General features: G+C 51.9%; 4 protein-coding genes and 1 long non-coding RNA gene across 7 annotated transcripts in view; 1 reads left to right on the top strand and 4 right to left on the bottom strand.

Moving 5' to 3' along the window:
* Positions 1–1283: 1283 nt before the first annotated feature.
* LOC127461248 (chymotrypsin-like elastase family member 1) lies at positions 1284–5260 on the bottom strand. The gene is made up of 8 exons (XM_051768918.1): positions 5149–5260; positions 4757–4839; positions 4565–4665; positions 3944–4069; positions 3717–3853; positions 3258–3403; positions 2079–2228; positions 1284–1324 (listed from the first exon to the last, which is right to left on the bottom strand). Exons 1-8 carry the CDS (start codon positions 5195–5197, stop codon positions 1307–1309), a joined length of 810 nt encoding a protein of 269 aa, XP_051624878.1. The 5' UTR covers positions 5198–5260; the 3' UTR covers positions 1284–1306.
* Positions 5261–7846: 2586 nt separating this feature from the next.
* On the bottom strand, positions 7847–37934 carry GALNT6 (polypeptide N-acetylgalactosaminyltransferase 6). 3 transcript variants are annotated; one of them, XM_051768863.1, is made up of 13 exons: positions 32750–33361; positions 32170–32596; positions 32017–32105; positions 29529–30102; positions 26827–26999; positions 23392–23541; positions 22015–22249; positions 20408–20525; positions 16767–16967; positions 15670–15801; positions 13146–13247; positions 12899–13051; positions 7847–8278 (listed from the first exon to the last, which is right to left on the bottom strand). In XM_051768863.1, the coding sequence occupies exons 4-13, from the start codon at positions 30020–30022 to the stop codon at positions 8165–8167; spliced, it is 1872 nt and encodes a 623-aa protein (XP_051624823.1). In that variant the 5' UTR covers positions 30023–30102; positions 32017–32105; positions 32170–32596; positions 32750–33361; the 3' UTR covers positions 7847–8164. The 3 variants fall into 3 exon arrangements, with proteins under 3 accessions (XP_051624823.1, XP_051624821.1, XP_051624824.1); XM_051768861.1 differs by having other exon boundaries at positions 32170–33024; XM_051768864.1 differs by lacking the exons at positions 32017–32105; positions 32170–32596; positions 32750–33361 and adding an exon at positions 37892–37934.
* LOC127461263 (uncharacterized) lies at positions 16972–18445 on the bottom strand. The gene is made up of 4 exons (XR_007900016.1): positions 18331–18445; positions 18090–18250; positions 17129–17208; positions 16972–17047 (listed from the first exon to the last, which is right to left on the bottom strand). It is a non-coding gene; the product is annotated as an uncharacterized LOC127461263 (long non-coding RNA).
* Positions 37935–50400: 12466 nt separating the features above from the next.
* LOC127461253 (exendin-3-like) lies at positions 50401–52665 on the bottom strand. Its single transcript, XM_051768922.1, has 3 exons — positions 52557–52665; positions 51262–51408; positions 50401–50666 (listed from the first exon to the last, which is right to left on the bottom strand). Exons 1-3 carry the CDS (start codon positions 52649–52651, stop codon positions 50657–50659), a joined length of 252 nt encoding a protein of 83 aa, XP_051624882.1. The 5' UTR covers positions 52652–52665; the 3' UTR covers positions 50401–50656.
* A 16379-nt stretch (positions 52666–69044) lies between these two features.
* The window catches only part of LOC127461250 (aquaporin-5-like), a 10382-nt gene continuing 10018 nt past the window's right edge, over positions 69045–69408 (top strand). Inside the window, exon 1 of the mRNA XM_051768920.1 lies at positions 69045–69408. This exon is cut by the window's right edge and continues 57 nt beyond it. Coding sequence (XP_051624880.1) covers positions 69103–69408 — 306 coding nt within the window. The 5' untranslated portion in view covers positions 69045–69102.

Below are 69408 nucleotides of genomic sequence, written 5' to 3' on the forward strand. Positions count from 1 at the left end.
CCCCCTGTCCCACCCCTCAGCCCGGGGGGTTTGTCGGGCCGGGCTGGACACTTTGCCCAGAAGGGTCCTGGCAGAGCCAGGCTGGGAAGTTTGGCTGGAATCCCTGAGGATTCCATGGCCCGGCTTCCCTCGGGGCCTGGGCCGGGTGTCCTTGTTGTCCAGGGCAGTTTGTCCAGCGGGACGTGCCAGAGGGGTGACGGGAAGCCCCTCCCGGCTCTGGATTCCCCCCCGGGTCTGGTTTGGGGTTAATTTGGGAAGGGGGTGCCCGTTGGTGCTGCTGGTTTGTGCCCAGCCCGGGGGGTGGTGGCACAGCAGTCCCAGGCCGAGGAGGTGACAGTGCCCGAATGCAACATCTCTGCTGGCCAAGGAGGTGGGTTTGGGAAGAGGATCCCAGTGGGATCCCCCCCGTGTTCTCCTGTGTCCCCCCGTGTCCTTCTCTGTCCCCCCCATGTCCTTCTGTGTCCCTCCTGTGTCCTTCGGTGTGTCCCCCGTGTTCTCCTGTGTCCCCCCCGTGTTCTCCTGTGTCCCCCCCGTGTTCTCCTGTGTCTCCCCCGTATCATTCTGTGTCCCCGCATGTCCTTCTCTGTCCCCCCGTGTCCCCCCATGTCCCCTCCGTGTCCCCCCATGTCCCCCCCATGTCCCCGTGTCCCCCCGTGTCCCCCCCGTGTCCCTCCATGTCCCCCCATGTCCCCCCCCCGTGTCACTCCATGCCCCCCCGTGTCCCCCCGTGTCCCCCATGACCCCCGTGTCCCCCCGTGTCCCCCCCTGCCCCCCGTGTCCCTCCATGTCCCCCCGTGTCCCCCCCATGCCCCGTGTCCCCCCGTGTCCCCCCGTGTCCCCCCGTGTCCCCCCGTGTCCCCCCCATCCCCCGTGTTCCCCCGTGTCCCCCCCCATGCCCCGTGTCCCCCGTGTCCCCCGTGTACCCCCCTGTCCCCCCGTGTCCCCCCGTGTCCCCCCCGTGTCCCCCCGTGTCCCCAGGGCCCGCGGTGCTGCCCGGGAAGGGGATTTGCGGCGTTTGCCCCTTTTCCCCCATCCCGGGGGGTTCCGGTGCCCCCCCAGCTCCGAGCCGGGGGCTTTTCCCCGAGGGGGAGGAAGAGGAGGGCCGGGGGGGCCGGGGGGGCAGAAGGAGGAGGAGGAGGAGGAGGAGGAGGAGGAGGAAGGCTCGGGCGCGGGGCAGAGCAGGGAGCGAGTCCGGGCGGCGGCAGAGCTTTTATTGCGGGCGGGGGCTGCGGGTGCGGGGGGCGCGGGGAGCGCCGGGGGGGCGGGCGGTGCCCCCGGGGCGGGCCGGGGGCTGGCGGGGCTCGGCTCAGTTCTGGGCGATGACCTGGGGGGCACAAAGGCAGTGGCTGAGCCGAGAGGGGACCGGGACGGGAAAGGGGCTGGAAAGGGGAACGGGAAGGGAATGGGAAGGGGAATAGGGAGGGGAACAGGGACGGGAACGGGATCGGGATCGGGGACGGGAATGGAAACGGGGACGGGGCTGGGAACAGGAACGGGGGCGGGAACGGGGCGGGGACGGGAATGGGAACGGTAACGGGAACGGTAACGGGAAGGGAAACGGGGTCGGGAACGGGAATGGGAACGGGGAACAGGAACGGGGGCGGAGAGGGGAACGGGAACGGGAACGGAGTCGGGAACGGGAACGAGAAGGGGAACGAGAAGGGGAATGGCAATGGGAATGGGAATGGGAGTGGGAATGGGAATGGGAATGGGAATGGGAACGGGGTGGGAACGGGGCCGGGAAGGGGAATGGGAAGGGGAACGGGAATGGAGTTGGAAACGGAAAGGGGAATGGGAAGGGGAATGGGAAGGGGGCTGGGAACAGGGTTGGGAAAGCGGAACGGGAAGGGGAACGGGGCCGGGAAGGGGAAAGGGGTCGGGAATGGGAAGGGGAAGGGGAAGGGGGCTGGGAACGGGGCCAGGAAGGGGAATGGGGTCGGGAAGGGGAAGGGGAACGGGGCAGGGAACGGGGCCGGGAAGGGGAAGGGGAACGGGGCAGGGAACGGGAACGGGAAGGGGAATGGGGGTCGGGAATGGGAAGGGTCGATGGGCGGGTCCGGAGCCGGCTGGGGCCTCACGCTGTTGATCCAGGAGATGTAGGCGGAGACGCGCGTGAACACGGTGGGCTTGAGGACCGTGTTGCAGCCCAGGCTGGACACGAAGCTGGTGACCCCGTGCACCTGGTACTGGCCATTGACGGCGCAGTGGAGGGGACCGCCCGAATCGCCCTGCGGGGACAGGGGGTCAGAGGGGGCACAGGGGGGTCAGAGGGGGCACAGGGGGGTCAGAGGGGGCACAGGGGCTCGGGGGAGCCGGGGGGGCAGAGGGAGGGGCTGGGGGTGAGAGGGGGAAAGGGGGGTCAGGGCGAGGGGTGGGTGAGCCAGAGGGGAAGGAGGAGCCGGGGGAGTGCAGAGAGGGGCCGGTGAATGGGGGGAAAGGGGTCCGGGGGGTAACGGGGGCACAGTGAGGGGTCAGTGAGCGAGGGGAAGGAGGGGGAACGGGGGAGGCCCAGCCAGGGAACGGTGAGTGAGGGGAGCGGGGACACTGGAGGTGCTGGGGGGGCACAGAGAGTTCCCTGGGGGGCAGAGGGGATGCTGGAGGTGCCGGGGGGCACAGAGAGGGGCCAGAGAGGGCCACAGGGAGGGGTCAGGGGCTCCAGGGATGCTGGAGGTGCCCGGAGGGGCACAGAGAGGGGCTGGGTTAGAGTTCCCCGGGGGCAGAGGGGATGCTGGAGGTGCTCCAGGGATGCTGGAGGTGCACAAGGGGGATGCTGGAGGTGCCCAGGGGATGCTGGAGGTGCCCAAGGGGATGCTGGAGGTGCCCGGGGGATGCTGGAGGTGCCTGGGGGATGCTGGAGGTGCCCAGGGGGATGCTGGAGGTGCTGGGTGGATGCTGGAGGTGCTGAGGGGGATGCTGGAGGTGCCCGGGGGATGCTGGAGGTGCCCAGGGGATGCTGGAGGTGCTGGGGGGATGCTGGAGGTGCCCGGGGGATGCTGGAGGTGCCCGGGGGGGGGATGCTGGAGGTGCTGGGGGGATGCTGGAGGTGCCCGGGGGGATGCTGGAGGTGCACAAGGGGATGCTGGAGGTGCCCGGGGGGATGCTGGAGGTGCACAAGGGAATGCTGGAGGTGCCCGGGGATGCTGGAGGTGCCCGGGGGGGGGATGCTGGAGGTGCTGGGGGGATGCTGGAGGTGCACAAGGGAATGCTGGAGGTGCCCGGGGATGCTGGAGGTGCCCGGGGGGGGAGCAGGGCCGTGCCTGGCAGCCGGAGCGCACGCCGTCGCCGCCGGCACAGACCATGGTGTTCTTGACGGTGGAGCCCCAGTAGGCCGAGCTGGAGCAGGTCTGGTAGTCCACCACGGGCAGGTAGGCCTGGAGCAGGACGCTGGACAGCTGCCCGTTGGCTGCACGGACCCGGCGCCGTCAGTGCCCTCCGGCCCCGACCCGCGGCCCCCGCGGCCCCCCCGGCCCCAGCCCGGCCAGCGGCCCCCCCCCGGCCCCCGTGCCCCCCGAATCCCCCAAACCCCCCCCCGGCCCCCGTGCCCCCCGAATCCCCCCAAAACCCCCCCGGCCCCCGTGCCCCCCGAATCCCCCCAAGCCCCCCCGGCCCCCGGCCAAGCCTCCCGTGACGCCTCCCGGCCCCGCCCGGGCTCCCAAAGCCGCCTGAGCTCCCCGCGGTGCCCCCGGTCGGGGGCATTGGGGCCCCCCCGGACTCACTGCGGGTGCGGCCCCAGCCCGTGATGTAGCAGGGGTAGTTGTTGGGCAGGACGGTGCCCTCCTGGGGCAGCACCGCCAGCTGCACGTAGCTGTTGAGGGTGGCCGAGCTGCCCAGGCGCAGCAGGGCGATGTCGTAGCTGCCCAGGGGAGGGAGAGGGGAGAGGTTGTGGCCGGGCCCCCCCGAAGGGCGGCCGGGCTCCCCCCGAGCCCCCTCCCGCGGGCGTTACCCTGCGGCGACGTTGTTGCTGTTATAGAAGGGGTGGATGATGATCCTGCTGACGCTGAAGACCTGCTCGGTGCCCTCGTTGGCGCTCAGGTTGTGCTCCCCGGCCACCACGCGGAAGTTCAGGTTGCTGCCGGCCGGGGGGAAAAGGGGATCGGCCCCAAAGCGCGCTCAGGGCGGGGCTGAGCCGATCCCGAGCGCTCCGGGCGAGGAGAGGATGCTCCCGGAGACGGGCCCTGGAGCCCCGGGCGAGGAGCCCCAAAGGCCTCCAGGGTTGGGAAGGTTTTTGGGGAAAAAGGGCTTTTGCCGAGGAGCCCCCGAGCGAGGAGCCCCAAAGGCCTCCGAGGGTGGGAAGGTTTTTGGGGACAAAGGGCTTTTGCCGAGGACCCCCGAGTGAGGAGCCCCAGAGGCTGCCAAGGGTGGGAAGGGGGTTTTTTGGGGAGAAAGGGCTTTTCCTGAGGAGCCCCCGAGGTGCCTCCAAGGCTGGGAAGGAGGTTTTTTGGGGGCAAAGGGCTTTTCCTGAGGAGCATCTGAGTGAGGAGCCCCAGAGGTGCCTCCAAGAGTGGGAAGGAGGTTTTGGGGGTGCAAAGGATTTTGCCGCGGGGTTTTCAGGGTGGGCACTGACCTGGTGACGCAGTGGGCTGCCGTCATGACCCAGTTCCTCTGGATGAGGGATCCCCCGCAGGTGTGGTGCCAGCTGCCCCCCGAGGAATACTGCAGGGAGATCTGGGCGGGGGGGACACACGGGGGGGTCACTGGCGGGTGCCGGGGCCGCGCGACCCCCGGGCCGGGCCGGGGGACCCCCGGCAGGACCCACCTGGGAGGGCCAGGAGTGCGAGCGCGCCTCGGTGCCCCCGACCACGCGCTGGGTGCCCGCGAGAGCCGGCTCGGAGCAGCGCCCTGGGGACAGACGGACAGACGGACAGAGGGACAGACGGACAGACGGACAGGGGGACAGACGGACAGAGGGACAGGGGGACAGACGGACAGGGGGACAGAGGGACAGAGGGACAGAGGGACAGGGGGACAGGGGGACAGAGGGACAGACGGACAGAGGGACAGGGGGACAGAGGGACAGACGGACAGAGGGACAGAGGGACAGACGGACAGAGGGACAGAGGGACAGAGGGACAGAGACACGGGTGAGCGGCGGCCGGGAGGGGGAGGTCAGGGGGGGTCGGAGGCCGAAGGCTCCGTCGGGGCACCCACCGCAGAGGGCGAGGGCGGCGAGGAGCACGAGCTGCAGCATCTTCATCATCGTCCTCGTCCCGGGGCGCGGCGGAGGCGGCGGGAGCGGGGGCTGCGGCGCGGCCGCTTTAACGGGGCCGGCGAGGGAGGGGCGGGAAGGAAAGCAGGTGCCGCGGCCCCCCCGGGCGGCCTTGGACCCTCTGCCAGAGCACACACGGCCCGAGGGCAAGGCCGGAGCGCCCCGGGCACGGCCCGAGTGCCCCCCGGCTCTGGGGCCTTGGGACACCCCCCGAGTGCCCCCCGGATCTGGGTCCTTGGGACACCTCCCGAGTGCCCCCCGGCTCTGGGTCCTTGGGACACCCCGAGTGCCCCCCGGATCTGGGGCCTTGGACACCCCCCGAGTGCCCCCCGGCTCTGGGGCCTTGGGACACCCCCCGAGTGCCCCCCAGTTCTGGGTCTGTGGGACACCCCCCGAGTGCCCCCTGGCTCTGGGTCTTTGGGACACCCCCCGAGTGCCCCCCGGATCTGGGTCCTTGGGACACCCCCGAGTGCCCCCCGGATCTGGGTCCTTGGACACCCCCCGAGTGCCCCCCGGCTCTGGGTCCTTTGGACACCCCGAGTGCCCCCCGGATCTGGGTCCTGACACCCCCCGAGTGCCCCCCGGATCTGGGTTCTGACACCCCCCGAGTGCCCCCCGGCTCTGGGTCTGTGGGACACCCCCTGAGTGCCCCCCAGCTGCTCTGCCCTTCCCCACTCCTGTCCCGAGTTTGTCCCGCTCTCAGCCCCCAGGATGCTCCTCCTGGGGCTCATCCACGGCCCGGATTTGGGGGATGGTCCCAGGGTTTGGTCCAAGCCCTGAAGGTGCCACATCGGGATGGGGAAATGGAGGCAAACCCAGGGAACGACCTTCCCCCCCTCCCCAACCCCCCAGGGCTGGATCAGGAGATTCCCCCTCCCCCCCAGGGGCCTTCTTTTGGGGATAAACGGGACACCCACCAGGTCTGGAATAAAACCCGGATTTGGGGCCAAAACTGTGACGTTTTCCACCCCTTCAGCTCCGACTTGGGGCTGTTTTGGGGGAACCTTTGGCCTCGAGGTGCAGGCGCTGGCAAACAGCCCTCGGGGTCACGGGGACCGTCGTGTGCCCAGGGCAACAAAGCTGCGGGAATTCCAGAGCACCTGGAGCAGTTCTGCCCTTATCTCCAGGAAAACAGGAGGGTTGCCGGGAACACGATCTCCCCACACTCGGGGTTGTTTGATCGGCCCCAAGGGAGGGGCAGGGACGGAAGCAAAGGGTCCCACCCGGGGACAGCCCGACCCGAGGGAACCCCCCCAGGGGACACGAAGGGCTGTGACCCCATTTTGGGGCCAAAAAGGTGGGATTGGGGCATTAATGATGGGTTTGGGGTTGTGCTGTGCAGGGCCAGGAGTTGGACTCGAGGATCTTTGTTGGATCCCCTCCGACACCGAACATTCCAAGATTCTGTGATCCCTGTGGATCCCTCCCAACTCAGATATCCCAGGATTCCATGATCCCGGAGGTCAGGGAGCGCCTGGACCACCCAGATCCATTGGGATTGGGGTATTTTGGGGTTTTGGGGCTGTTCTGTGCAGGGCCAGGAGCTGGACAGAACGTTCCTGGTGAGTCCCCCCCAACTCCACACGTCCCACAGTTCTGGGACACTCGTGGGTTCTCTCCAGCTCCGGCCATTCCACGATCCCGGGATTCCGGAGGGCAGGGAGCACTTGGACAGCACTCTTGGCCAGTGGGATTTTGGGGGGTTGGGGTTTGTCCTTTGCAGAGCCAAGAGTTGATGTCGATGATCCCTGTGGGTCCCTCCCAGCTCAGGATAATCCATCATTCCACAATTCCAGAGGTCAGGGAGTGCTTGGACAACACTCTTGGGTGTCGGGTTTGGGGATTTCAGCAGCAAAAGCTCCACCCCACCCAGGGACACCCCGACCCAAACGAACCCCCCAAGTGTGACACAAAGGGATTAAAGTCACATTTTGGCTGCAAAAGGGAGTTTTCAGGGCAAGGAGAGGGAGGGAATTGGAATGGGAGGAGCGAGGGGAGCTGGGAGGAGCCGGAGACGGGATCTGTGGAAAATAAATCATCTCTTTATTTGAGGTCCCGTGTCCAAGGCAGGTTCTGCCCCTTTCCGTCCCTTCCGGGGGGATTTTCCTGGAGGATAAATGAAATGGCGACGGAAGGGGCAGCGACAGGAGTCGGGCTTGACAAAAAAAACCCAAACAAACCAGGACTTAGAGGTGACCTGAGGAGATCTGGATGCCGTGGTGGCATCCAGGGAAAATCCTGCTCGGGATCAGTCCGAGCGGGAATCGCCCCCGGGAATCGTCATTTTGCAACAACAACAACAACAATTATAAACCCCAAAAATGCCCCTGGAAAATGCTGGGAAGCAGCCTTTGGGGTCATGGGGATCATCGTGTGCCCCCAGGGGAACAAAACTCCAGAATCCCAAAGCACCTGGTGCAGTTCTGCTCCGGTCTCCAAGGAAAACTCGGGATTTCCCCGGGAACACGATCTCCCCACGACCTTCCTAAAATCCCCTCCCTCCCTAATCCAAGGCACAGATCCCAATTCCTCCCCTTGCCCATCTGGGGCCACCCCAAGCCACCCGTGGTCACCTCCCCCCGTGGTCACCACCCGCATTTCCCGCTTTTCCCACCCGGATTCCCCCTCTGGGGAAGGGAATCCACCTTTTCCATGCCCGGGAGGAGCTCGGGAGTCTCCGGCCGGAGCCGGGGAGGGGGAGGACGAGCAGCAGGTCCTGAGGAGCATCACGGGGGTCTCCACAAGTGCCACACTTTGGGGGGCCCTGGGGAACCCCCCGGGCCCAGCGGGGCCCCCGGAATTCCCCGCTCCGAAGGCACAGGAGTCAGTTCAAGGTCACGGCAAAATGCAGCAGCTTTGAGGCTTTTGCTTCTTCAATTGAAGCCACCAAGGAAGGTTTTGGGTTGGTTTTTGCGGGTTCTGGTTTTCCTGAGCGGGGCCGGGGGGGCTCAGCCCCGGTCAGGTGAAGGCCCAGAGCTGGTGGGGGTCGGTGAGGTCGCAGGGGACGAGCGCCGGGTGAGGCCCCCGCGCCGTCAGGCACGAACCCGAGGCCAAGTTCTTGATGAGCCGGTTCTGCCGGGAAACCAAGGGGAGCAATCAGTCACAGAATCAGAGAATCAGAGAATTAGAGAATTAAAGAACCAGAGAATCAGAGAATTAAAGAACCAGAGAATCAGAGAATTAGAGAATTAGAGAATTAGAGAACCAGAGAATCAGAGAATCAGAGAACCAGAGAGTTAGAGAATCACAGAATCAGAGAATTAGAGAATCAGAGAATCAGAGAATCAGAGAATCAAAAAACCAGAGAATCAGAGAATTAGAGTATCAGAGAATCAGAGAATTAGAGAATTAGAGTATCAGAGAATCAGAGAATTAGAGAATCACAGAATCAGAGAACCAGAGAATCAGAGAATTAGAGAATTAGAGAATCAGAGTATCAGAGAATTAGAGAATCAGAGAGTCATGGAATCAGAGAATCAGAATCAAAGAATCAGAGAATCAGAGAATCAGAGAATCACAGAATGTTATAATCAGAGAATCAGAGAATCACAGAACCAGAGAATCAGAGAATTAGAGAATTAAAGAACCAGAGAATCAGAGAATTAGAGAATCAGAGAATCACAGAATTAGAAAATCAGAGAATCAGAGAATCAGAGAATCAGAGAATCACAGAATCAGAGAATCAGAGAATTAAAGAATTAGAGAATCACAGAGTCAGAGAATCAGAGAATCAGAGGATTAGAGAACCAGAGAACCAGAGAATCAGAGAATCAGAGAATTAGAGAACCAGAGAATCAGAGAATTAGAGAATCAGAGAATTAGAGAACCAGAGAATCAGAGAATTAGAGAATCAGAGAATCAGAGAATTAGAGAATCAGAGAATCAGAGAACCAGAGAGTTAGAGAATTAGAGAATTAAAGAACCAGAGAATCAGAGAATTAGAGTATCAGAGAATTAGAGAATCAGAGAGTCATGGAATCAGAGAATCAGAATCAAAGAATCAGAGAATCAGAGAATCAGAGAATCACAGAATCTTATAATCAGAGAATCAGAGAATTAAAGAATTAGAGAATCACAGAGTCAGAGAATCAGAGAATCACAGAACTAGAGAATCAGAGCATTAGAGAATTAAAGAACCAGAGAATTAAAGAACCAGAGAATCAGAGAATTAGAGAATCAGAGAATCACAGAATTAGAAAATCAGAGAATCAGAGAATCACAGAATCAGAAAATTAGAGAATTAGAGAATCACAGAATCAGAGAATCGGAAAATCAGAGAATTAAAGAACCAGAGAATCAGAGAACTAGAGAATCTGAGAGTCATGGAATCAGAGAATCAGAATCAAAGAATCAGAGAATCAGAGAATCAGAGAATAATAGAATTTGAGAATCAGAGAATCAGAGAACGTTATAATCAGAGAATCAGAGAATTAAAGAATTAGAGAATCACAGAGTCAGAGAATCAGAGAATCACAGAATCAGAGGATTAGAGAATCAGAGAATTAGAGAATCATGGAATCAGGAAATTAGAGAATTAGAGAATCACGGAATCAGAGAATCAGAGAATGAAAGAATCAGAGAATCAGAGAATCACGGAATCACAGAATCAGAGAATTAGAGAATCAAAGAATCACGGAATCACAGAATCGGAGAATTAGAGAATCAAAGAATCAGAGAATCACAGAATCACAAAATCACAGAGTCAGCCGGGTTGGAAGGGACCTCTGAGCTCATCCAGTCCAACCCTTGATCCAACCCCGCCGTGGTTCCCAGCCCATGGCACTGATGCCACATCCAGTCTGTCCTTAAACACCTCCAGGGATGGAGAATCCACCCCCTCCCTGGGCAGCCCATTCCAGTGTCTGATCCCTCTCTGGAAAGAAATTCTTCCTAATATCCAACCTGCCCCTCCCCTGGCACAGCTGAAGACCAAACCCTCTTGTCCTGCTGCTGCTTCCTGGGAGCAGAGCCCGATCCCACCCGGGGGTCAATGGGGGCGCGACCCGGGGGTGAGTGGGGGTGTGACCAAGGAGTGACCAAAGGGGTGTGGCCAAAGGGGTGAGTGGGGGTGTGACCAAAGGGGTGTGGCCAAAGGGGTGAGTGGGGGTGTGACCAAAGGGGTGTGGCCAAAGGGGTGAATGAGGTGTGATAGGGGTGTGACAGGGGTGTAACCTCGGGGTGAATGGGGGTGTGACCGGGGTGTGATCAGGGGTGTGACCAGGGGTGTGACCAGGGTGTGACCAAAGGGGTGTGGTCAAAGGGGTGAATGAGGTGTGATGGGGTGTGACAGGGGTGTAACTCGGGGTGAATGGGGGTGTGACAGGGGTGTGACATGGGGTGAATGGGGGTGTGACCGGGGTGTGACCGGGGGTGTGACCAGGGGTGTGACCAGGGTGTGACCAAAGGGGTGTGGTCAAAGGGGGTGAATGAGGTGTGATGGGGGTGTGACAGGGGTGTAACCTCGGGGTGAATGGGGGTGTGACAGGGGTGTGACCAAAGGGGTGAGTGGGGGTGTGACAGGGGGTGTGACAGGGGTGTGACGGGGGGTGGTGAATGAGGGTGTGACCAAGGGGTGAATGGGGGTGTGACCGGGGTGTGACCAGGGGTGTAACCTCGGGGTGAATGGGGGTGTGACCGGGGTGTGACCAAAGGGGTTAATGAGGTGTGATAGGGGTGTGACAGGGGTGTAACCTCGGGGTGAATGGGGGTGTGACAGGGGTGTGACCAAGGGTGTGACCAGGGGTGTGACCAGGGTGTGACCAAAGGGGTGTGGTCAAAGGGGTGAATGAGGTGTGATAGGGGTGTGACAGGGGTGTAACCTCGGGGTGAATGGGGGTGTGACAGGGGTGTGACCAAAGGGGTGAGTGGGGGTGTGACAGGGGTGTGACAGGGGCGTGACGGGGGGTGGTGGTGAATGAGGGTGTGACCAAGGGGTGAATGGGGGTGTGACCGGGGTGTGACCAGGGGTGTGACCAAAGGGGTTAATGAGGTGTGATAGGGGTGTTACAGGGGTGTGACCCAGGGGTGAATGGGGGTGTGACAGGGGTGTGACAGGGGTGTAACCTCGGGGGTGAATGGGGGTATGACCGGGGTGTGACCAGGGGTGTGACTGGGGTGTGACCAAAGGGGTGAATGGGGGTGTGACCGGGGTGTGACTGGGGTGTGACCAGAGGGGTGAATGGGGGTGTGAGTGGGGGGGGGGGTCAGTGGGGGTGTGACCAAAGGGGTGAATGGGGGTGTGACCGGGTGAATGGGGGGGGTGACCAAAGGGGTGACTGGGGTCGGTGGGGGTATGATGGGAGGGGGGTGGTGGTGAATGGGGGGTGTGACCAGGGGGCCAATGTGGGTGTGAGCGGGCGGTGACTGGGGGTGTGACCAGGGGGGTTCAATGGGGGTGTGACCAAAGGGGTGAACGGGGGTGTGACCAGAAGGTGAATGGGGGTGTGACCAAGGGAGGGGTCAAAGGGGGGTGTGACTGGGGGGGTGTGACCAGAAGGTGAATGGGGGTGTGACCAGGGGAGGGGTCACAGGGGAGTGTGACTGGGGGGGTGTGACCAGAAGGTGAATGGGGGTGTGACCAGGGGAGGGGTCAAAGGGGCGTGTGACTGGGGGGGTGTGACCAGAAGGTGAATGGGGGTGTGACCAGGGGAGGGGTCACAGGGGAGTGTGACTGGGGGGTGACTGGGGGTGTGACCGGGGTTGATGGATGGGGGTGTGACCGAGGGGGTCAATGGGGATGTGGCCAAAGGGTTAATGGGGGTGTGACTGGGGGGGGTCAATAGGGGTGTGACCAGGGAGGGTGAATGGGGGTGGGGTCAGGGGGTGAATAGGGGTGTGAATGGGGGGGTGAACGAGGGGTGTGAGTAAAGGGGTGAATGGGGGTGTGACCAGAATGTGAATGGGGGTGTGAGCAAAGGGGTCAACAGGGTGTGACCCAAGGGGGGGTGAATGGGGGTGTGACCGGGGAGGGGTCAAAGGGGGGTGTGACCAGAGGGTGAATGTGGGTGTGACCAGGGGAGGGGTCAATGGGGGCGTGACCAGAGGGGTGAATGGGGTGTGAGCAAAGGGGTGAATGGGGGTGTGACATGGGGGGGTCAATGGGGGTGTGACCAGAGGCTGAATGGGGGTGTGACCAAGGGAGTTAATGGGGGTGTGACCAAAGGGGTGAACGGGGGTGTGACCAGAAAGTGAATGGGGTGTGAACGAGGGGGACAATGGAGGTGTGACCAGGGTGATAATGGGGGTGTGACAGAGGGGTCAAAGGGGGGTGTGACCGGGGGGTGAATGGGGGTGTGACCAGGGGGTGAATGGGGGTGTGAATGGGGGTGTGACCGGGGTGTGACCAGGCGTGTGACTGGGGGGGTCAATGGGGGTGTGACCAAAGGGGTGAATGGGGATGTGACCAAGGGACTTAATGGGGGTGTGACCAGAAGGTGAATGGGGGTGTGACCAAAGGGGTGACCGGGGGTGTGACCGGGGGGGTCAATGAAGGTGTGACCAGAAGGTGAATGAGGGTGTGACCGGGGGGGGGGGGGGGTGAACGAGGGGTGTGATAGGAGGGTGAATTGGGTGTGACCCGAGGGGATGAACGAGGGGTGTGACCGATGGGAACCGGCAGAGGACCAGCCCCGCGGCGGGGACGATTCTCCCTCCCCAGAGGGGATTCCCGGGCCGGGGCGGTGCCCCCCTCACCTGTCCCAGCTCCCACTCCTCGTTGGCGGGCACCCGGCCGGGCTTCCCTCGGAACTGGCACTCGCCCAGCTCGGCCGGGCCCGGCCCCGCCCGCAGGCACAGCTCCCGGCCGATGTTGTGCCGCAGCTCCCGCTGGCTCGTGTACTCGAAATACTGCGGGGACAGGGCGGGGACGCGTCGGGCCGAGCCCCCCGAGGGTCACCCCCCGGGGGGACAGGAGGGGAAATGAGGGGTCGGGGGCGCCCACCTGGTTGCCCCCCAGCCCGTGGCAGGGGTACATGATGAGGGGCTTCCCCCCGTGGTTGTTCTCCCCGACGTCCAGGCAGCTCTTGGTGCCCTCATTTTTTATCTGTGGGGAGGGGAGGGGGAAAAAGAGGAGGAGGAAGGGAGGGGAAAAGGAAGGACGGGGGAGAAGAGCAGGAAAAGGGGGGGAGAGGAGGAAGGGGGGAAGATGAGGGGGAGAAATAAAGAGGAGGAAAGGGAGGGAATAAAGAGGAGGAAGGGAGGGAAGAGGAAAAGGGGGGAAGAGGAAAGGCGAGGAGAGAAAAAGGGGGGAAGGTGAGGGGGGAAATAAAGAGGAAAGGGAGGGAATGAAGAGGAGGAAGAGGGGAAGAGGAAAAAAAAGGGAGGGAATAAGGAGGGGGAGAAATAAAGAGGAGGAAGGGAGGGAATAAAGAGGAGGAACAGGGGGAAGAGGAAAAAGGGGGAGGAAGAGGAAAAAAAGGGGAGGAAGAGGGAAAAAAGGAAAGGAGAAGGAAAAAAAGGAGGGAAGAGGAAAAAGGGGGGAAGAGAAAAAAGGGGGGGAGACAAGGGGGGGAAATAAAGAGAAAAGGGGGAATATAGAGGAAGAAGGGAGGAAAAGGGGAGTGAAAGGAGGAAAGGGAGGGGGAAAAGGAGGAAAGGGAGGGGGGAAAGGAGGAAAGGGGGGGAAAAAAGAGTCTCAGAGGGGCGGGACAGGCCCCGCCCCGGCTCCGGGCCGCGCAGGGCTCCGGTGATCGCTCTGCAAACACGGGCCGGGAGCGCCGCGTCCGGGGCCGGGACCTTTCCAGGACACGGGGAACTCCCGGGCCAACCCCCGAGGCAAAGGAGAAACCGCCCGGGCCGAGGCTCCAGGAAATAAAAGGTGAATTAAAAGCTGGACGGGAGCCAGGACCCGGCGCCAGCCTGGCTGTCACCTGCTGTCCCCTCCCTGTCACCTGCTGTCCCCTCTCTGTCACCTGCTGTCACCTGCTGTCACCTGCTCTCACATCTGTCACCTGCTGTCCCCTCCCTGTCACCTGCTGTCACCTCTCTGTCACCTGCTGTCACCCCTCTGTCACCTGCTGTCCCCTCTCTGTCACCTGCTGTCACGTCTCTGTCACCTGTGTCACCTGCTGTCCCCTCTGTCACCTGCTGTCACCTCGCTGTCACCTGCTGTCTCCTCTCTGTCCCCTCTGTCACCTGCTGTCCCCTCTGTCACCTGCTGTCCCCTCTGTCACCTGCTGTCACCTCGTTGTCCCCTCCCTGTCACCTGCTGTCCCCTCCCTGTCACCTCTGTCACCTGCTGTCCCCTCCCTGTCACCTGCTGTCACCTGCTGTCACTTCTCTGTCACCTCTCTGTCACCTGCTGTCACCTGCTGTCACATCTGTCACCTGCTGTCCCCTCTCTGTCACCTGCTGTCACATCTGTCACCTGCTGTCACGTCTCTGTCACCTGCTGTCACCTGCTGTCCCCTCCCTGTCACCTCTGTCACCTGCTGTCCCCTCCCTGTCACCTGCTGTCCCCTCCCTGTCACCTCTGTCACCTCCCTGTCACCTGCTGTCACCTCCCTGTCACCTGCTGTCCCCTCCCTGTCCCCCGCTGTCACACGGACCCGGCTGGGGAGGGGCAGCCCCGGGACCCAACACCCGGCTCGGGGAAAAGGGGCTTTTTGGGCAGCTCCGTCCTCAGGGATGGGATTGGAGCTGCAAATCCTGCCTGTTCCCAATTCCTCAGGAATGGAGCCGGAGCTCCGTGTCCTGCCTATTCCCAATTCCTCAGGGATGGAATTGGAGCTCCGTGTCCTGCCTGTTCCCAATTCCTCAGGAATGGAGCTGAAGCTCCGAGTCCTGTCTGTTCCCAAATCCTCAGGGATGGAATTGGAGCTCCGTGTCCTGTCTGTTCCCAATTCCTTAGGAATGGAGCCGGAGCTCCGTGTCCCGCCTGTCCCCAGATTCCTTTGGAAAGGAGCTGGAGCTCTGTGTCCTGCCTGTTCCCAATTCCTCAGGGATGGAGCCGGAGCTCCGTGTCCTGCCTGTTCCCAATTCCTTAGGGATGGAGCCGGAGCTCCGTGTCCTGTCTGTCCCCAGATTCCTTAGGGATGGAGCCGGAGCTCCGTGTCCCGTCCCCAGCCGAGTTTTCCAAGCCCATCCCGTTCCGGGCCGGCGTTCGGTTCTCTCGAGGGGAAACTTTGCAGCTCTTTGTCCCCACTCTGCCCCAAAAAGCCGCGTCCCCGCGGGTTCCCCCCCCGGAACTGCCCCCCCAAAAACCGGCTCTGCCGGATTCCAGCGGGGCCGCAGCCCAAAAACCCGCCCCGCCAGCCGGGGACGGATTCGGGGACAGACACGGGGACAGACAGGGGGACAGACAGGGGGACAGACACGGGGACAGACAGGGGGACAGACACGGGGACAGACAGGGGGACAGGCGACAGACGCGGCAGCACCTAAAGCGACCCCCTCAACCCAAGGCCGGGGGATTTTCCCGCTCGGTTGTTCCCGGCGGGAATTCTCGGCGCTCTCCCGGCACTCACCGCCCCGTAGAAGGTCGGGGTGAGGTCGGGGACGAACATCTCGGGGTAAACGTTCTGCAGGTACCACGTGAAGTTCCGGCAGTGGAGCCGCTCCCGCAGCCGCCGCCGCTCTGTAATGTCACCAAACGACTTCTATCGACGAAGCCACGTGGAGAAAACGAAACTGAACCTCCGAAAACGGCAAGGGAAAAAAAAAAACCAACCCAAAAACCCCTTCTCGGAGCTGGGGGGTCATCCCAGACCCGGCAGGTCCCCTCAGGCTCCAACCGCTCCCCAAGAGCTTGGAGGGATTTTGATGTTGTAAAAAAAACCCATTTTTATAGAAAAATGATATTTTAGTGACAAAGCCACGTGGGAAAATTAAACTGACCTCTGAAAATCCCCCCCAAAAAAACCCTTCTCGGAGCTGGGGGTCATCCCAGACCGGTGGGGGGGTCACCTGGCAGGTCCCCTCAGGCTCCGGCCGCTCCCCAAGAGCTCGGGGGTATTTTGGTGGTGTGAAAAAACAAACCCATTTTTATGGGAAAATGATATTTTATAGACAAAGCCACGTGGGAAAATTAAACTGACCTCTGAAAACAGCAAGGAAAACCCCCAAAAAACCCCTTCTCATAGCTGGGGGTCATCCCAGACCTGGCAGGTCCCCTCAGGCTCCGGCCACTCCCCAAGAGCTCGGAGGGATTTTGGTGGTGTAGTAAAAAACCTTATTTTTATAGAAAAATGATATTTTATAGAGGAAGTCACGTGGGAAAATTAAACTGACCTCTGAAAACAGGAAGGAAAACCTCCCAAAAAACCCCTTCTCAGAGCTGGGGGTCATCCCAGACCAGTGGGGGGGGTCCCCTCAGGCCTGAGATATTTTGGTACCTTTTCCGTGTCATAAAAGCCCTCCCATTTTTATATAAATATACATTAAAAAAAAAAAATCGTCATTTTTCTACCAGAAAACACCCCGATTTAGCAGAGAAAATAACCAAAAATAGCTTTTTTTGGCTGATTCTGCACGTGGTGGTTCCCCCCCTCCCCCTGCTCGGGTGAAGCTCCCACACCCCCCGACCAGCAGAACCAGTGAGGCCCTCCCAGTCTGCCCAGTTTACCTCCCGGGCCATCTGGGCCGCCTGCTGGTTCCTCCTGTAGAAGATCTCCTTGTAGTCGTCCATCCAGACCTCGGCCAGGCGCACCTGGTTCCTGGAGATCACCTGCGTGCCCTTGGGGAAGGTGTGCGGGCTCTTGGAGCGGAACACGTGGCCCACCACGGAGCAGGGGATGATCTCCACCTGCCCCCCGCACTGCCACACCTGCGGGAGGGTTTAGTCTTAGGCCTAAACCAGGGAAGTGTCCAAATCTCCATATTCCACCCCATTATTTACTGCCACACCTGTGGGGATGGTTTAGTCTTAGGTCTAAACCAGGAAAATGTCCAAATCTCCATATTTCATCCCATTATTTACTGCCACACCTGCGGTAGGGCTTAGTCTTAGGCCTAAACCAGGGAAGTGTCCATAACCCGATATTCCATCCCATTATTTACTGTCACACCTGTGGGGATGGTTTAGTCTGGGCCTAAACCAGGGAAGTGTCCAAATCTCCATATTCCATCCCATTATTTACTGCCACACCTGCGGGAGGGTTTAGTCTTAGGTCTAAACCAGGAAAGTGTCCAAATCTCCATATTCCATCCCGTTATTTACTGCCACACCTGCGGGAGGGTTTAGTCTTAGGCCTAAAGTAGGGAAGCGTCCATATGCCAATATTCCACCCCATTATTTACTGCCACACCTGTGGGGATGGTTTAGTCTTAGGCCTAAACCAGGGAAGTGTCCAAATCTCCATATTCCATCCCATTATTTACTGCCAGACGTGCAGGGAGGGTTTAGTCTTAGGCCTAAACTAGGGAAGTCTCCATATCCCAATATTCCACCCCGTTATTTACTGCCACACCTGCAGGAGGGTTTAGTCTTAAGCCTAAAGTAGGAAAGTCTCCATATCCCAGTATTCCAGCCTGTTGTTTACTGCCACACTTGAGGGAGGGCTTAGTCTTAGGCTTAAGGTAGGAAAGTGTCCAAATCTCCATATTCCATCCCATTATTTACTGCCACACCTGCGGGAGGGCTTAGTCTGGGCCTAAAGTAGGGAAGTGTCCACATCCCAGTATTCCAGCCTGTTGTTTACTGCCACACCTGCGGGAGGGTTTAGTCTGGGCCCAAACCAGGGAAGTGTCCATATCCCAGTATTCCATCCCATTATTCACTGCCACACCTGCAGGGAGGGTTTAGTCTTAGGCCTAAACCAGGGAAGTGTCCATATCCTGATATTCCACCCCGTTATTTACTGCCACACCTACAGGAGGGTTTAGTCTTAGGTCTAAAGTAGGGAAGTGTCCACATCCCAGTATTCCAGCCTGTTGTTTACTGCCACACCTGTGGGGATGGTTTAGTCTTAGGCCTAAACTAGGGAAGTGTCCAAATCTCCATATTCCATCCCATTATTTACTGCCACACCTGGGGGAGGGTTTAGTCTTAGGCCTAAACCAGGGAAGTGTCCAAATCTCCATATTCCACCCCGTTATTTACTGCCAGACCTAGGGGAGGGCTTAGTCTTAGACCTAAGGTAGGGAAGTGTCCATATCCCAGTATTCCATCCCATTATTCACTGCCACACCTGCGGGAGAGTTTAGTCTTAGGCCTAAAGTAGGGAAGTGTCCAAATCTCCATATTCCATCCCATTATTTACTGCCACACCTGCGGGAGGGTTTAGTCTTGGGCCTAAAGTAGGGAAGTGTCCACATCCCAGTATTCCCGCCTGTTGTTTACTGCCACACCTGTGGGGATGGTTTAGTCTGGGCCTAAACTAGGGAAGTGTCCATATCCCAATATTCCACCCGTTATTTACTGCCAGACCTGGGGGAGGGTTTGGTCTTAGGCCTAAACTAGGGAAGTGTCCACATCCCAGTATTCCAGCCTGTTATTTACTGCCAGACCTGTGGGAATGTCATGGTTTAGTCTGGGCCTAAACCAGGAAAGTCTCTATATTCCAATATTCCAGCTCGTTATTTACTGCCAGACCTATTGGAATCTCATGGTTTAGTCTTAGGCCTAAACTAGGGAAGTCTCCATGTCCCAGTATTCCAGCCTGTTATTTACTGCCAGACCTGTGGGAATGGTTTAGTCTGGGCCTAAACTAGGGAAGTCTCCATATCCCGATATTCCAGCCTGTTATTTACTGCCAGACCTGTAGGAATGGAGTGGTTTAGTCTGGGCCTAAAACAGGGAAGTGTACATATCCTGATATTCCATCCCATTATTTACTGCCAGACCTGTGGGAATGGAGTGGTTTAGTCTGGACCTAAACTAGGGAAGTGTCCATATCCCGATATTACAGCCTGGTATATAATTCCAGACCTGTGGGAATGTCATGGTTTAGTCTGGGCCTAAACTAGGGAAGTCTCCCTGTCTGGATATTCCAACCTGTTTTTGACTGTCAGACCTGTGGGAATCCATATCCCAGTATTCCATAATGTTATTTACTGCCAGACCTGTGGGAATGGAGTGATTTAGTCTGGACCTAAACTAGGGAAGTCTTCATATCCATATTCCAGTCTGGTATTTAATTCCAGACCTGTGGGAATGTCATAGTTTAGTCTGGGCCTAAACTAGGAAAGTCTCTATATTCCAATATTCCAGCCTGTTATTTACTGCCAGACTTGTGGGAATCCATATCCCAATATTCCAGCCTGGTATTTAATTCCAGACCTGTGGGAATGTCATGGTTTAGTCTGGGCCTAAACTAGGGAAGTCTCCATATCCCGATATTCCAGCCTGGTATTTACATAATATTGATAAGGGGTGATCAAAATATAAAGAGGAAAAAGGGGGGAAGAGGAAAAAAGGGGGGAAGAGGAAAAAAGGGGGGAAGAGGAAAAAAGGGGGGAAGAGGAAAAAAGGGGGGAAGAGGAAAAAAGGGGGGAAGAGGAAAAAAGGGGGGAAGAGGAAAAAAGGGGGGAAGAGGAAAAAAGGGGGGAAGAGGAAAAAAGGGGGGAAGAGGAAAAAAGGGGGGAAGAGGAAAAAAGGGGGGAAGAGGAAAAAAGGGGGGAAGAGGAAAAAAGGGGGGAAGAGGAAAAAAGGGGGGAAGAGGAAAAAAGGGGGGAAGAGGAAAAAAGGGGGGAAGAGGAAAAAAGGGGGGAAGAGGAAAAAAGGGGGGAAGAGGAAAAAAGGGGGGAAGAGGAAAAAAGGGGGGAAGAGGGAAAAGGGGGAAGAGGGAAAAGGAGGAAAGGGAAAAAAAGGAGGGAAGAGGGTCTTTTTTTCAGCCAGATAAGGGAAATATAAAAATTCCTAAAAATTAAAATCTTTCGGGGCCGTGTGAGAATTTGGGGCTTCTCTTCTCTCTTTGGGCTGAAAGAACAAAGGAAGATCCATCACGTTTGGCAGAGGATGATGCCCAAAGAAGGGAAAGCCCCTTTTTCAGAGAAAAGAAACCTTTCTAGGCAAAAAATGAATATATTGAGCTTATCTGAAAAAGGCAGGATTTTGTAAATCTATAAAACGCAGGAAATTTAAACCCAAGGGGTCTTTCCCCCAGAAACTCGGCGGGAGGAAAGTCCCAATGCATCGAGTAAATCCTTCCCTGGTTTCTTCCTTCCCCGGGGTTTACGAGGGATTTAAAACATTTAAAATTACAATTGAAACGGAATTAAATTTAAATTTAAAAGAGAGATGTTTTCCTCACACCTGAACCTCACCCTGAAGGACATTTCGACGTTCTCCCCCCCCCAGATCTCCATCTGGTCGTCGTAGGCGCCGAGGTGCTCGAAGTAGGACCTGGAGATGGCGAAGAGGCCCCCGGCGAAGGTGGGAGACCTGCGGGGGCAAAGGAGGGGTAAATGCAAACAAAAAGGTGGGAATCCGAGTTTGGGGATGTCCCAGGGGAAAACTCCACCGGGAAGGGGCGGAATCGCTCACACAGAGGCACCAAAATTGAGGAAAACCCCGATTTGTTGGGAAAAGGGGCGGAACCGCTCCCCCAGGGGCACCAAAACCACCGATTTGTTGGGAGAAGGGGAGGAATTGCTCATCCAGAGGCACCAAAACTGAGGGAAAAACCCCAATTTGTCGGGAAAAGAGGCAGAATTGCTCCCCCAGAGGCACCAAACCCACTGATTTGTTGGGAAAAGGAGCAAAAGCAGCCGGATCAGGAATCCCCCCGTGCTGGGATTGCTGGATAGGGAAGGTCTCAGCCTTCCCCCAGGGGAAAACCCACCGGGAAGGGGCAGAATCGCTCCCCCAGAGACACCAAAAGTGAGGAAAATCCTGATTTGTTGGGAAAAGGGGCAGAATCGCTCCCCCAGAGGCCCCAAAACCCTCAATTTGTTGGGAAAAGGAGGAAAACCAAGCAGATCAGGAATGCCCCCCGTGCTGGGATTGCTTGATGGGGAAGGTCTCAGCCTTCCCCCAGGGGAAATTTCCATTGGAAAAGGGCAGAATTGCTCACGGAGAGGCACCAAAATTGAGGAAAACCCTGATTTGTTGGGAAAAGGAGCAGAGTTGCTCAAGCAGAGGCGCCAAAACTGAGGAGAAAACCCCGATTTGTCTGGAAAAGGGGCAGAATTCCTCACCCAGAGGCACCAACCCCACGAATTTTTGGGAAAAGGAGCAAAATCAAGCGGATCAGGACCCTCCCCCACGCCGATCTCACTGGATGGGGAAGGTCTCGTCCTTCTCCCAGGGGGAAAACTCCGCTGGGAAGGGGCGGAATCGCTCCCCCAGAGGCACCAAAATTGAGGAAAACCCCGATTTGATGGGAAAAGGGGTGGAGTTGCTCCCCCAGAGGCACCAAAACCCTCAATTTTTGGGGAAAAGGGGCAGAATCGCTCCCCCAGAGGCACCAAACCCCTCAATTTTGGGGGGAAAAGGGGCAGAATCGCTCCCCCAGAGGCACCAAAACCCTCAATTTTGGGGGGAAAAGGGTCAGAATCGCTCCCCCAGGGGCACCAACCCCCGATTGTTTGGGTGAAGGGGCAGAATCGCTCCCCCAGAGGCACCAAACCCCTCAATTTTGGGGGGAAAAGGGTCAGAATCGCTCCCCCAGAGGCACCAAAACCCTCAATTTGTTGGGAAAAGGGGCAGAATTCTTCGCGCAGAGGCACCAAATCCCTCAATTTTTTGGGTAAAAGGGTCAGAATCGCTCCCCCAGAGGCACCAAAACCCATCAATTTTTGGGTAAAAGGGTCAGAATCGCTCCCCCAGAGGCACCAAGCCCCGATTTTCCGGGAGAAGGAGCAGAATCGCTCCCCCAGAGGCACCGACCCCCCGATTTTCCGGGAGAAGGAGCAGCCCCGGGCGCTCCCACCTGATGGGGAAGGTCTCGTCCCTCCTGCGCTGCCGCTCGCGGGCCGGGAGCAGCTCCCAGCCGAAGGTGAGGCTCCAGTCGAAGTTGCCGCGGCTGTGCTGCTTCCCGCCGGGCGCGGGCTTGGAGAACTCGAAGGTGTGCAGGTCGATGGTGGCGATGTCGGGGCTCACCACGGCCCGCGGCTCGTGCGCGATGCGAGACAGCAGCGGCTCCAGCCAGCCGTGGAAACACTCGCCTGGGAACGGGGGAGAGGGGGAGAGGGGAAAGGGGGGAGAGGGGGAAAGGGGGGGAGAGGGAAAAGGGGGGGAGAGAGGGAAAAGGGGGGGAGAGAGGGAAAAGGGGGGGAGAGAGGGAAAAGGGGGGGAGAGAGGGAAAAAGGGGGGGAGAGGGAAAAAGGGGGGAGAGGGAAAAAGGGGGGAGAGGGAAAAGGGAAGAGGAAAAAGGGGGGAAGAGGAGAAAAGGGAAAAGGATAAGGGGAGGAAGAGGAGGAAGGGGGAAAGATGGAAAAAGGGGGGGAAAGGGGAAAAAGGGGGGGAGAGGAAAAAGGGGGGGAGAGGAAAAAGGGGGGGAGAGGAAAAAGGGGGGGAGAGGAAAAAGGGGGGGAGAGGAAAAAGGGGGGGAGAGGAAAAAGGGGGGGAGAGGAAAAAGGGGGGGAGAGGAAAAAGGGGGGGAGAGGAAAAAGGGGGGGAGAGGAAAAAGGGGGGAGGAGGAAAAAGGGGGGAGGAGGAAAAAGGGGGGAGGAGGAAAAAGGGGGGGAGAGGAAAAAGGGGGGAGGAGGAAAAAGGGGGGAGGAGGAAAAAGGGGGGAGGAGGAAAAAGGGGGGAGGAGGAAAAAGGGGGGAGGAGGAAAAAGGGGGGAGGAGGAAAAAGGGGGGAGGAGGAAAAAGGGGGGAGGAGGAAAAAGGGGGGAGGAGGAAAAAGGGGGGAGGAGGAAAAAGGGGGGAGGAGGAAAAAGGGGGGAGGAGGAAAAAGGGGGGAGGAGGAAAAAGGGGGGAGGAGGAAAAAGGGGGGAGGAGGAAAAAGGGGGGAGGAGGAAAAAGGGGGGAGGAGGAAAAAGGGGGGAGGAGGAAAAAGGGGGGAGGAGGAAAAAGGGGGGAGGAAAAGAGAAGAGGAAAAGGAGGGGAAGTAGAAAAAAGAGGGGGAAGAGGAAAGGGAAGAATAAAGAGAAGGAAAGGGAGGGAATAAAGAGGAAGAAAGGAGGGAAGAGGATAAAAGGGAGGAAGTAGAAAAAAAGGGGGGAGAGGAAAAAAGGGGGGAAGAGGAAAATGGGGGGAAGAGGAAAAAAAAAGAAGAGGAAAAGGGGGTTAAGAAGGGGAAGGGGAAAAGAGGAAAAAGGGGGGGAGGTCTCTGGGGACCCCCGGGCGGGGCGGGCACTCACAGTGGGCGTCCAGGAAGGTGAGCACGTCCCCGCTGGCCACGCTGGCCCCCAAGAGCCGCGCCGTGATGAGCCCCTTGCGCTCCCGCTGCCGCACCACGCGCACGATCTGCAGCTGCTCCACGTAGCGATCCAGCTCCTCCTTCAGGTACTCTGCGGGATTCGGGGGCGGGGGGACGGGGGGACAGGAGCCGGAGCCGTCGGGATGGGCAGGAGGCGGTTCCTGCGTCCCACGAGCCCGCCTTGGTGCTCCCATCCCATCCCATCCCATCCCATCCCCTCCCATCCCCTTCCACCCCCTCCCATCCCATCCCATCCCATCCTGCTGTCCCCCTCCTATCCTATCCCATCCCATTTCCCTCCCTTCCCATCCCCTCCCCTCCCATTCCATCCCAGGAACTGCTGCTCCCATCCTATCCCACCCTGCTGCTTCCATCCCATCCCAGGAACTGCTGCTCCCATTCCACCCCATCCTATCCCACCCTGCTGCTTCCATCCCACCCCTTCCCATCCCAGGAACTGCTGCTCCCATCCCATCCCACCCCTTCCCATCCCAGGAACTGCTGCTCCCATCCCATCCCACCCCACCCCGTCCCATTCCATCCCACCCCGTCCCATCCCATCCCCAGAACTGCTGCTCCCGGCTTCGGATTCAAACACGTGGAATCGTCTTTCCCCAAATCCCAGCGGTTTTGGCTGAATCCGGACTGGGTTTGGCTGAATCCAAACTGGGTTTGGCTGAATCCGGACTGGCTTTGGCTAAATCCGGACTGGCTTTGGCTAAATCCGGACTGGCTTTGGCTAAATTCAAACTGGTTTTGGCTAAATCCAGACTGGGTTTGGTTAAATCCGGACTGGGTTCGGCTGAATTCATACTGGGTTTGGCTAAATCCGGACTGGCTTTGGCTAAATCCGGACTGGCTTTGGCTAAATCCGGACTGGCTTTGGCTAAATCCGGACTGGGTTTGGCTAAATCCAAACTGGTTTTGGCTAAATCCGGACTGGCTTTGGTGTTATCCGGACTGGCTTTGGCTAAATCCAGACTGGGTTTGGTTAAATCCGGACTGGGTTTGGCCGAATTCACACTGTTTTTGGCTAAATCCGGACTGTTTTTGGCTAAATCCAAACTGGGTTTGGCTAAATCCGGACTGGGTTTGGCCAAAGAAAGGGAGTTTCGCGAAGGACTCGCCCCCCTCTCCTCATCCAATACCCCTTCCCATGGAATCCCCCCCTGGAGAGGGATCAGGGCGCTGCCGGGGGGAGGAGGTCCCGTCCCCGAGCCTCAGGTGTCACCGGGACCGAACTGTCACTGAGGGGGACACACCGGGCACGGGGTCACCACAGGACACCGGGATATCGGGGCAGCCAAGAGCTGGGAATGGCCACGGGAGAGCTGGGACCCCCCGAGTCCCACCCCGGGAAGGCTCCCCGGGAAGTGGGAATTTATCCGGGCCGAGGGCGGATTCCGCGCCTCCCACACCCCGACCCTGAACCCGCCGGTTAATTAGCCCCGGGCGCGGTTAACGTGGTTAGTTAATCAGCCCCGGGCGCGGTTAACGTGGTTAGTTAATTAGCCTCGGGCGCGGTTAACGTGATTAATTAAGTAGCCCTGGGCGCGGTTAACGTGGTTAGTCAATCAGCCCCAGGCGCGGTTAGCGTGGTTAATTAATTAGCCCTGGGCGCGGTTAACGTGGTTAATTAATCAGCCCCGGGCGCGGTTAACGTGGTTAATTAATCAGCCCCGGGTGTGGTTAACGTGGTTAGTTAATTAGCCTCGGGCGCGGTTAACGTGGTTAATTAATTAGCCCTGGGCGTGGTTAACGTGGTTAATTGATTAGCCCCAGGCGCTGTTAACGTGGTTAATTAATCAGCCCCGGGCGCGGCTCGCGGGGTTTGCCGTGACCGAGGTGTTCGCGGGAGGAGCGCCCGGTTTGTGTCCCGGGCCGGGTCGGGATTGGTGTTTGTTGGGGAAGGGAAAATCCCCGGGGATGTGAAGGGCGGGAGGAGCCGCTGGAACGTCCCGGGGCTGCCCCGGGATCGGCACGAGCCGCTTCTCCCGGTGGATCGGAGCCATGGCTCCCGGGAATGGACACCGGGCATCCCCCGCATCCCTCTGATCCCACATCCCCTGATCCTACACCCTGCCAGGGCTCCTGTTCCTCCCTCTGCCCCCTAAATCCCACCTGCATCCCTCTGATCCCACATCCCTCTGATCCTACACCCTGCCAGGGCTCCTGTTCCTCCCTTTGCCCCCTAAATCCCACCTGCATCCCTCTGATCCCACATCCCTCTGATCCCACATCCCACCACGGCTCCTGCATCCCTCTGGCCCCTGAATCCCACCACAGTTCCCAACATCCCTCTGGCCCCACATCCCACCACGGCTCCCACGTCCCTCTGGTCCCCACATTCCTCCGGCCTCTGCATCCCACCACGGCTCCTGCACCCCCCGACCCCCGTATCCCTCTGGCCCCGCATCCCACCCCAGCTCCCACATCCCTCTGACCTCATATCCCACCAGGGCTCCCGCATCCCTCTGATCCCACACCCTGCCAGGGCTCCTGTTCCTCCCTCTGGCCCCTGAATCCGACCATGGCTCCCTCATCCCTCTGTCCCCACATCCCACCACAGCTCCCACATCCCCCTGGTCCCCACATTCCTCTGGATCCTGCATCCCATCGTGGCTCCCATATCCCTCTGTCCCCACATCCCACCACAGCTCCCACATCCCTCTGGCCCCATATCCCACAACAGCTCCCTCATCCCGCTGTCCCCACATCCCTCTGCCCCTATATCCCACTACAGCTCCTTCATCCCACTCCAGCTCCCACATCCCTCTGGTCCCCACATTCCTCTGGATCCTGCATTCCACCCCAGCTCCCACATCCCACCACAGCTCCCTCATCCCTCTGCCCCTATATCCCACCCCAGCTCCCACATTCCCCTGGATCCTGCATCCCACCACAGCTCCCTCATCCCTCTGTCCCCACATCCCTCTCTTCCCACATTTCACCCCAGCTCCCACACCCCTGTGTCCCCGTGTCCCCCATGTCCCCCCCGTGTCCCCACCGTCGGTGCTGGCGTCATCGACGAGGATGACCTCCCTGAGCAGGCTGGCGGGGGCCGAGTGCAGGACACTGGACAGTGCACAGCAGGTCCCCAGACCCCCGTGTCCCCACATCCCACCCCAGCTCCCACACCCCTGTGTCCCCGTGTCCCCCCCGTGTCCCCCATGTCCCCACCGTCGGTGCTGGCGTCATCCCTGAGGATGAGCTCCCTGAGCAGGCTGGCGGGGGCCGAGTGCAGGACACTGGACACGGGGTGCAGCAGGTCCCCAGACCCCCGTGTCCCCATATCCCACCCCAGCTCCCACACCCCTCTGTCCCCGTTTCCCCCCCGTCTCCCCCCGTGTCCCCCATGTCCCCCCCGTGTCCCCACCGTCGGTGCTGGCGTCATCGACGAGGATGACCTCCCTGAGCAGGCTGGCGGGGGCCGAGTGCAGGACGCTGTAGACGGTGCGGAGCAGGGTGGACCAGGCCTCGTTGTGGAACACGATCACCACGCTGGTGCTGGGCAGGGGCGGGCAGCGCTTGAACTTCTGGTCGATGCACCTTTGGGGACACGCGACAGGGGGGGTTGGTGGCGGGGGGAGCGGCGGGAACGACCCCTCTGACCCCCAGAGCCCGCGGCGGGAGGGCGGCTCCGGCCCCTCCCGGTTCATCCCGGCTTTCATTCCCATTCCCGGCCCCTCCCGGTTGATCCCGGCTTTCATTCCCATTCCCGGCCCCTCCCGGCTCATCCCGGCTTTCATTCCCATTCCCAACTCCTCCCGGTTCATCCCGGCTTTGATTCCCATTCCCGGCCCCTCCCGGCTCATCCCGGCTTTGATTCCCATTCCCGACCCCCCCGGCTCATCCCGGCTTTGATTCCCATTCCCGGCCCCTCCTGGTACATCCCAGCTTTGATTCCCGTTCCCGACCCCCCCTTTGTCCCCGCCGATCGCAGATAATCGATCGAACGGGGAGGGGGCTCCTCTTCTCCCTCCCATTCCAGGCTTTTCCCAGCCCGAATTCCCTCCCCCCCGGCGCAGGCAGGTCGGGGGGCCCCCCGTGGTTAATCCGGCAGGAGGAAATCCCTGGATTTCCCCGTTTCCCTCCTCCCCCCTGTCTGTCCCCGCACACCCAGCGGGCTCCGGGGTTGTTCCGCTCGGCTGAGAAAAGAAAAAGTGGGATTTCTGGAGCCGGCGGGAATAAAAGAGGGAGAGGGGAGGGGGAGATCCCGGAGCCCCCGAGCAGGTACCGGAGGCACAAAGAGCGCGGGGCCCTCAAACCGACCCGAGGGGCCGGAACTGGGGAAATATTAATAAATAGGGTCGGGTTCGGCTCTGCCGCCGGTTTTCAGCTGCCAGCGCCGAGAGACGCCCCGTCCCCGGGCGGGTTTACACCCCCTGAAATTTCGGGGAACGGGGGCAAAAATTTAAGGGAATGAGCGGCCAAATTCAAGGGAATAAGTGGCTGAATTTTAAGGAATAAGGGCCAAATTCAAGGGGGAAAGGGACAAATTCGAGGGGAAAAGGGCCAAATTTGAGGGAGTAAGTGGCTAAATTTTAAGGAATAAGAGCCAAATTCGAGGGAATGAGTGGCCAAATTTAAGGAATAAGGGCAACATTTAAAGGAATAAGAGCCAAATTTAAGGCAATAATGGTAAAATTTAAAGGAAAAAGGGACCAAATTTTAAGGGAATAAGCGGCCAAATTTAAGGGAATAAGTGGCCAAATTGTAAGAAATAAGTGGCCAAATTTAAAGGAATAAGAGGCCAAATTTTAAGGGAATAAGTGGCCAAATTTTGAGGAATAAGGGCCAAATTTAAGGGAATAAGTGGCCAAATCTTAAGGGAATACATGGCCAAATTGTAAGGAATAAAGGCCAAATTTAAGGGATTAAGTGGCCAAATTGTAGGGGAATAAATGGCCAAATTTTAAGGAATAAGTGGCCAAATTTCAGGAATAAGGACCCAATTTTAAGGAATAGGTGGCTAAATTTTTGGGAATAACGGTAACATTTGAAGGCACCGGGGCCAAATTTAAGGAAATAAAGGTCAATTTTAAGGTAAGAAGTGGCCAAATTGTAAGGAATAAGGGGCCAAATTTAAGGGAATAAGTGGCCAAATTTAAAGGAATAAGTGGCCAAATTTGAGGAATAAGGGCCAAATTTAAGGGAATAAGGGTAAAATTTTGGGGAATAACGGTAACGTTTGAAGGCACTGGGGCCAAATTTAAGGGAACCAGGGCCAAATTTTACTGAATAAGTGGCCAAATTTAAAGGAATAAGGGTAACATTTTAAGGCATCAGGGTCAAATTTGAGGGAACAAGTGCCAAATTTAAGGGAATAAGGGCCAAATATAAGGAGTAAGAGCAAAATTTTAAGGAATAAGAGCCAAATTTAAGGGAATACTGGTAACATTTTAAGGCATCGGGGCCAAACTTAAGGGAATAAGTGACCAAATTTTAAGGGAATAAATGGCGAAATTTTAAGGGAATAAAAGGTGGAATTGTAAGGGAATACGTGGCCAAATTGTAAAGGAATAAGAGGCCAAATTGTAAAGGAGTAAGTGGCCAAATTTGAGGGAAGAAGGGTAAAATTTTAAGGAATAAGGGTAACATTTGAAGGCACCAGGGCCAAATTTTAGGGAACAAGGGGCCAAATTTAAGGAATAAGGGGCCAATTTTAATGGAATAAGTGGCCAAATTTAAGGATTAAGTGGCCAAATTTAAGGATTAAGTGGCCAAATTTAGTGGAATAAGTGGCCAAATTTAGTGGAATAAGTGGCCAAACTTAAGGGAATAAGTGACCAAATTTTAAGGGAATAAGGGGCCAAATTTAATGGAATAAGGGGCCAAATTTAATGGAATAAGGGGCCAAATTTAAGGGAATAAGGGGCCAAATTTAAGGATTAAGTGGCCAAATTTAATGGAATAAGTGGCCAAATTTTAAGGGAATAAGGATCCAATTTTAAGGAATAAGGGCCGAATTTTTGGGAATAAGGGTAACATATGAAGGCAGCGGGGCCAGATTTGAGGGAACGAGGTCCGGATTCCCGGGAACCCGCTGTCCCCGCGGTTTTGGGGCCCGGCTCTTACTCCGGGGGGCGGCTGTCGGGCCCCAGCGCCCTGTGCAGGGAGATGCGGTCGCTGGCGAAGGCGTTGAAGCAGTGCTTCTCGTAGCCCCGCTCCTTCTCCCTGCTCTCCTCGGGGGTCCAGCGCTCCTTCTTGAAGGCCTTGCCGTCGGCGCCGGGGCTGGCGGGGTCCTGGGGGGGTCTCTCGAGGAGGGGCCGCAGCTCGGCCGCCGTGTAGACCCCGGGCGGGCAGGGCCGGCCCGCGGGGGGCAGCGGCTCGCGGGGGGGCTGCGGGGCCCCGATCTGCAGTTTGGGCATCGAGTCGCGCAGGTTGTGCACGGCCCCGAGCATCAGCCCCAGCACCTGCGCCCGGCCCTGCGCGATGTTCCGCAGCCACGGCCCCTCCGCGCCCCGCGCCCGGCGGGCCCGCGGCAGCGCCAGGAGGAAGAGCACCAAGAGGAAGGCCGCCCCCGCCAGCGCCGCCTTCCAGGGGCCGGAGCGGCGGCCGAAAAGCCTCATTTTGGGGGGGTTGGCGCGGTCTGGGAGGTTCCTGCGAGGTCTCAGGGGCGGTTCATGGCGCGCCGCTCTGCTCCGGGAAGCTGCGGGGAGGAGAAGGAGCCGCGGGTCAGACGCGCTTTGGGTGCGTGCCCCGGGTGTTAAAATATTATATATGTATTATAGGATATATTAATATATTCTATATATATTAGATATATAATATATTATATTATTATGTATATTATATTAATATATTCTATATATATTAGATATATAATATATTATATTATTATATATATTATATTAATATATTCTATATATATGAGATATATAATATATTCTATATATATTAGATATAAAATATATTATATTATATATATTATATTAATATATTCTATATATATTAGATACATAATATATTATATTATTATATATATTATATTAATATATTCTATATATATGAGATATATAATATATTCTATATATATTAGATATAAAATATATTATATTATATATATTATATTAATATATTCTATATATATTAGATACATAATATATTCTATATATATTAGATATATAATATATTATATTATTTTTATATATATTATATTAATATATTCTATATGTATTATATATGTATATATATGTAATTATATGTATATATATGTATTATATATATATGTATTATATATATATATATGTATTATAGAATATATTAACATATTCTATATATATTCTACATATAATATATTATGTTATTTTATATATACATTATATCAATATATTCTATATGTATTCTATATTTATATATATGCATTATATGTATATATATGTATTATAGAATATATTAATATATTCAATATATATTAGATATATAATATATTATATTATTTTATATATATTATATTAATATATTATACATGTATATATATGTATATATATATGTATTATAGATATGTATTATATGTATATATAAATATATTCTATTAATATAGAATATATTAATATGTTAATATATTCTATATGTATTATATACGTATATATATGTATTATATGTATATATATGTATTATATGTATATATATGTATTATATGTATATATATGTATTATATGTATATATATGTATTATATGTATATATATGTATTATATGTATATATATGTATTATATGTATATATATGTATTATATGTATATATATGTATTATATGTATATATATGTATTATATGTATATATATGTATTATATGTATATATATGTATTATATGTATATATATGTATTATAGAATATATAAATATAAATATATTCCATTCCCCTCCCGCGGGCAGGGAACCCTCCACTAGACCAGGTTGATAATATATAATAATATATAATAATGCAATATTGATATATTAATGCATGAATAGATTGTTATATTTATATATCATTTTATATGTAATATTTATATATTATTTTATATGTAATATATTATTATATTAATGCATTAAGAGAGCAATATAGTAAAGTAATATTAACATTACGGTATTAATATATTGTTATATTAATATATTGTTATATTGTTATATTAATACATTAATAGAGCAATATAATAAAATAATATTAACATTATGATATTAATATATTGCTATATTAATATATTGTTATATTAATATATTATTATATCTAATATAAATATAAAGTAATTATATAAAGTAATATAAATATAAAGTAATATTAGCATTACAGTATTAATAAATTGTAATATTAATATTATTATATATAATATGTTGTTATATTAATACATTCATAGACCAATACAGTAAACTAATATTAACATTACGATATTAATATATTGTTATATTAATATATTACTTCATATTATTATATTAATATATTAATAGGCCAATATAATAAAATAATATTAACATTATGGTATTAATATATTGTTATATTAATATATTATGATATATTATTATATTAATACATTAATAGAGCAATATAGTAAAGCAATATTAACAACGTAATATTAACAACGCACGAAAATAAATTTCACTGCCTGGGTAGAAGGAAAACTCCTGAGAGAAGGAAAACTCCTGGGATGGAAAACTCTTGGGAGAAGGAAAACTCCTGGGAGTAAGAAACTCCTGGGAAGGAAAACTCTTGAGAGAAGAAAAACTTCCGAGAAGGAAACTCCAGGGAAGAAAAATTCCTGAGAGAAGGAAAACTCCCGAGAAGGAAAAGTCTTGGGAGAAGGAAAACTCCTGGGAGAAGGAAACTCCAGAGAAGGAAAACTCCTGAAAGAAGGAAAAGTCTTGGGAGAAGGAAAACTCCTGAGAGCAGGAAAACTCCTGGGAGAAGGAAAACTCCTGGGAGAAGGAAACTCCAGAGAAGGAAAACTCCAGGGAAGGAAAACTCCAGGGATGGAAAACTCCAGGGATGGAAAACTCCTGGGAGAAAGAAAACTCCTCGGATGGAAAACTCTTGGGAAGGAAAACTCCTGAAAGAAGGAAGACTCCTGTGAGAAGGAAAAGTCCTGGTAGAAGAAAACTCCAGGGAAGAAAAATTCCTGAGAGAAGGAAAACTCCTGGGAGAAGGAAAACTCTTGGGAAAGGAAACTCCTGGGAGAAGGAAAACTCCAGGGAAGAAAAATTCCTGAGAGAAGGAAAACTCCCGAGAAGGAAAAGTCTTGGGAGAAGGAAACTCCTGGGAGAAGGAAAAGTCCTGGGAGAAGGAAAAGTCCTGGGAGAAGGAAAACTCCCGAGAAGGAAAACTCCCGGGAGAAGGAAAACTCCCGGGAGAAGGAAAACTCCTGGGAAGGAGCTCCGCAGGTTCTGCCGAGCGGGAGCGGCGGGTCCGGCGGCTCTGCGGCCGCCGCGAGCTCCGGCGCCTGCTCCCGAATTTCCAGCGGGATCCGTCGGAAGCTCCGAGCTTTTCCCACCTCCCCCTTCCCCCCAAAAAAACCCCAAAACCCTCCCGCGGCTCCTCTTTGTGAAGCCGCGGCCGCCCGAGCGTGGCCGAGCACGGCGGGATCCATTCACCGCCTCCTCCTCCGGGTCCTTCCCCCTCTGCCCTTTATTCCCTTTTCCCCCCCTTTTTTTCCTATTTATTCTCTCGGAAAAAGGGGGCGGAGGAGGGCACCTGCCACAACTTCAAGGGCGAGGAAGTTCGGGTTGAGAGGAGGAGGAGGAGGAGGAGGAGGAGAAGGAGAAGGAGGAGGAGGAGAAGAAGGAGAAGGAAAAGGAGGAGGAGGAGGAGGAGGAGGAAGGTTCCCCCTTTGAGCGCCGCGGGATCAAAGGCGGCGGCCGCTCCACGCTCCGCTGCCAAGGGCGGCCCTTTCCCCACCCGCCGGCTCCTCGGAAAAGCGGAATTAAGGGGAAAAAAAAAAACCCTAAATCCCTTCGTATTTTCCGCTCTTGCCTCGAAATTGTGCCCCCCGCCCCGAGCCCCGACGGTTTCGTCGCACGGCGGGAAAAAAAAGCGGATTTTGGGGGAGAAAAAAAAAAAATCCCATTTGTTTCCATCGTCCCCGCGTCTCTCGGGGTGTTCCCGCCGCGCTGCTAACGAAGCTCATTAGGAGCGCGGCGCTAATTAAGCCCGAGGCGGCGCTCAGGTGTTCGGGTTTGTGCACAACAAGCTGCGGCTCCCGGGGGGGGCTCCGACCCCGATCCCGTCCTTTTTGGGGGGGATTTTTAATTTATATTTGGCTTTTCGACCCTGTTTTGGGAAGGGGTTGGGGCGCGTTTGGCGTCGAGCTCCTGGTGCACCTGGGCTGGAAAATCCCGGCTGGATGCCGCTCCATCCCATCCCAAAAATGCCATCCCGGAAACCCCGCCTGGCGCCAGGGACGTTTCCAAGGTTTCCGAGGTTCCCATACCCCGGAAAACCGACCCCAAAACGACCCGGCGGAGCTTTGGGGTTCAGAAAAGAGGTTTAAAAGGGGTTTGGTGGGAATTTGAGGAGGCCTGGGGAAGGAGGAACGGTGGGAAGAGGAAGGAAAATGGAGAGAGGAATCCTCGGGAGGGGGGGAAAGGGAAGATAAATAAAATAGGAGTAAAACCGACACAAAAATGACCCAGCAGAGCCTTTCGGGTTCAGAAAAGGGATTTAAGAGGGGCTTGGTGGGAATCTGAGGAGGACTGGGGAAGGAGGAAGGGTGGGAAGAGGGAGAAAAATGGAGAGAGGAATCCCCGGGAGGGGGGGGGAAGGGGGGGAAAAAAAGGGAAGATGAATAAAATGGGAGTAAAACCAAGACCAAAATGACCCAGCGGAGCCTTTCGGGTTCAGAAAAAGTGTTTAAAAGGGGCTTGGTGGGAATTTGAGGAGGCCTGGGGAAGGAGGAACGGTGGGAAGAGGAAGGAAAATGGAGAGAGGAATCCTCGGGAGTGGGGGAAAGGGAAGATAAATAAAATACGAGTAAAACCAAGACCAAAACGACCCAGCGGAGCCTTTGGGGTTCAGAAAAGAGGTTTAAAAGGGGTTTGGTGGGAATTTGAGGAGGCCTGGGGAAGGAGGAACGGTGGGAAGAGGAAGGAAAATGGAGAGAGGAATCCTCGGGGTGAGGAGAGGGGGGAAAAAAGGGAAGATAAATAAAATAGGAGTAAAACCAACATCAAAATGACCCAGCAGAGCCTTTCGGGTTCAGAAAAGGGGTTTTAAGAGGGGTTTGGTGGGAATCTGAGGAGGCCTGGGGAAGGAGGAACGGTGGGAAGAGGGAGAAAAATGGAGAGAGGAATCCCCGGGAGGGGGGGGGAAGGGGGGGAAAAAAAGGGAAGATGAATAAAATGGGAGTAAAACCAAGACCAAAACGACCCAGCGGAGCATTCCCGGTTCAGAAAAGGGGTTTTAAAAGGGGTTTGGTGGGAATTTGAGGAGGACTGGGGAAGGTGGGAAGAGGAAGGAAAATGGAGAGAGGAATCCTCGGGAGGGGGGGGGAAGGGGGGGAAAAAAGGGAAGATGAATAAAATGGGAGTAAATGGACACCGGCGCGGGTGACGTGGCCGCGGGATCCACGTGGCAGAGACAGGACGGGGGGAGCGGGAAAAAAAAAAAACCGGGATTGTTCCCGGTGGGATTCGCTCCTGCGGGAGGGGGAGGGGGAGGGGGTTGGTGCTGCTGCTCCCGCGCCCTTGGGATGAATCCGAGGGGTCCCGGACCCGCTCCGGGACTTGGGGAACCCCCAGGGATGGGGGGTCCGGGGGGGGGTCTCTGCCCCGCCGGGGGGGTTTGGGGTGACCCGGGGGGGGGAGGAGGGGGCGGGGCCCTCCCACCCCCTTGGTAACATCTAATGATACAATACTGATTTATTAATGCACTAATAGGCTGTTAGATTAATGTATTATTGATATATTAATACGATACTGATTTATTAATGCACTAATAGGCTGTTAGATTAATGTATTATTGATATATTAATATATTATTGATATATTATGAATATATTATTTATTATATTATTTTTACATTATAGCATTATATTATACATTAATTAATATATTATTAACATATTGTTAATATATTATTTATTATATTATCATTGATATATTAATGCAGTAACAGGCTGTTAGATTAATATATTAATAATGTATTAATATATTATGAATATATTATGAATATAATATTTATTTTATTATTTATATTATATCATTATATTATACATTAATTAATATATTAACATATTGTTAATATATTATTTATTATATTATCGTTGATATATTAATGCAGTAATGTACTGTTAGATTAACATATTATTAATTTATATTAATATATTATTAATGTAGTATTACGATAGTATTTATTTTATTATTTATATTATATAGTAATATATTATTAATTAATACTATATATACTATATAATATATATATACGATATAGTATATATACACTATATAGTAATTAATATATTATTAATATATTAATATATTATTAATATATCATTATTATATTATTAATTATATTATTCTTTATATTATATCATTATAATATATTAATTTATATTAATATATTGTCAATATATTATTAATTATATTATCATATATATTATATTATCATATATTATATCATTATATTATATATTAGCTAATATGTTATTATTATATCATTAGTATATTATTTATATTATTATAATTTATATTTTATTATATTAAACTATCTGCTAATTACTCTATTATTACTCTATTATTAATATATTAATATCTGTTACTCGGAGCCGCTGGGCTGCCCCGGGGGCTCCATCCCAGGACCCCCCGAATCCCCTTCCACGGAGGGGGGGGCTCCTCATCGGGACCCCCGGGGCCCCAACCCTCCCCCCAAGTGCTCCGCGCTGGGACCCCCAGACTCCCCCTCCCCCCCCGCGATCCCCCGGACCCCCCTTTCCCTGCACACCGGGACCCCCAGACCCCCTTAACTCTCATGCCGGGACCCCCCAGACCCCCTTAACCCTCACACCGGGACCCCCCAGACCCCCTAAACCCTCACACCGGGACCCCCCAGACCCCCTTAACCCCCATCCCGGGATCCCTGGACCCACTGGGACCCCCACCCCGGGACCCCCCAGACCCCCTTAACCCCCACCCCAGGACCCCCGGGACCCCCCAGACCCCCTTAACCTCCACACCGGGACCCCCCAGACCCCCTTAACCCTCACACCGGGACCCCCAGACCCCTTAACCCTCACACCGGGACCCCCCAGACCCCCTTAACCCCCACCCCGGGACCCCCCGGCTCCCTTTCCTTCCGGACTGGGGGAGGTTCCTCTCCTGGACCCCCCCCGAGACCCCTCCCCTGCTGCGGGGGGGGCTCCGCACCGGGACCCCCCCGTTTCCCGGATAGGAGCTTCCCACTGGGACCCCCCCACCCGGACACTCCTCACCCCGAGGGGGCTCCGCAGCCCCCCCGGACCCCCCCGATGGGGGAGGGGGCTCCACCCTGGGACCCCCGGGACCCCCGGACCCCCTTCCCCTGGAGCGAGAGGGGCTCCACCCCCGAACCCCGATAGGAACCGGGACCCCCGACTCCCTCAGCGCGAGGGGGGCTCCGCACTGGGACCCTCAGGACCCCCAGACCCCCTTCCCCCGGGCCAGGGGTCCACACCGGGACCCCCAGACCCCCTTCCCCCGAAGCGAGAGCGGCTCCATCCCTGGACCCCGATAGGAACCGGGACCCCCGACTCCCTTAGCGCGAGGGGGGCTCCGCACTGGGACCCCCCGGACCACCTTCCCTGGAAGCGAGGGCTCCACAGCGGGACCCCCAGGGACCCCCAGACCCCCTTCCCCCGGGCCAGGGGTCCGCACTGGGAGTCCCCAGAACCCCTTCCCGTGGAGAAGGGTCCACACTGGGACCCCCGGCACCCCCAGGACCCTCTTCCCCCTCAGCGAGGGCTCGGCACGGGAATCACCGAGACCCCCGGACCCCCTTCCCCCGGGCCAGGGGTCCACACTGGAACCCCCAGAACCCCTTCCTGTGGAGAAGGGTCCACACTGGGACCCCCAGACCCCCTTCCCCCGGGCAAGGACTCCGCACTGGGACCCCCGGACCACCTTCCCTGGAAGCGAGGGCTCCCCACGGGGACCCCGGAGGACCCCCGGACCCCCTTCTCCCGAGCAGGGACTCCACACTGGGACCCCCCAGACCCCTTTTCCCTGGAAGCGAGGGCTCCCCAAGGACCCCCGGACCCCCTTCCCCCGGGCCAGGGGTCGGCACTGGGACCCCCCAGAACCCCTTCCCGTGGAGAAGGGTCCACACCGGGACCCCCGGGACCCCCGGACCCTCTTCCCCCTCGGCGAGGGCTCGGCACGAGAACCACCGAGACCCCCGGACCCCCTCCCCCGTGGCGAGGGCTCCTCACCGGGACCCCCAGACCCCCTCACGGCGGCGGGGGCTCAGCACCAGGACCCCCGTTCCCCTCCCCCGCTCACCGGCTCCAGGGCGGCCGCGGGGCCTCAGGTGAGTCCGGGAGGGGCGGGGCCACCTCCGCTACCTGTCCCCCCCCTCCTTCCCCCGGTACAGGTGCACGGGGCGGGGCCTCCGATCCGGGAATAACGCCGGGTCCTAGTGCCGCTTGTCCCGGGAATAACGCTGGGTCCTAGTGCCGCCTGTCCCGGGAATATCGCCCGGTCCTAGTGCCGCCTGTCCCGGGAACAACGCCGGGTCCTAGTGCCGCCCGTCCCGGGAATATTGCCCTGTCCTAGTGCCGCTTGTCCCGGGAATAACGCCCGGTCCTAGTACCGCTTGTCCCGGGAATATCGCCGGGTCCTGGTGCCGCTTGTCCCGGGAATAACGCTGGGTCCTAGTGCCGCCCGTCCCGGGAATATCGCCCGGTCCTAGTGCCGCCTGTCCCGGGAATAACGCCCGGTCCTAGTGCCGCCCGTCCCGGGAATATCGCCCGGTCCTAGTGCCGCCCGTCCCGGGAATATTGCCCTGTCCTAGTGCCGCCTGTCCCGGGAATATCGCCCGGTCCTAGTGCCGCCCGTCCCGGGAATATCGCCCGGTCCTAGTGCCGCTTGTCCCGGGAATATCGCCCGGTCCTAGTGCCGCCTGTTCCAGGGAATATCGCCAGGTCTTGGTGCCGCCCGTTCCAGGGAATATCGCCCGGTCCTGGTGCCCCGGATCAGGGAATATAGCCCGGTCCTAGTGCTGCCCATCCCGGGAATATCGCCCGGTCCTAGTGCCGCTTGTCCCGGGAATATCGCCCGGTCCTAGTGCCGCCTGTCCCGGGAATAACGCCCTGTCCTAGTGCCGCCCGTCCCGGGAATATTGCCCGGTCCTAGTGCCGCCCGTTCCCAGGAATATCGCCCGGTCCTGGTGCCGCCCGTTCCAGGGAATATCGCCCCGTCCTTTTGCCCCGGATCAGGGAATATAGCCCGGTCCTAGTGCCGCCTGTCCCGGGAATATCGCCCGGTCCTAGTGCCGCCAGTCCCGGGAATATCGCCCCGTCCTGGTGCCCCTGATCAGGGAATATCGCCCGGTCCTGGTGCCGCCTGTTCCAGGGAATATCGCCCGGTCCTAGTGCCGCTTGTCCCGGGAATATCGCCCGGTCCTAGTGCCGCCCATCCAGGGAATATCGCCCGGTCCTGGTGCCGCCCATTCCCAGGAATATCGCCCGGTCCTAGTGCAGCCCATCCCGGGAATATCGCCCGGTCCTGGTGCCACCTATCCCAGGAATATCACCCGGTCCTGGTGCCGCCTATCCCAGGAATATCACCCGGTCCTGGTGCCCCGGATCAGGGAATATCGCCCGGTCCTAGTGCTGCCCATCCTGGGAATATCGCCCGGTCCTGGTGCCGCCCTGGGCCTGCTGGGAGCCACAGGGGCCTAGAGAGGTCACTGTGCTGGGACCAGTAAAGGCCTGTTACTGGGGGCACTGGGAACCTCAAGGGGCTACAGAGGTCACAGGGCATTACCCTGTGTGTGCTGGGACCAGTAAAGGCCTGTTACTGGGGGCACTGGGAGCCACAGGAGGATGACCTCAGGTGTACTGCGGACCAGTATGGGACTGGTACTGGGGGCACTGGGAGCCCCAAGGGACTACAGAGGTCACAGGGCATTACCCTGTGTGTGCTGGGACCAGTAAAGGCCTGTTACTGGGGGTACTGGGAGTCACAGACACCTGTAGAGGCCATAGGGACATGACCATATGTGTGTGCTGGGACCAGTAAGGGCCTGTTACTGGGGGCACTGGGAGTCACAGACACCTATAGAGGCCATAGGGACAGGAGCCTGGGTGTGCTGGGACCAGTAAAGGCTTGTTACTGGGGATACTGGGAGTCACAGAGATGTGACCCCAGCTATACTGGGACCAGTAAGGGCCTGTCCCTGGGGCACTGGGAGGAGCGGGAGGATGATGGAGACCCCCGGGAGGAGCAGCCCAGGGCGGGTTTGTTCCCCCAGGGGAGGATTTTCCTTTGGCTCCGGCCCTTGGCAGAGGGTTGGAGAGGTCTGAGCTGGGATTAACTGGGATCGGTGGGATGTTGGCTGGAATATTGCCTGGATTACAGGGGATGAGGCTCTGGGAGCTGGGATTAACTGGGATCGTTGGGATGTTGGCTGGAATATTGCCTGGATTGCAGGGGATGAGGCTCCGGGAGCTGGAGCTGTGAGGGTCAGGATTAAACACCCCCCCAACAGGCTCTGAATTCAACTTCATTGGGGTCCAAATTAAACCAACCCCATCAGGCTCTGAATTAAGCCAACCCCCATTAGGCTCTGAATTAAACCTCATCAGGGTCCAAATTAAACCCCCTCAGGGTCAAAATTAAAGCCTCATCAGAGTAGAAATTAAACCCCCATGAGGGCCCAAATTAAACCCCATCAGGGCTTGAACTAAACCAACCCCCAGCAGGCTCTGAATTAAACCAATCCCCATCAGGGTCCAAATTAAACCACATCAGGGTCCAAATTAAACCAATCCCCATCAGGCATCAGGGTCCAAATTAAATCCCATCAGGGCCCAAATTAAACCAACCCCCATTAGACTCTGAATTAAACCCCCTCTGGGTCAAAATTAAACCCCCATCAGGGTCAAAGTTCAACCCCCATCAGGGCCCAAATTAAACCCCATCAGGGTCAAAGTTAAACCCCCTCTGGGTCAAAATTAAACCCCATTAGGGTCAGAATTAAACCCCATCAGGGTCAAAATTAAAACCCCACCAGGGTCTGAATTAGGCCCCATCAGGGCCCAAATTAAACTCCATCAGGGCCCAAATTAAACCCCATCAGGGTCAAAATTAAACCCTCATCAGGGCCCAAATTAAACCCCACCAGGGTCAGAATTAAAACCCCACCAGGGTCTGAATTAGGCCCCATCAGAGCCCAAATTAAACTCCATCAAGGTCCGAATTAATCTTCATCAGGGTCCAAATTAAACCCCATCAGGGTCTGAATTAAATCCCATCAAGGTCAAAATTAAACCCCCATCTGGCTCCAAATTAAACCCCATCAGGGCCCAAATTAGACTCTGAATTAAACAAGCGCCAAATAGGGTTCAAATTAAAAGAAACCTCATCAGGCTCCAAATTAAACCAACCCCCATCAGGCTCTGAATTAAACAAATCCCAATCAGGGTCTGAATTAAACCCCATCAGGGTCTGAATTAAATCAACCCCCATCAGGGCCTGAATTAAACCCACCCTAAATAGGGTTCAAATTAAAAGAAACCCCATCAGGCACCAAATGAAACCCCATTAGGGCCCAAATTAAACCAACCCCCATCAGGCTCAGAATTAAACAAACCCCCAGTCAGGCTCCGAATTAAACTTCATCAGAGTCAAAATTAAAACCCCATCAGGCTCTGAATTAAACCCCATTGGCTCCAAATTAAACCCCATCAGGGTTAAAATTAAATCCCATCAGAGCCCAAATTAAACCAACCCCCATCAGGTTCTGAACTAAACTTCATCAGAGACAAAATTAAACCCCCATCAGGGTCCGAATTAAACCCAATCAGAGTCAAAATTAAATTCCCATCAGGGCCCAAATCAAACCAACCCCCATCAGACTCTGAATTAAACCCCATCAGGGTCAAAGTTAAACCCCCATCGGGCTCTGAATTAAACAAACCCTATTAGGCTCCAAATTAAACACTATCAGGCTCTGAATTAAACCCCACCAGGGCCCAAATTGAACCAACCCCACCAGGCTCCGAATTAAACCCCATCAGAGTCAAAATTAAACCCCATCAGGGCCCGAATTAAACTCCCATCACCCCAAATTAAACGAATCCTAATTTTGCTCCCAATTAACCCCTGGAGAATCAGGGCTGGGGAGGGGAAAGACCCCGATCCTCGCTCCCCCTTCCCCCTCCTCCGCGGGGCTTTTCCGAGTTTCGGTTTCAATTTAAATTTAAATTTCAATTTCAATTTAAATTTGAATTTCAGTTTAAGGCTCCTTCGCTCTCCCGCCCCCGCTCCGTTTCCTGCCTCGGAAGTTTCGCTCTTCGCTCAAAAAAATAAAAAACCCCAAAAGGGGAAATTCCCTCCCCTCCCTCCCTCCCAAAAAAACCAAATTCTGCCGCCGCTCGACTTTTTCTGGCGGTGCCACTCTGGTAAGTCGCTTTTTTTGGGGGGGAAAAAGGACATTTCTGGGGGCTCTGTCACGGGGGGGATGGAATTTAGGGGGCCCCAAACCCAGCGCCGGGTCTCACCCCCCCTGGAGCCGCTCCCGGAGCGAAAATTCCCCGAAAATGGGAATTTTTCAGCTCCCAAATCGCTTCTTTTAACCCGCCTTCCCGGAGTCGCTCCCGGAGCGAAAATTCCCTGAAAATTAGAATTTTCAGCTCCCAAATCGCTTTTTTTTAACCCACCCTCTCGGACCCGCTCCTGGAGCGAAAATTCCCCGAAAATGGGAATTTTTCAGCTCCCAAATCCCTTCTTTTAACCCACCCTCCCGGAGCGAAAATTCCCCGAAAATGGAAATTTTTCAGCTCCCGAATCGCTTCTTTTAGTCGAGGAAAAAAAAAAATCTCCCTCGCGGTGGCCCCGATTTTGGGGAGGGAAAAGAGGAGTCGAGTCCCCCAAAACCTCAGCGGGGCCGGGGCGAAATCAGCCCCCAAAAAAACCCTTTTGGGGCTTTTTTTTTTTTTGGGGGGGGGGGGGGGGGGGGAGCGGCGGCTCCGAATCGCGACCCGATTAATGATCAATTGTTAATAATGTTAGCGATATATTATTAATATTAATGATATATTCTTAATATTAATCGTCACGCGGAACTCTCGGGGAAAACAGACCCCTCTAAAACTCCGCTTCGCTGCTCCGAGGGAGGGAGGGGGGTGAAAAATATTTAATTTGAATTTTTAAAGGGTCGGGGGAACCCCCAAAAAGAGCCCAAATGGGGCCGGAGCGCGGGAATTGCCGCCCTTACCGTTCCCTTTTCCTCGCTCCGGGCGCGTTTCCCTCGGGAATTCCGCCCTTCATCCCCCCTCGGTTAAGGCCGAGCTCAAATTTAAGCCGGGGCCGGAGCTTTGCCGCTCCGAGCAGCGAACCCGCCACAGCCGGCAGGAAGCCCGAGCTGATTTGCATATTTAAATGCGTGTATTTGCATATTTACGTTCATTAAGAGCTCGCGGACCTTTGGGAGCCGCTTCGCAGATGGTTGGAGGATTTATTTAATTTTTTTTTGGGGGGGTTTGATTGTTATCTTATTTTTTAAAATTTTATTTATTTTATCGATCGGATTCTATTTGTTGATTATTTTTATTCATTTTTATTTTTAAAATTGTATTTATCTTGTTTTACTTATTTATTATTTTGATTTGCTATCTTTTAAAATTTTAATTTTATTTATTTATTATCTTTAAAAATTTTATTTATTTTATTTATCTTTTATTTATTTATTATTTTTATTTATCATCTTTTAAAAATTATTTATTTTATTTATTTTATTTTATTTATTATTTTTATTTATTATATTCTTAAATTTTTTTATTTTATTTAGCTTATTTTATTTATTTATTATTTTTACTTATTATATGTTTAATTTTATTTATTTTATTAAGCTTATTTTTATTATTTATGATTTTTATTTATTACCTTTTTAAAAAATTTATTTATTTTCTTTCTCTTATTTTCCTTATTTACTATTTTCATTTATTATTTTTATTTATTGTCTTCTAAATTTTATTTATTTCCTTTCTCTTATTTTGTTTATTTATCAATTTTATTTATTATCTTTTTAAAATTTCATTTATTTTATGTTTTTTTTATTTATTATTTTTATTTCTTATCTTTTATTTCTTATCTTTTAAAATTTTACTTATTTTATTTATCTTATTTTATTTATTTATTATTTTTATTTATTATATTTTTAAATTTTCTTTATCTGATTTTTTTACGTAGTTATTATTTTTATTTATTATATTTTAAAATTTTATTTATTATTTTAATTTATTATTTTTTATTGATTACCTTTTTAAAAATTTTATTTATTTTATTTATCTTATTTTATTTATTTATCTATTTATTTGTTTATATATTTATATATTTATTTTATATTTATTTATTTATCGTTATATTTATTTATATATATTTATATTTATTTATTTATTTATTATTTTCATTTAGTCTCTTTTTTTAATTCCATTTATTTCCTTTCCCCTACCCCATTTATTTATTCTCTCTCTCCCGCCCATCATCATCCCCCAATCCCTTCCCACCCCTCCTTCCCTCCTTTCCCCCCCCAGGAGCGGCGATGGAGGAGCTGCTGCTGCAGCTGCGGGAGGAGGTGACGCGGCTGCGGCTGCTGAGCCGGGAGCAGGGGAGGATCCTGCGGGGGCTGAGGCTGAGGAGGGGCCCGGGTGAGCGGGGGGGGCACAAACTGCACCCTGGGGGTCCCAAATTGCACCCTGAAGGTCCCCAAACTGCTCCTTGAGGGTCCCCAAACTGCACCCCGAAGGTCCCCAAAACTGCTCCTCAGGGGTCCCCAAACTACGACCTGGGGGGGCCACAAAACTGCGCCTTGAAGGTCCCCAAAACTGCGCCCTGGGGGTCCCCAAAACTGCGCCCTGGGGGCCCCAAAACTGCTCCTCAGGAGTCCCCAGATTGTACCCCAGGAGTCCCCAAAACTACACCTCAGGGGTCCCCAAACTGCAACCTGAGGGTCCCCAAACTGCAACCTGAGGGTCCCCAAAAATGCACCTCGGGGATCCCCAAACTGCATCTTGAGGGTTCCCAAAACTACACCTCGGAAGTCCCCAAACTGCATCTTGAAGGTCCCCAAAACTGCGCCTTGGGGGTCCCCAAACTACGACCTGGGGGGGCCACAAAACTGCGCCTTGAAGGTCCCCAAATTGAACATTGAAGGTCCCCAAAATTGCACCTTGAAGGTCCCCAAATTTTTGGGGACCCTGAGGGTCCCCAAATTGCGCCCTGGGTGGCCCCAAAATTGCACCTTGAAGGTCCCCAAAACTGTGCCCTGGGGGTCCCCAAAACTCCACCTTGGGGGTCCCCAAAACTGAGCCTCGGGGGTCCCCAAGCTGCGACCTGGGGGAGGTCCCCAAATTGCACATGGAAGGTCCCAAAACTGCACCTCAGGGGTCCCCAAACTCCACCTTGAAGGTCCCCAAACTGCACACTGAGGGTCCCCAAAACTGTGCCCTGGGGGTCCCCAAATTGCACCTCAGGGGTCCCAAAAATGCACCTTGAAGGTCCCCAAATTGCACCCTGAGGGTCCCCAAAAATGCACCTCAGGGGTTCCCAAAAATGCACCTTGAAGGTCCCCAAGCTGCACTCTGGTGGTCCCCAAAACTACGCATTGGGGGTCCCCAAACTGCACCCTGGGGGTCCCCAGATTGCGCCCTGGGGGGCTCCAAAACTGCACCTCGGGGGTCCCCAAACTGCACCCTGAGGGTCCCCAAATTGTGCCCTGGGGGTCCCCAAATTGCACCTCAGGAGTCCCCAAACTGCGCCTCCTCGAGGGTCCCCAAAACTGTGTCCTGGTGGTCCCCAAACTGCACCTTCGAGGTCAAAACTGCACCTTGGGGGTCCCCAAAACTGCATCTTGGGGGTCCCCAAAAATGCACATTGGGAGTCCCCAAAACTGCGCCCTGGGGGTCCCCAACACTGCACATTGAAGGTCCCCAAACTGCACCCTGGGGGGTCCCCAAACTGTACCCTGGGGGGTCCCCAAACTGCGCCTTGAGGACCCCCAAACTGCATCTTCAAGGTCCTCAAAACAGCACCTCGGGGGTCCCCAAAACTGCACCTTGAAAGTCCCCAAACTGCACCTTGGGGGTCCCCAAAACTGCACCTCAGGAGTCCCCAAACTGCACCTTGGGGGTCCCCAAAACTGCGCCTCAGGAGTCCCCAAACTGCATCTTGGGGGTCCCCAAAACTCCACCTCGGGGGTCCCCAAAACTGCATCTTGAAGGTCCCCAAACTGCACCTTGGGGGTCCCCGAAACTGTTCCTCGGGGGTCACCAAAACTCCACCTCGGGGGTCCCCAAAACTGTGCTTCGGGGGTCCCCAAAACTGCACCTCGGGGGTCCCCAAAACTGCATGTTGAAGGTCCACAAACTGCACCTCGGGGGTCCCCAAAACTGTTCCTCGGGGGTCCCCAAAACTCCACCTTGGGGGTCCCCAAACTGCGCCCTGGGGGTCCCCAAACTGCGCCCTGGGGGTCCCCAAACTACATGTTGGGGGTCCCAAAACTGCGCCTCGGGGGTCCCCTTCCCCCCAGGTGTCCCCTCCATCCCGGTGCCCGCGGGGGGATTTTCCTGCGGGAAAGGTGGCGAACCCGGAGGGCTCGGGGGGGTTGGTGGGCCTGGAAACCGCCCAGAACTTCCCGGTTTGCCAGGAATTCTCCCTCCCAGGGCCGCGGTTTCCCCTCCCCGAACGATCCCGTTCGTTCCCGCGGGGTCTGGCGCGGTTTTCCCGACCTGAAATGTGGTTTTTTCCTTTCTTCCTTCCTTCCTCCCTTCCTTCCTCTCTTCCTTCCTTCCTTCCTTTCCCTTACTCCCTTTCTTCTTTTTCCTTCCTTTCTTTCCTTCCTCCCTCCCTTCCTTTTCCTTCCTTCTCTTTCCTTTTCTTTCTTTTCCCTTTCTTCCTTTTCTTTCTCCCTTCCTTTTCCTTCCCTCCTTTTCCTCCCTCCCTCCCTTCCTCCCCCCTCCCTCCCTTCCTTCCTTCCTTTCCTCCTTCTTTCCTTTTCCTTCCTTTTCTTTCCTTTTCCTTCCTTCCTTCCTTCCTTCCTTCCTTCCTTCCTTCCTTCCTTCCTTCCTTCCTTCCTTCCTTCCTTCCTTCTTTCCTTTTCCTTCCTTCCTTCCTTTTCCTTCCTTCCTCCCTTTTCTTTCCTTTTCCTTCCTTCCTTTTCTTTCCTTTTCCTTCCTTCCTTCCTTTTCCTTCCTTCCTCCCTTTTCTTTCCTTTTCCTTCCTTCCTTTTCTTTCCTTTTCCTTCCTTCCTTTCTTTTCCTTCCTTCCTCCCTTTTCTTTTCTTTCCTTTTTCTTCCTTCCTTTTCTTTCCTTTTTCTTCCTCCCTCCCTTCCTTCCTCCCCCCCCTTCCTCTCCCCCTTCCTTCCTTCCTTTTCCTTCCTTTTCCCTCCTTTTCCTCCCTCCCTCCCCAGACCTCCCCGCCTCGCTGCCCATCCAGTGCACGGAGGACGCGGCACCGCCGGGGGACCCCCGGGAACATCCCGAGGCTCCCGAACCCTCCCGATCCCCCCGGGAGGGCTCTGCCCACCCCCTGGCACGGCCACAGATCCCCGGGATCATCGGGAATGGCCTTGGAATCGCGGCAGGAGCGGCGGGAGCGCTTGGAAGCAGCGAGGGGGACGCGCGAGCCTGGAGGAAAACCTGGATCATTCCCGAGCCCGGGGAAGAGGGAAGAGCTCCCTGCGGCCCGCGGGGATTCGGGACACCCAGCCCAGAGTTTGGGGGCTCCTTCCCGAGCGTCCTGGACCTCTACGGAGCCGGGAGGGAAGCTGATCCCGGGAAAGGGGCTCTGCCCGCCGAGGCTCCGGTGCCGGTGGAGATCCGAGGGCCCGGGAAGGTAATTTGGGAGGTTGACGGGGGGATTTTGGCCGTGCCCGGTGCTGTTGTGGCGTCTGGGGCATCGCCCCTCGCTAAAATCCAACCGGAGAATCCCGGATCCGGGCGTTTCCCGACCCTCCCCCGTCCTCCCTCCCCTCTGCCCGGGACAAAAACGGGATTTCAGCAGCAAAACGGGGCGGGTTTGTCGCCTCTTTTGTCATTTAAACGCTGACGAGGCTCCTCGGGGGCTCCCGCTGCTCCCCGAAACCCAACCCCCTTCCAAACGGAGCCCGAAATTCCGAGTTTTCCCGGGAAAACGCAGCCCTGGCAGCCAGGAGAGAATTTTTAAAGGGTTTCGTTTTGGGAGAAGGGACGAAAGGAAGCGGGTTTGGCCTCGCTGGGACCCCCGGGGACGCCCCGGGCAGAGGGGAGGGAGCTGGTTGTGTCCTTAAAAAGTCTCCAATCCTCCACTTCCCGGGGGAATTTGGCTCATAAAAGCCTTTGGAATCCGGTTGCCGAGCCGGGAAATCCCTCCTGGGAGATTTCGAGGCACCTTCGGAAGAGTCAGTTCTGTCCTTGGAGGGGAAAACGAGCCCCAAACCTGCTTTGGGATGTTCCGATCCCACGAGCTCCGAAGCGTTTCCTTTCTTCCCTCTGGTTTCTACCCCCCAACCCGCGGTTCTGATCATTCCAAAGGATTCCCAAACCATTCCCAGAGTCACCCTGAGCTCTCGATATTCCCGGAGAACCCTCCCGATGTGGGTTACGGGGGAAAACCAACCCCGGGCTTCCCAGTGAGGGTCCCAGTGAGGCCAAACCCGTTTCCTTTTCATCCCTTCTCCTAAAACGAAGCCCCTAAAAATTCTCTCCTGGCTGCCAGGGCTGCGTTTTCCCGGGAAAACTCGGGATTTCGGGCTCCGTTTGGAAGGGGGTTGGGTTTCGGGGAGCAGCGGGAGCCCCCGAGGAGCCTCGTCAGCGTTTAAATGACAAAAGAGGCGAAAAAAGTCCCCGTTTTGCTGCTGAAATCCCGTTTTTGTCCCGGGCAGAGGGGAGGGAGGACGGGGGAGGGTCGGGAAATCCCTGGATCCGGGATTCTCCGGCGGGATTTATCCAGGACGGAGCGAGGGGGAGGAAGGAAGGAAGGAAAAGGAAGGAAGGAAAATAAGGGAGGGAGGAAGGAAAAGGAAGGGAGGAAAAAGAAGGGAGGGAGGAAGGAAAAGGAAGGAAAAGGAAGGAAATGGAAGGAAGGAAAAGGAAGAAAGGAAGGAAGGAAAATGAAGGAAAGGAGGGAAGAAAGGAAGGAGAAAGGAAGGAAGGAAAAGGAAGAAAGGAAAAGGAAGGGAGGAAGGAAAAGGAAGGAAGAAAAGGAAGAGAGGAAGGAAGAAAAGGAGGAAGGGAGGGAGGAAGGAAGGGAGGAAAAGCAAGGGAGGAAGAGGAAGGGAGGAAAAGCAAGGGAGGAAGAGGAAGGAAGGAAAAGGAAGGAAAAGAGGGAGGGAGAAAGGAAAAGGAAGGGAGGAAGGAAAAGGACAGAAGGAAAAGGAAGGAAGGAATGGAGGGAGGAGAAGGGAGGAAGGAAAAGGAAGGAAGGGAGAAAAAGGAAGGGAGGAAAAGGAAGGAAGGCAAAGGAAGGAAGGAAAAGGAAGGAAGGTAAAGGAAGGAAAAGGAAGGAAAAGGAAGGAAAGAAAAGGAAGGAAGGAAGGGAAATGAAGGAAGGGAGGAAGGAAAGAAAAAAGGAAGGAAAAGGAAGGAAGGAAGGAAAGAAAAAAGGAAGAAGAAGGAAGGAAGGGAGGAAAAGGAAGGAAGAAAAAGGAAGGAGAAGGAAGGAAGGAAAAGGAAGGAAGAAGAAGGAAGGAAAAGGAAGGAAGGAAAAGGAAGGAAGGGAGGAAAAGGAAGGGAGGAAGGGAGGAAGGAAGAAAAGAAGGAAGGGAGGAAGGCAGGGGGGTCATTCCTGGGAATCTTGAGGGGTTCGTTGTCCCTTTCCATCCCCCGTTTTCCTCTCCAGCCCGACCTGTTTTTTGGGCACAAAAAGGTGGATTTTGGGCCCCCCCGGGGGTCTCCCCGTGCCGTGACCCCCCCTCTCCTCACAGCCCTCCTGGAGCCCGGGCTGGGCGCTGGAACAGGGAACGCCCGGCCGGGAGCTTCTCCCTTCGGATGCGGCGGGAAACAGGGAATGTTGGAGCCCGGGACACCTGCAGTAGGACTCGCCCTCGGCTCCTTCCCGAGGGGATCCATGGAAAATTCCCGGGGGAAATCTGTGGATTCGTGCCTTGGACCCACAGGGATCATCCAGGACATCCCAAAATCCCAAAATCCCACTTTGGACTCACAGGGATCGTCAAGGACATCCCAAAATCCCACTCTGGACTCACAGGGATGATCCAGGACATCCCAAAATCCCACTCTGGGACTGACAGGGATCATCCAGGACATCCCAAAATCCCAAAATTCCACTCTGGGACCTACAGGGATCATCCAGGACATCCCAAAATCCCACTCTGGACTCACAGGGATCGTCAAGGACATCCCAAAATCCCACTCTGGACCCACAGGGATCATCCAGGACATCCCAAAATTCCACTCTGGACACACAGGAATCGTCAAGAACATCCCAAATTCCCAAAATCCCACTCTGGACCCACAGGGATCATCCAGGACATCCCAAAATCCCCAAAATCCCACTCCAGGACTCAGAGGGATCATCCAGGACATCCCAAAATTCCACTCTGGACCCACACGGATCATCCAGGATTTATGGATTCATTTTACCTGAAGAAAATTTGGGAAAACTGAAATTTGTGGATTAATTTTATCCCAAGAGAATTTTTGGGAAAGGCTGAAATTTCTGGATTCATTTTATCCCAAGAAAATTTGGGAAAGGCTGAAATTTATGGATTTGTTTTATCCCAAGAGAGTTTTTGGGAAACAACGAAATTTTTGGATCCATTTTATCCCAAGAGAATTTTTTGGGAAAGGCTGAAATTTCTGGATTCATTTTCTCAGGACCCAGCAAAGCCAGCAAAGGTTTTATTGGGATTTAGGGAAAACTCCTGAGGAAGCAAAAGCTGGGAGTGCCAGATTTGAGGGTAGGGGGATCCATGGGAGCAGGTTCCAGGAGCAGGGAATCATGGAATGGTCCCGGGATGGACGAATCCTTCCCATGGAGCCTCTGGCGGTGGCTGGAGCTGGAGATTCCCCTCAGGATGGGGCTGGAAAACCGGGATTTGCTCTTTAATTGTACCTGGAAAAGGAACCCCAAAGTTCTAATTCCCATCCCAAAGTTCCAATTCCCATTCCAAAAAATTCCAATTCCCATCCCAAAAAATTCCAATTCCCATCCCACCTTTCCATGGGCAGGGACACCTCCCACCATCCCAGGGGGATCCAACCCGGCCTGGGACACTTCCAGGGATCCAGGGGCAGCCACAGCTTCTCTGGGAATTCCATCCCAGGGCCTCCCCACCCTCCCAGACAGGAATTCCTTCCCAATATCCCCCCTAAATCCCCCCTTTCCCAGTGGAAGCCATTCCCTGTGTCTGTCCCTCCAGCCCTTGTCCCCAGTCCCTCTCCAGCTCTCCTGGAGCCCCTTCAGGCCCTGGAAGTGGCTCCAAGCTCTCCCTGGATCCTTCCCTTCTCCAGGGGAACATTCCCAGCTCTCCTGGAGCCCCTTCAGGCCCTGGAAGTGGCTCCGAGCTCTCCCTGGATCCTTCCCTTCTCCTGCTCTCCCACCCAGATCGGGGTTTCCATAGTGGGAAGTTGTTTCCCAGGTCGTTTCCCGGCTGGTTTCCCGGTGGTTTTCCAGGTTTATTTCCCTCCCCTCTCCCTTTTCCCGGCACCTCCTGCCCTGGATGAGCCAGTGGACGAATTCCTTGGCCTTCATCCTGTCCAGGAACCGCGTGAAGTCGCTGCTGAAGGTCCCCTCCGAGTGTCTCTTGGCGTCGGATGGGAAGCTTCGGGAGCTCCGGGATCCCTCGGAATTCCGGCTGGAAGAGGAGGAAGAGGAAAAACCAAACCCAAAACCAAATCCCAGGATTTCACGGCCATCCCGGCGGGATCATCCCGGGCATGGAAATGGAAATAAATCCGTAATGTCCAAGGGGAGGGGCAAGGGGACAACGGGAATGTCCCTGGGCTGTCAGAGGCCAGGAATTCTGGGGGGACACGGGAATGTCCCTGGACGGAAAATGGGAATGTCCCTGGTCTGGGAGAGCCCAGAAATCCTGCAGGGACATGGGAATGTTCCTGGAGGAAAACGGGAATGTTCCTGGTCTGGGACAGCCTGGAAATCCTGTGGGGACTCAGGAATGTTCCTGGAGGGACACTGGGAATGTTCCTGGGCTGCCAGAGACCAGGAATTCTGGGGGGACACTGGAATGTTCCTGGAGGGACAATGGGAATGTCCCTGGTCTGTCAGAGACCAGGAATTCTGGGGGGACACTGGAATGTTCCTGGAGGGACAATGGGAATGTCCCTGGAGGGCCAATGGAATGTTACTGGATGGACAATGGGAATGTTCCTGGTCTGACACAGCCCAGGAATCCTGGGGGGACACAGGAATGTTCCTGGAGGGACAATGGGAATGTCCCTGGTCTGTCAGAGACAAGGAATTCTGGGGGGACATGGGAATGCTCCTGGAAGGATGATGGGAATGTTTCTAGAGGGAAAATGGGAAGGTTCCTGATCTGAGAGCCCAGAATTCCTGGGGGGACACAGGAATGTCCCTGTGGGGACAATGGGAATGTCCCTGGGGGTACAACGGGAATGTCCCTGGTCTGCCAGAGACCAGGAATTCTAGGGGGACACAGGAATGTTCCTGGAGGGACAATGGGAATGTCCCTGGTTTGTCAGAGACCAGGAATTCTGGGGGGACATGGGAATGTTCCTGGAGAGACAATGGGAATGCCCCTGGTCTGAGACAGGTCAGGAATCCTGGGGGGACACTGGAATGTTCCTGGAGGGACAATGGGAATGTTCCTGGTCTGGGACAGGCCAGGAATCCTGGGGGAAGTGGGAATGTTCCTGGAGGGACAATGGGAATGTTCCTGGGGAGACACAGCCCAGGAATCCTGGAGGGACATGGGAATGTTCCCGGAGGGACGCTGGGAATGTTCCTGGATCCCACATTCCATACCTGGATGGGCCATCCAAGCCCTCGGGAGCCGCCTGGATTCCCGGTGGGAAGAGCAGGGCGAGCACCAGCCCGGCCAGGAACAGCCACCGCACCATCGGATCGGCCTGCGGGAGGCACAGACCCCACCGGGAATGCCCCAAATCCCACCGGGAATGCCCCAATCCAGACGGGAATGCCCCAAATCCCACTGGGAATGCCCCAAATCCCACCGGGAATGCCCCAATCCAGCTGGGAATGCCTCAAATCCCACCGGGAATGCCCCAAATCCCACCGGGAATGCCTCAAATCCCACCGGGAATGCCCCAAATCCCACCGGGAATGCCTCAAATCCCACCGGGAATGCCCCAATCCAACCAGGAATGCCCCAATCCAGCCGGGAATGCCCCAAATCCCACCGGGAATGCCCCAAATCCTGCCAGGAATGCCTCAAATCCCACCGGGAATGCCCCAAATCTCACCAGGAATGCCCCAAACCTGCCGGGAATGCCCCAAAATCCCACCGGGAATGCCCCAATCCAACCAGGAATGCCCCAATCCAGCCGGGAATGCCCCAAAATCCCACTGGGAATGCCCCAAATCCTGCCAGGAATGCCTCAAATCCCACCGGGAATGCCCAAATCCCACCGGGAATGCCCAAAATCCCACCGGGAATACCCCAAATCCCACCGGGAATGCCCCAATCCAGCCAGGAATGCCCCAAAATCCTGTTGGGAATGCCCGAATCCCACCGGGAATGCCCCAAATCCCGCCGGGAATGCCCCGGGACGGGATTCCCACCCACCTCCCAGTCCCTGTGGGAATCCCGTCGCAATTCCCACTGGGATGTGCCTTGGCCCCTGGAATGACACCCAAAGATAAACGAATCCAAAGATAATCATTAAATTTTATTGTGTAATTTTATATGATATAATTTATATTATGTTATATATTTTGTATATGATATTGTATATGTAATATCATATGTGTTAAATATATAATATTATATATCTTATATAATAAATTTTATATATTAATAAAATAATATTTTTATAATATATATTATTATATATTATATCATATAATTAATATAAAATGTATAATATATCATATACTATATACTATATATTGTATATTATATTAATATATTATAATATCATATTATATATATAAATATAATAATTACATTATATAATTAATATAAAATATATATAATATATACTATACATTATATGCTACATATCATATATTATGTTATTATATATTATATATTATAATATATATTATATATATTATTATATATAATATATATATAATATATATAATATATAAAATAATATATATAATATATATATATTATATATATATAGTATATATAATATATAGTATAATATATAGTATAATATATATTATATTATATTATATTATAATAATATAATATATAACTATAATATATTTTAGATATTATATTGATATAATAAATAATTTATTATAATAAATAATTTAATATATTAATATAATTTAAATAACTTCAATAATATAATTTAAATGTTTATATTTAAATAATTTAAATAATGTAATTAAAATATTTTAAAATAATATAATTTAATATAGTTGGTAAATCATTATAATTTATAATATATATTGTACATAACTATTATATTAATGTATTATAATATTATATAGTATAAGAATATATATTATGATATACATTATATATTATATATTATGTATATTATATTATATTATGTATTATATTATATATTATATATTATATATTATATATTATATATTATATATTATATATTATATATTATATATATTATATTACATTATGTATTATATTGGCAGATTCCCTAAAAATTCCACCCCCCCTCTTACCCCTTTGTTTCCCAAAAATCAGATTTTTATCCCTGTGCCCGATCCCACCTTTGGAAAATATCTTTGGATAATGTATCTTGGGATACATATAAAATATATCTTGGGATATATAGAATATATCTTGGGATATATAGAATATATTTTGGGATATATATGGAATATATCTTTGGACATATAGAATATATCTTGGGATATACATGGAATATATCTTGGGATATATATGGAATATATCTTGGGATATATAGAATATATCTTTGGATATATATAATATATCTTGGGATATATAGAATATATCTTGGGATATATATGGAATATATCTTGGGATATACATGGAATATATCTTGGGATATATATGGAATATATCTTTGGATATATAGAATATATCTTTGGATATATATAATATATCTTGGGATATATATGGAATATATCTTGGGATATACATGGAATATATCTTGGGATATATATGGAATATATCTTGGGATATATAGAATATATTTTGGGATATATATGGAATATATCTTTGGATATATAGAATATATCTTGGGATATACATGGAATATATCTTGGGATATATATGGAATATATCTTGGGATATATAGAATATATCTTGGGATATATATGGAATATATCTTGGGACATATATGGAATATATCTTGGAATATATATAATATATCTTGGGATGTATATGGAATATATCTTTGGATAAATAGAATATATATCTTTGAATATATAGAATATATACCTTGGGATATATATGGAATATATCTTGGGATATATATATGAAATATATATTTGGATATATATATCCAAAGATATATTTTTTTGGATGTATAGACAATATATCTTTGGATATATAGAATATATCTCTGGATATATAGACAATATATCTTGGGATATATATGGAATATATCTGGATAAATGGAATATGTATCTTTGCATATATAGAATATATATCTTTGGATAAATAGAATATATCTTTGGATATATAAAATATATCTTTGGATATATAAAATATATCTTGGGATATATAGAATATATCTTGGGATATATAGAATATATCTTTGGATATATATGGAATATATCTTTGGATATATAGAATATATCTTTGGATATATACAATATATTTTTCCAATATATATATAATATATTTTTGGATATATAGAATATCCAATGATATGTAAAATATCTCTAAAAGCTGTTTGTAAAAGATACATAAAAGGTATATATAATATATCTTTGCATATATAGAATATCCAAATACATATAAAAGTTATATAGATATATATGATATGTTGAACATATCTTGGGATATATATAAAATATATCTTTGGATTATATATAAAATATATCTTTGGATATATATAGAATATATCTCTGGATATATAGAATATATCTTTGGATATATAGAATATCCAATTATATATAAAAGATATATAAAAGATATATATTTATAAAAGAGATATATAATATATATTTATATATATATAATATATTTTTGGATATAGAGAATATCCAATGATATGTAAAAGATATATATAAAAGATATATATAAAAGATATATATATAAAAGATACATAAAATATATATATAATGTATCTTTAGATATATATAATTTATCTTTGGATGTGTATAATATATCTTAGAATATATATATAAAATATATCTTAGAATATATATATAAAATATATCTTTGGATATATATATAAAATATATCTTTGGATATATAGAGTATATCTTGGAATATATATAAAAGATACATAAAAGATATATATAATATATCTTTAGATATAAAGAATATATCTTTAGATATAAAGAATATATCTCTGGACATATATAATATATTTTTGGATATATTAAATATCCAATGATATATAAAAGATATGTATATCTTTGGATAAATATAATATATGTTTGGATATATAGAATATATTTTGGATATATAAAATGTCCAATTATATATAAAACATATATATAATAGATACATAAAAGATATATATATATATCTCTTTGGATATATATAATATATTTTGGATATATAAAATGTCCAATTATATATAAAACATATATATGATATATAAAAGATATATATATCTTTGGATATATATAATATATTTGGATATATAAAATATACAAAGATATATAAAAGATATATATAAAAGATATATAAAAGACATACATAATATATCCTTGGATATAATATTTGGATATTATTATCTTTGGCTAATAATTGAAATTTAATTTTTTTCATTTCAACTCATTAAAACCCATTCCAATTTTCCCACCCCTTCTTTTTTGCCGGATTCCCTAAAAATTCCACCCCCCCCCCCCCCTTTTTCCCCCTTTATTTCCCCAAAAATCAGATTTTTATCCCTGTGCCCGAGCCCTTTTTTCTCCCCTGTTTTCATCCCTTCCCAGCCTGGGACTAAAGGCAAGGAGGAAGATCCCAACCCACCTCCTGCTTTTCCTTTTCCCAGCTCCTTCTCCCCGAATTCCGGCTCCTTCCCGGCCTTTTTAAGCTCCTCGGGATCCGCCAGGGAGGTCCTGGAACCTCCTTGGGGTCGGAGGGGTTGTTATGAATCATTTCTGGCTGCCAAAAACGCCCTTTTTGCTCTTTTTTCCTCACTTATTTCTTCACCGAGGAGGAACAAAATAAGGTGGTTTGTTTTTTTTTTTAATTGTTGTCATTGTTTTGCTGGTTTTTGCCCTTTTTGCCCCCGGATTTTGGAGCCCGGGGGGGACCGGAGGGTTCGTTTTCTCTCTGCCCACGGGGTTGGGACCCTGCCAGGAGATCTCCGGGAGGGAAAAACAGCTGGGAAAAGGAGGGGGGAAAGGGGAGAGGAGGGAAAGGAGGGAAAGGGGGGAAAGGAGGGAAAGGGGGGAAAGGAGGGAAAGGAGGGAAAGGAGGGAAAAGGAGGGAAAGGAGGGAAAAGGAGAGAAAAGGAGGGAAAGGAGGGAAAAGAAAAAAAGGAGGAAAAAGGAAAAAAAGGAGGGAAAAAGAGGGAAAAGAAGAAGGAAAAAGGAGGGAAAAGGAGGAAAAAGGAGGGAAAAGGAGGAAAAATGAAAAAAAAGGAGGGAAAAAGGAGGAAAAAGGAGGAAAAAGGAAAAAAAAGGAGGGGAAAAGGAGGAAAAAGGAGGGAAAGGAGGGAAAGGAGGGAAAGGAGGGAAAAGGAGGGAAAAGGAGGAAAAGGAGGGAAAAGGAGGAAAAGGAGGGAAAAGGAGGAAAAAGGAGGGAAAAGGAGGGAAAAGGAGGAAAAGGAGGGAAAAGGAGGAAAAGGAGGGAAAAGGAGGATTTCAGTGTCCAGACACTTCCTGCTGCTTCCTGAGGGGCAGGATTTGGGTTGGAGCTGCTTGACCAGAGACCACTGTGAGCCCAGACTGAGCCCAGGCCAGGCCTGGGAGCCACACCTGAGCCAAGGCCAGGCCTTGGAGCCAAGCCTGAGCCAAGGCCAGACCTTATGGCCAAGCTTGATCCAACCTGAGCCAAGGCCAGACCTTGGAGCCAAGCCTGAGGCAAGGCTGGACCTTAGATCCACGCCTGAGCCAAGCCTGACACAAGGCCAGGCCTTAGACCCAAGCCTGATCCAAGGCCAGACGCTCCAGACCTTGGAGCCAAGCCTGACCCAAGGCCAGACCTTAGATCCAAGCCTAATCCAAGCCTGACCCAAGGCCAGGCCTTAGATCCAAGCCTAAGCCAAGCCTGACCCAAAGCCAGGCCTTAGATCCGAGCCTGATCCAACCTGAGCCAAGGCCAGACCTTGGATCCAAGCCTGAGCCAAGGCCAGACACTTCAGACCATGGAGTCAAGCCTGACCCAAACCTGAGCCAAGGCCAGACCTTGGATCCAAACCTGACCCAAGGCCAGACCTCAGACCCAAGCCTGACCCAAGGCCAGATCAGATCTTGGATCCAAGCTGGATCCAAGCCTGACCCAAAGCCAGACCTTAGATCCAAGCCTAAGCCAAGCCTGACCCAAGGCCAGACCCATTTGGGGCAAATTGATGAATTTATTCATCCCCATTTGGGGTGAATTGATGAATTTATTTATCCCCATTTCCAGTCCATTGATGAATTTATTTATCCCAATTAGGGGTGAATTGATGAATTTATTTATCCCAATTATGGGCTAATTGACTAAATTATTCATCCCCATTTGGGGTGAATTGATGAATTTATTCATCCCCATTTGGGGTGAATTGATGAATTCAAATGCCAAAACTTGATGGCTCTTCCTTTGTTCTTCGCCCAGAGAGAAAAAAAAAAAGAAACTCCCGCGGTGTCCAAAATGTTCCAAATTCACCAAAGGGCCCAGAAACATTGGCATTTTTAGGAACTTATATTAGGGTAACATATAATATAATATAATATAATATAATATAATATAATATAATATAATATAATATAATATAATATAATACAATATAATATAATTTAATATAATATAATATAACATAATATAATATAATATAATACAATATAATATAGTATGATATAATACAATACAATATAATATAATACAATACAATATAATACAATATAATATAATATAATAGAACATAATACAATACAATATAATACAATATAATATAATATAATAGAACATAATACACTTCCAATTATTCCTAATATTATATATTAGATATATTCCTAATATTATCATATTCCTAAATATAATATGATATAATATGATATAATATAAATCATATCACACCCCTGCTATATAATATAATATTATTATATTATATTATATTATATTATATTATATTATATTATATTATATTATATTGTATTAGGAATATATATATAATTTATAACATTTAGGAATAATTGGAGGAGTATTATATTATATTATATTATCTTTAGAAATATAATAATATTAGAAATATGTATAAAATATATAACATAGGAATAATTGGAGGGGGTTTTATATGATATTATCTTTAGGAATATAATAATATTAGGAATAAATGTATAATATATAATATTAGCAATAATTGGAAGGGGTATTGTATTATATTATATCATATTACATTACATTACATTACATTACATTACATTACATTACATTACATTACATTATATTATATTATATTATATTATATTATATTATATTATATTATATTATATTATATTATATTATATTATGTTGTGTTATATTAAGGAACATCTATTTTTTATTTCCTATCGGGAATCCATAATACATTTTATATCGTATTTTTAAATTTTATATCAGGAATTCATACTTTAAATTCTATTTCTTTATTTTCCATCGACAATCCCTATGATTATTTTACACCCTATTTCTTTATTTCCTATTTTCTGTCGGGTCGGTCCCTCTCCCTTCCCCTAATTAGTGCCCCTGTCAGCGCGCGGCTGACGAGCCTTTAATTAGCGCCGATATGACAGCAGGGGACGTTAATTAGCTGGACCTGCCGGCAGAGGTCGGGACCCGCGGGGCTTCCGGGGGATATTTATGATTATTTATTATTATTATTTATAATTAACGCCGGGTGACGCCTCAGCGATGTCCCCTCAGGAGAAATAAAAATATGGTTTATATGTATATGTACAAATAAATATGTATTTATATATATACGTATACAAATATATATAAATATATATTTATATGGATACATAAATACAAATATATGAATATATGCTTTTATATATACATGTATAGAAATACACAAATATGTATTTATATATACACATATATACAAATATATAAATATATAATTTTATATATATATATAATTTTACATATATATAAATATCTACAAATATATATTTGTACATAATATATACATGTACAAAAATAGATAAATATGTGTTTATATATATACACATAAATACAAATATATATAAATATATATTTATATAGATACATAAATACAAATATATATAAATATATATTTTTATATACACAAATATATAAAAATATATTTTTATATAGACATGTACAAATATATATAAATATATATTTTTATATATATACAGAAATACATAAATATGTATTTATATATATACATAAATACAAATATATATAAATATATATTTTTATATATTCATATATACAAATATATATAAAACTGTATATTTATATATGTACATATATACAAATATATATATAAACACCGTGTTTTTATTTCTCATAAGGGGATATTATTTTTATATATATATTTTTATACTTATATTATTTTTAGAATATATACACTTATACATATTTATATATATTATTTATATATTATGTAGTTGTATTTATTTATATTTATTTATATTATATTTATGTATTATTTTATATATTTCTATATTATATTAATATAGAAATAAAATATATATTTTTATATACATATGTAAATATAAATATATTTTTATAAAAATATATAAATATAAATAATGCATATTTATACTTCTAAAAATATTTTTTATATAAATATATTTAAATATATATTTTTTATATTATTTTTATATAAACATATATAAAATACATATATATACTATATATATATATATATATATATATATATATATGTAGGCATATAATGACGTTGTAAAATACCCAAGTATTTCGGGAAAGGGAAAGCCCCTTTTCAGAGAAAAGAAACCTTTTTCGGTAAAAATGAATGTATTTAGGTGAAAGTGAATATATTAAATATAATGAATATATTAAAGAAGTGAATATAATAAATAAGTGAATATATTAAATATAGTGAATATGTTAAATAAGTGAATATATTAAATATAGTGAATATATCAAAGAAGTGAATATATCAAAGAAGTGAATATATCAAAGAAGTGAATATATTAAATATAGTGAATATATTATTTATAGTGAATATATTAAATATAGTGAATATATCAAAGAAGTGAATATATCAAAGAAGTGAATATATCCAATAAGTGAATATATTAAAGCTCCTCCGAAAAAGGGCGGGATTTTGTAAAACTATAAAAATGCGTGAAAATGAAACCCAAAGGGGTCTTTTCTGCCCTAAAACCTCGGTGTGAGACCGGACCCGGTGCCACTGTCAGGATGTCCCCTGTCCCGGGTGACACTGTCAGGGCTGTCCCCCCCCCGGGTGACACTGTCAGGGCTGTCCCCTGACCCGGGTGACACTGTCAGGGCTGTCCCCTGTCCCGGGTGACACTGTCAGGGCTGTCCCCCCTGACCCGGTGACACTGTCAGGACTGTCCCCCCTGACCCGGGTGACACTGTCAGGGCTGTCCCCCCTGCCCCGGTGACACTGTCAGGGCTGTCCCCTGACCCGGGTGACACTGTCAGGATGTCCCCTGGCCCGGGTGACACTGTCAGGGCTGTCCCCCCCCGGGTGACACTGTCAGGATGTCCCCTGCCCCGGTGACACTGTCAGGGCTGTCCCCTGGCCCGGGTGACACTGTGAGGATGTCCCCTGACCCGGGTGACACTGTCAGCGATGTCCCCTGCCCCGGTGACACTGTCAGGATGTCCCCTGTCCCGGGTGACACTGTCAGGGCTGTCCCCCCTGGCCCGGGTGACACTGTCAGGGCTGTCCCCTGACCCGGGGGCTCCTTTGTCTTTCCCAATCCCGCTCCCCCCGCGCGGTTTTCCCGGGAATTCGGGGCTCTCCCGTTCCCCGGGATGTTCCCCTCCCACCGCTGGTTCTGCCGCCCCGGAGGACGCCCCAGCCCGGTTTGGGGACGGGGCAGAGCCGCATTTCGGCCCCACTTGGGATTTGGAGGCGTTTTTATGGACACCAGGTGGCGGCGTTTGGCTGCGGCCCTTCAGCTGCCTGTGCTTCCTCTGCCTGTCCTTCCTCTGCCTGTCCTTCCTCTGCCTGTCCTTCCTCTGCCTGTCCTTCCTCTGCCTGTCCTTCAGCTGCCTGTCCTTCAGCTGCCTGTCCTTCAGCTGTCTGTCCTTCCTCTGCCTGTCCTTCAGCTGCCTCTCCTTCCTCTGCCTGTCCTTCAGCTGTCTGTCCTTCCTCTGCCTGTCCTTCAGCTGCCTGTCCTTCCTCTGCTTGTCCTTCATCTTCCTCTCCTTCATCCCCCTGTCCTTCCTCAGCCTGTCCTTCATCCCCTTGTCCTTCATCCTCCTCTCCTTCCTTTGCCTGTCCTTCATCCCCCTCTCCTTCATCCCCCTCTCCTTCATCCCCTTATCCCTCCCCTACCTGACCTTCCTCTGCTCATCCTTCATCTCCCTGTACTTATTCCCCTGTCCTTCATCCCACTGTCCTTCCTCTGCCTGTCCTTCATCACCTTGTCCTTCATCTTCCTCTCCTTCGTCCCCCTGTCCTTCCTCTGCCCATCCTCCATCCCCCCCTCCTTCACCCCCTTCTCCTTCATCCCCCTCTCCTTCCTCCTCCTCTCCTTCATCCCCCTCTCCTTCATCCTCCTCTCCTTCATCCAACTGTCCTTCCTCTTCTCACCCTTTGCCTTCTTGTCCTTCCTCTTCCCACCCTTCTTCTCACCTTTCCCCTTCCCATCCTTCCCTTTCCCATTCCTCTTCCCATCCTTCCCCTTCCCTCCCCTTCCCCTTCCCATCCTTCTTCCCATCCTTCCTCTTCCCATTCTTCCCCTTCCCTCCCCTTCCCCTTCCCATCCCCCCTCTCCCTGCCCTCCATCACCCTCTCACCCCCCCCAAATTTCTCTGTGATTCCCAAAATTCCCAACCTGCCCCCCCCAAGGACTGAAGCGATTCCCCCTTTTTGGGGGGTGGGACCCCCTGGCCGGGGGGGCCCCCCGGTGACGTCACAGCCCGGTTTGGGGTCCAAATCCCTGGAGAAGCAGCTTTGGGGCCTCCCGAGATTCCCAAAGTGTCCCCAAATGTCTCAAAGTGTCCCAAAGTGTCCTAAAGTGTCCCAAAGTGTCCCCAAATGTCCCAAAGTGCCCCAAAGTGTCCCAAAGTGTCCCAAAGTGTCCCCAAATGTCCCAAAGTGTCCCAAAGTGTCCCCAAATGTCCCAAAGTGTCTCAAAGTGTCCCCAAATGTCCCAAAGTGTCCCTAAATGTCCCAAAGTGTCCCAAAGTGTCCCCAAATGTCCCAAAGTGTCCCAATGTGTCCCCAAATATCCCAAAGTGTCTCAAAGTGTCCCCAAATGTCCCAAAGTGCCCCAAAGTGTCTCAAAGTGTCCCAAAGTGTCCCAAAGTGTCCCAAAATATCCAAAGTGTCCCAAAGTGTCCCAAAATGTCCAATGTGTCCCCAAATATCCCAAAGTGTCTCAAAGTGTCCCAAGTGTCCCAAAGTGTCCCAAATGTCCCCAAATGTCCCAAAGTGTCCCAAAGTGTCCCCAAATGTCCCAAAGTGTCCCAAAGTGTCCCAAAATGTCCCAAATGTCCCAAATGTCCCAAAGTGTCCCAAAGTGTCCCAAAATATCCAAAATGTCCCAAAGTGTCCCAATGTGTCCCCAAATATCCCAAAGTGTCTCAAAGTGTCCCCAAATGTCCCAAAGTGTCCCAAATGTCCCCAAATGTCCCAAAGTGTTCCAAAGTGTTCCAAAGTGTCCCCAAAGTGTCTCAAAGTGTCTCAAAGTGTCCCCAAATGTTCCCAAGTGTCCCAAAGTGTCCCCAAATGTCCCAAAATGTCCCAAAGTGTCCCAAAGTGTCCCAAAGTGTTCCAAAGTGTCTGGACACACCCCACGGCTCCAATCCCGCTGTCCCGGGGCACACCAGGAGCTGGTTCATTTCCTACAAAAAAAGGAGGGATAAAGGCTTTGGGTCCCCTGGGATCCCCCACAGAACCCTTGGAGTCGTAGAAACATGGAATCATGGACACATGGGATCATGGAATCATGGGATCATGGGATCATGGAATCATGGGATCATGGGATCATGGAATCATGGGATCATGGGATCATGGGATCATAGAATCATGGGATCATGGAGTCACAGAATCATGGAATCATGGAATCATGGAGTCATAGAATCATGGAGTCATGGAATCATGGAATAACGGAATCATGGAATCACGGAATCATGGAATCATGGGATCATAGAATCATGGAATCGTGGAATTATAGAATCATGGAATCACAGAATCATGGGATCATGGAATCACAGAATCAGAGAATCATGGAAACATAGAATCATGGAATCATAGAATCATGGAGTCATGAAATCATAGAATCATGGGATCATGGAATCATGGAATCATGGGATCATGGGATCATGGAATCATGGGATCATGGGATCATGGAGTCATAGAATCATGGAATTATAGAATCATGGAATCACAGAATCATGGGATCATGGAATCATAGAATCAGAGAATCATGGAATCATAGGATCATGGAATCATGGGATCATGGAGTCATGGAATCATGGAATCATGGGATCATAGAATCATGGAATCACAGAATCATGGGATCATGGAATCATGGAGTCATGGAATCATGGAGTCACAGAATCATGGAATCATGGAGTCATAGAATCATAGAATCATGGAATCGTGGAATTATAGGATCATGGAATCATAGAATCAGAGAATCATGGAAACATAGAATCATGGAATCATAGAATCATGGAGTCATGAAACCATAGAATCATGGGATTATGGAATCATGGAATTATGGAATCATAGGATCATAGAGTCATGGAATTATAGAATCATAGGATCATGGAATCATGGGATCATGGAATCATGGAATCACAGGATCATGGAATCAGAGAATCACGGAATCAGCCGCCTTGGGAAGGACCTCCGAGCTCATCCAGCCCAACCCTCGCTCCAACCCCGCCGTGGTTCCCAGCCCATGGCACTGATGCCACATCCAGTCTGTCCTTAAACACCTCCAGGGACGGAGAATCCACCCCTTCCCTGGGCAGCCCATTCCAGTGTCTGATCCCTCTCCCTGCAAAGAATTCCTTCCCAATATCCAACCCAAACCTGGTGAGGCCACCCCTGGAGTGCTGTGTCCAGCTCTGGCCCCTCAGCTCAGGAAGGACCCTCCCCGCTCAGAAAATAACCTGTTAAGGTAAAAAACCGGCGTTTAATGAACATTTCACAGTCTGTGTAACCAAAACAACCACAAAAGGCGCCGGGTTTCAAACCCGTGGGTGCTTCCAGCCCCGGGAAAGGGGGAGGCACCGGCTCCTGCCTCCCCCCGGGGGGGCTCAGCGCCCACCCCCCGAGCCTGCGGGGCTGCCTTGGGCCATTTTTGGGGCTGGGTTTGCTCGTTCCGAGGAGGAGGAGGAGGAGGAGGGGAGGAAGGGACACAGCCCAGCCCGCCCTGCCGGGGTTCGCTGCCCCAGCCCGGGGGCACACGAGCCGCCCGTGCCCTCGTGGGTGTCCGTCTGTCAGCACCGACGACCTGTGCCTGTGTCCGTCTGTCGGCACCGACCTGCCCGTACCCGTGTCCGTCTGTCGGCACCGACCTGCCCGTACCCGTGTCCGTCTGTCGGCACCGACCTGCCCGATGCCTCCCCGAGCTCTTGCCCAACCCCGATTCCTCCCGACACATCAAAGGCGCTTTCCAAGCCTTTCCTCCGAGCTCCTGGGAGGGCCCGGAGCCGGGGGGGGAGCGCCGGGAGCCTTCCCGGAGCCAGGCAGGTCCATTCCCATCTCCAAGGAATTCCTGGGGATCCCTTCTCAGCCCCCCGGAATTCCTGCGTGTCCTCCCAGTGTCTGATCCCTCCTCCCGGCTGTCCCTTCCTATCCCCCAGGAATTCCTGAGTGCCCTCCCAGTGTCTGATCCCTCCTCCTGGGGGTCCATTCCCATCCCCCAGGAATTCCTGGTGTCCTCCCAGCCCCCGATCCTTCCTCCTGGGTGTCCCTTCCCATCCCCCAGGAATTCCTGGGTGCCCTCCCAGCCCCCGATCCCTCCTCCTGGGGGTCCTTTCCCATCCCCCAGGGAATTCCTGGGTGCCCTCCCAACGGGCACCGCAGGAGCCGGGAACGTCCCCGGGGAGGGAGGAATCCCAAAGAGCCCCCCGGGAGAAGCCGCTTCGCGCGGCGCGTTCCCGGAGAAACGTCTGGCTGCTTCCCTCCGGGAGCTTTCCCCTGTCATTCCCAGCCGGATTTGATGATATCTCCCGGTCGGCCGCAGGATTCTCCCTGTCATTATCCCCGCTCGGGAGCCTGGGAGGGGTTGGTTTTATTTTTTTGGGATGGCGGAGGAGTGGCAGCGAAGCGCGGCCGCCCCCGAGGGAGAGACGGGACGTGCGGGAAAGGTTTGGATCATGGGAACAGGGAGCGTTCCTTCCAGCTGGAGCCGCAGCCAGGGCCCAGGGAAGCGGCGGGTGATGACTCCAGCCTGGAATGCCGCCCAGGGTGTCTTGAAATACCGGCTTGCAAAACTTTCACCAAAACACGCCAACGGCCCGGGTGTTTCTAGGATAACAGATCTGGGCTTTGGCTCCGCAATCGGCCCCGGGATCTGCGGATCCAGGGGAAAACCACCGCCGGGAATTCGGGCTGTAATGGATCCTCACTCCCTCGGGGCCCTCCGGCTCTGTTCGGCTCAGGATTTTGGGTACAAAGGGGGAGAAAAAGCTCGTTTGTCCCCGGCTCTGGGCAAGAATCCCCTCGTGTTGCTCTGCAGAGAAATCCCCCCTGGGTTTTGAGCAGCCCCAGCAGGAGGCAGCGGGGAATCCGACTCTTTGAGCTCGGGGAGGGGTTGAGGTGCTTTTCCCCACGTCCTGCCCGGGGAGCTTTGATCCCCGAGGGCTGGAGCTCCCCGAAGGCTGGAGCTCCCCGAGGGCTGGAGCTCCCCGGGGACTGGAGCTCCCCGAGGGCTGGAGCTCCCCGGGGACTGGAGCTCCCCGGGGGCTGGAGCCGCAGGCGCGGGGCAGCCCCGGATAAGCCCAGCCCGGGAGGAAGCCAAGGCGGGCTCAGCTGAGCCCGGAGAGCAGAGCTGGCACCCGAACCCGCTCTAAAAAAACCCGATCGTGGCGCAGGAGAACCAAGAATTCTTTGTGAGCGTCACCCGAGAGGTTTCCCGCCCCGAGCCCTCCAACCCTCCTGCTCCCCCCGCGCTCCCGGCCAAGGATCTGCCGCGGGAGAGATCCGGGATGGAGGGAGCGTGCCGGGAGGCTGTAAACACGGCCCGAGTCCACGCACAGCTCGGGCTTTGTGCGGCATTCCCGGGAGGGGAACCATCGGCCCGGAGGAGCCGCAGCTCCAGAGGCAGCAGGGAAAGGGATGGCGGGGAGGAGATGCCGGTCCTGGGGTCAGGGAGTGAGAATTCCCTGCTCCAGCCCCATTCCCAGGGCTCTGGAAGGCTCTGGAAGTTGGCATTCCCAGGCACGGGCAGCTGCAGTGAGGAGGGAAGGCGGGAGGGAGGTTCTGCCCCTCCGGCCCTCTCCATCCCATCCCTCCATCCCGGCATCCTGAGGATGCTCCAGCTCTCCCAGAGCTCCCCGGACACACAAATCCCACTCCAGCCTCTTTCCTGCTCCCAGGACATTTCCTGGAGCTCTGCACGGCCTGAGAGCAGCTCCAGGGCTTGGATTTACCTTCACGTTTCAAGATCCTGGGTAAAGTTGAAGTTCCTGGCACTGGGAAAGCTCCTCCAGTCCCAGAAAAGCTTCTCCAGCCCCAGTAAAGCCCCTTCAGACCCAAAAAAGCTCCTTCAGCCCCAAGAAAGCTCCTCCAGGCCTGGGAAGGCTCCTCCAGGCCTGGGAAGGCTCCTCCAGCCCTGAGAAAGCTCCTCCAGCCCTGAGAAAGCTCCTCCAGCCTACAGAAAGCTCCTTCAGTCCCAAGAAAGCTCCTTCAGCCCCAAGAAAGCTCCTCCAGCCCCGGGAAGGCTCCTCCAGCCCCAGGAAAGCTCTTCCAGCCCTGAGAAAGCTCTTCCAGCCCTGGGAACTCTCCTCCAGCCCCAGGAAAGCTCCTCTGGCTCTGGGAAAGCTCCTGCACCCCTGGGAAAACTCTTCCAGCTCTAGGAACTCTCCTCCAGCCCCGGGAAAGCTCCTCCTGCCCTGGGAACTCTCCTCCAGCCCTGGAAAAACTCCTCCAGCCCTGGAAACTCTCCTCCAGCCCTGGAAAAACTCCTCCAGCCCCGGGAAAGCTCCTCCAGCCCTGGGAACTCTCCTGCAGGCTCAGGAAAGCTCCTGCAGCCCTGGGAACTCTCCTCCAGCCCTGGAAAAGCTCCTCCTGCCCTGAGAACTCTCCTCCAGCCCCGGGAAAGCTCCTGCAGCCCTGGGAACTCTCCTGCAGGCTCAGGAAAGCTCCTGTAGCCCTGGGAACTCTCCTGCAGGCTCAGGAAAGCTCCTGTAGCCCTGGGAACTCTCCTGCAGGCTCAGGAAAGCTCCTGCAGCCCAACAACAAGTGTTTTCCACCAGGAATCCTGCCCTCTCCGGCCTGCAAGCACACGGAGGGAGGGAGGGAATCCGAGCTACACCTCTGCTAATGAACCACCCAAAACCTGTCGAGAGGCAGTAAAAGGGAACAGCAGAGGAGGCAGCTCGGCCTCGTTATGCAACAGCCTCGTTATCTAACGACCACGGACACCCTATAGGGGCTCTTTGTTTGCAGAGGGCAAGGGAGAGAAATGCCACCAGCAGCTGAGTCACCGGTTCACCGAGAGGCTCCGAGGACGTTCTCAGGTGGAAACTTTTCCAGTTTCACCTGCTAATTTGGGAGGACCGGCCGATTGCCCGGCTCCGCCCCCCGCCCTGTAACCCGGCTCCTGCCGCCCTTGCATATATAGAAAGGTATGGCCCCGCTCCCGGCGGTGGAGACGGAGCCCGGAGCCGCAGCAACCCCGAGCCCGCTGCGCGCCCACCATGAGGAAGGAGGTCCTCACCCTGGCCTTCGCCCGCGCCGTCTTCGTGGAGTTCCTCTCCACGCTCATCTTCGTCTTCATCGGGCTGGGCTCGGCGCTCAAGTGGCCCTCGGCGCTGCCCTCCATCCTGCAGATCGCGCTGGCCTTCGGCCTCGCCATCGGCTCCCTGGTGCAGGCCTTCGGCCACATCAGCGGCGCCCACATCAACCCGGCCGTCACCATCGCCTTCCTCGTGGGCAACCAGATCTCCCTCCCGCGCGCCCTCCTCTACGTGCTGGCCCAGCTGGTCGGGGCCATCGCCGGCGCC

Source organism: Manacus candei, unplaced genomic scaffold (genome assembly GCF_025592945.1).
Source record: "Manacus candei isolate 608988 ecotype Guabito, Panama unplaced genomic scaffold, ASM2559294v1 h1tg000098l, whole genome shotgun sequence".
NCBI classification, from domain to species: domain Eukaryota; kingdom Metazoa; phylum Chordata; class Aves; order Passeriformes; family Pipridae; genus Manacus; species Manacus candei.

What these genes read in the sequence shown, in the direction of transcription:
- LOC127461248 (XM_051768918.1), bottom strand. Translation starts at nt 5,197, where the DNA reads ATGATGAAGATGCTGCAGCTCGTGCTCCTCGCCGCCCTCGCCCTCTGC. An exon ending in CGCCGCCCTCGCCCTCTGCG is followed by an intron (nt 4,840 to 5,148) that starts GTGGGTGCCCCG and finishes GTCTGTCCCCAG; the next exon opens with GGCGCTGCTCCGAGCCGGCT. An exon ending in GCAGCCCACTGCGTCACCAG is followed by an intron (nt 4,070 to 4,564) that starts GTCAGTGCCCAC and finishes CCCGGCCGGCAG; the next exon opens with CAACCTGAACTTCCGCGTGG.
- GALNT6 (XM_051768864.1), bottom strand. Translation starts at nt 30,022, where the DNA reads ATGAGGCTTTTCGGCCGCCGCTCCGGCCCCTGGAAGGCGGCGCTGGCG. An exon ending in CACCTTCCTGGACGCCCACT is followed by an intron (nt 22,250 to 23,391) that starts GTGAGTGCCCGC and finishes CCCCGTTCCCAG; the next exon opens with GCGAGTGTTTCCACGGCTGG. An exon ending in AGGAGTGGGAGCTGGGACAG is followed by an intron (nt 8,279 to 12,898) that starts GTGAGGGGGGCA and finishes GTTTCCCGGCAG; the next exon opens with AACCGGCTCATCAAGAACTT.
- LOC127461253 (XM_051768922.1), bottom strand. Translation starts at nt 52,651, where the DNA reads ATGGTGCGGTGGCTGTTCCTGGCCGGGCTGGTGCTCGCCCTGCTCTTC. An exon ending in GGCTTGGATGGCCCATCCAG is followed by an intron (nt 51,409 to 52,556) that starts GTATGGAATGTG and finishes CTCCTCTTCCAG; the next exon opens with CCGGAATTCCGAGGGATCCC.